This window comes from Phyllostomus discolor, chromosome 5 (assembly GCF_004126475.2).
Source record: "Phyllostomus discolor isolate MPI-MPIP mPhyDis1 chromosome 5, mPhyDis1.pri.v3, whole genome shotgun sequence".
NCBI lineage: Eukaryota > Metazoa > Chordata > Mammalia > Chiroptera > Phyllostomidae > Phyllostomus > Phyllostomus discolor.
Genome location: NC_040907.2, coordinates 109656776 through 109728004, shown reverse-complemented (window position 1 = coordinate 109728004; position 71229 = coordinate 109656776). Strand labels below are relative to the sequence as shown.

Sequence of the window (71229 nt, the reverse complement as noted above, 5' to 3'; positions counted from 1 at the left end):
TTGAACATGTGTGTTTGAAGTTCCAAATGTTTATGTGATAAGGAACTGTACAAGTGAAAATTTCAGGATGCTTTTCTGGTTATATGCACACCCCTATTGGTCTCCCAGCTTCCTGTTGTTGATGGGATAGCAGATTCCTTGGTTTTGGATGCTGGGCAAGTGGGAAGGAATGAGGCTATCCACTAGCAACAAGGCTGGGAGGGCCATGGCTTTGTAAAGCACAGGGGTTAAAGCACAGAGGTTAAAGCACAGAGAAAGTCAGTAGACATTGACTTTCTCCTTTAGATAATGAGCATAATAGCACAAGTTTTGCAGGGATTAAAATCATATGTGCATCCCTAGTTGGTGTGGCTCAGTGGATTGAGCTCTGGCCTGTGAACCAAAGGGTCGCTGGTTCAATTCCCAGTCAGGGCACATGCCTGGGTTGCGGGCCAGGTCCTCAGTACAGGGCACGTGAGAGGCAACCAGACGTTGATGTTTCTCTCCCTCTCTTTATCTTTCCCTTACCCTCTCTTTAAAACAAAATACATAAAATCTTTAAGAAAAGAAAGAAAAAAAGAGAGAGCACAAGTTTTAAAAAAAAGATCATATGTGCAAAGTGCACGGCATAGGATAGAGACTTTATATTCCACTTACTGTTACTTTTACCTGACCCCAAGCTGTCTTTAATTCTCCAGAAAATTCTAGAATGAGAACAGGGAGGAAAAGACTTTTGCACCCACCTGCTAGCTGGGTGTGTGTCCAGAGCTCACTGACAGAGTCATTGGGCCGGCTGTAGATTTTGTCCAGCAGAATGGGAGGGCCTTTGTCAAAGAAATAAGAGCACAGGGCAGAGATGGAGGATGTGGGGCCGCCAATGTTGAACCTGAGGGAAGGAAATGGAGGCCCCTGAGAACAGAGCTCACACTGAGGCCCTTGGTGCCCTCTGGGAGATCTAGATCTTTGTCCTGTGGAATGTTCTAATTCCAGACAGCCTCAGTCTAGTGCCCTTTCCTTATACTACAGGATTCCTTGGATAGAGTTCCCCAGAGTACAATCTCTTGAAAGCAAGAAACTTTGTGGTCAAATTCATTTAGAATAGACTGCATACCATACCTACCTCTTCTGATCACATAGTAATACAATGTATGATACAAACTGTATACATTACATTAAAGGCTCTGGCAAGTCCTACAGTCAGGAACTTTTTGATAAATTTTCCTAACTTACTGACCATGGACTGCTCCCCTGTACCCATGCTTCCTGTGAATGGAAAACATCTTGGGAACACTGTCCTCCCAATTGCATTATCAATATTTTCACAAAACCTACTAGGTGTCTTAGATGAGGCGTCCTAATGAGGCAATTAATGTGGCTGAGTGCTCAGAGTTGTGAAACTGCATCAGAAGTGAGAAAGACTGCGCCAATCCTAGGCCGTTTAGATTTGCCCCATGTCATGATCTTCTTGGGCTCCTGTCTTTTCAATTGGGAAACAAAGAGTGCGGGGCTGGCAGTGTGTTAGGAGCCTCTTCTGGTTGATGGTCTGGAATGACTTGGTTGGGTTCAGGGCCCATGATCTCAGCATCTGAACCTCCAGACCTCAGATTGGAAGGGTTCTTAAACAAAGTACACCTATAGACTGGACCTCCTTTTATTTAAAAAAAATGTACATGGCACAATTAAGCAGATAGGGACTTAGCATGAAGTTTGTTCAGATGTTTAATAGAGCATTTGAAGAATAAAGAGATCAGAGATCATACAGGAGCCCCCAAGTTGAAGTTCTGAGCACATACACTGGAACCCTGGAAACAGTTTCTTCCCCAGGGAGGAGAGCCAGCTGCTGGGATCCAGATCTACCTAGCGATGACTAAGAACCCTGGGAATGTTGTGGCCAACCACCATAGCTGGACACTGCTTCTTAGCCAATCCCAGCAGTATCTGCCTGGTAGCCAGACCTTCCCCTTGCCATGGAGGGTGCCCAGGCAAGCCTGCTTGTGGACCTGGGAGGCATGGGAAGCATGATCCTGTTCTAGAAGGGAAACACACCTATCAGACACACCTTTACAGAAGCAGGAAGGAAGTGGCTGGCTGAAAGCATCCCTCCAAATATAATTTTGTGAGGCAAAGAATTCCTTTCACAACAGTAGAGGCTAATTTGTAAATTCTCTTTGGGACACTGGCTTTATGATTCTTATGATCAGGATGGTCATGGATTGATTTTGTATAGTGTGAGCTACAACCACAGGTGGAGACTTAACTGTCCCAAACATGACTGATCATCAGGAAGACCTGGATGATTCCTTTCAAATATATGGACAACTGGGCCTCACCCCTGGGCTTTTGTACTCAGTAGGGCTAGGGTGGGGCACTGGAATCAGTGTTCTTCATGTCTGCCTTCCCTCTCCCTCTCCAAGGAGTCCTAAAACCAGGCACATTTGAGGACCACTGAATTAGCTCAGTAATTCTCATCCTGGAATGCACATTGGGATCATTGGAGGAACTTTAAAAATCTATCAGTGCTGGTGTCTCACCCAGCCAATTAAACCAGAACCCCTGATAGCCAGATGACCTAGTCCTTTCAATTCCTATCCTGTGTTACAGGGTCCTTTTTCATCTCTACTAGGCCCATAATTTTGACTGTCTTCCAGCAGCTTCCCTGGTCAGGCCAAGAACCACTGATGGTTGGCCCACTGACCTCATGTCAATAATCATGGCATCTGTGTGCACAATCTTCTTCCACACATGTTCCACCAGCAGCTCTGACACCTGGGTGAGCAGTTCACAGTCTCCAAACATGTCAAACCTCAAGTAGCCAATGTTGTCCTCAAGCACGTTAGTGTGGAAGGAAAACTTGATCAGGTCTTCAAAGACTTCAGGGGAAGGGATCTGAAAGATTGAGAAGTCCAGTTCAGAGTCAGGAGAGGAGAAGAATTTAAAGCTTGGGAAAGTGGACACCAAAGATTTTCTTCATATGGAGAGAAATAATAAGGGTACACAAAGGGAATTCTGAGGGAGGTGGTAGGTACCAGAACCCTTTTTGATAGTCCCTCGCATGGTCAGCAGGCTTCTTACAAGAATGCTCATGTGTACCAACCCCGTGTCCTAGTGTACAGAGCTGAAAGGTCCAGGCATTGTTTCCACTCTGTCTCCCATGACCTCACCAGATACTTCTTGATGTCCCTGAGCCTCCACACCCCCTCACCTCAGGGCAGGGAGAAACAACATTAGCTATTGGGCCTGGCCCTGTGCTGGGCACTTTGCAGCACTTAACATCAACCTCATGGCAACCCTGTAGGTAGAGGAGTCAATTAATCCCCATATTTTTAATGAGGAACTGAAACGCACAGAAATTCAATAAATTTTCCCAAGGTCACACAGCCAAGTAAGTGGTAGGGACAGAATCTGAATCCACATGTGACACCAAAATGTGAACTCTGACTACACTGTGAAGGAGTTAGCCCCCAATTTGAATCTGAAGGCACTGTGAGCCTAGTGCAGTCCTGGCACTTACTCAGCTCCCCCAACATGCCTGGGTATCCTCCTTTCTCTTCAAAGTTGCTAGAAGGCTGCAGGCTCTGTGAGCTAGACTGAGGGCAAAGAGCCGTCAGGATACCACTGTTGCCTGGGACACACAGCCTCAGTAACAAGCTATTTGATCACAGACCACTGTTATCTGTACCTTTCCAGACCTCAATTTCTGTTTTTGTAAAATAGAAGAATGATTTTACAGTAGATGCTTTTGGTGCCCTCAGCTCTCCTCTGATTTCAGTGGCAACTGGACCCCAGCTGACAAGGCCCTGCCTCCAGCACACCCCTGTGTTTTTCTACTCCTCACTTCAGAACTTTCTCCAAGCTTTCTTAGAGTTTCAGAGCAATTATATACCCCAGGAGAACCCTCAGACAATGGAGGACAAGTGCTGCAGAGGGTGGGTCTGGGAGGCATTCCTCACAAGTGTCCAAGTCCTATGGAACAAATAATGTACCTGCTTGTCAGCTGTCCTCCTTTGCTCCCACTCCACCTGCTCCCTCACTCCTGCTACAGTGACTACCTCCCATGTAAATCGTCTATGCCCAAACCCTGGTCTTAGGCCCTGCTTTTAAGGGAACTCAAGAGAACAGCTTCCCTGACTACGCAGTGAAATCACAGATGATAGAATATGTGGGGAGATGTTGTACATGCTGCTTTGGATGGAGCTTTCACCTGATGGGACTGCTTGGTGAGTCTTAATGGCTTCCTTTGGCCTCTTGTCTGGAGAACTCGCCCTCATCCACCCAGCAGCAGCCACAAAACTCTTCAGCACTGATTCACCTTTTCAGTATTTCCCAAAACTTGAAATATTCTGACCACACAGCCTCACTCAGAATTTCGCACCCAGTTGGCCCTTGGATCTGGCCACATGCCCACTGTGTACAGCTCCTTCAGGGTGCAGTGCTTTGCATCATGGGAGGGGAGGAGTAGGCAGCTGGTACCTAACCAAGCAAATCTCATTGCTGTGGTTCTTTGGGCTGTGCCCTGCCACCCCTGATCATGCCAGGGTCTGTCCATGCTTTAATCCCAAAGCACTGTGAGGCCAGGGCCTCCCTTGCTTCCCTGTCTCCATCCCCTTGATTCATCCACACAAACTGCAGACCCCTGAGGCAAGCAGGTGGTATTAACAGAAAGGCCACAATTCCGAAAGTGGAAACAGAGATCTCATGTGACTTACTGACCTCTTTCTCCAGCACTGACAATGAGAAGCCCTGCAAATACCCTAATAAGAGTGTAGCTCCTTCTGTAACAGGGGTTTTCAAACTGAGGTCCTGTGGGACCCCATGAGCATGGGAGTGGATGGGATGGCAAAGTAAGAGAGAGAAAAAGATGTGACTGATAAAAACTTAAACGTGAAAATCCGGAAGCCTTTGTCTTGTACTACACACAGGACCCTGAATATACAGACAACTTGTCAACTCCCTCCTGGGACTGTGCTGGGCCAAGTCTCCCTTGTATCTCACCTGCATGGGCACAATCCCAGGAATGCGGTCCTTGGCATCCTCAGGGATATGGGCTACCTTCAAGTGTGGATCCCCAGAAAGCACCTGCAGGTCAGCCCCCAGCATCTCAGCCAAGGCCCCTTCAGAGGTCACCCTCGAGTAGCGGCTATGCAGAGGACTCAGTTTGGCAGCCATCCTGGCCCCTAGATCAGGGGAGGCATAGTTATCAGCAACCAGCTTCCCAGTTGTCTGTAGAACAGTGGGCAGCTTCGAACGCAAGGCCACTATGTCCTGGGCTGTGGAGAGGGCTTCGTTCATGGGCACTGTGATGTCAGGCTCTACCCCTGACAGTTCCCAGGCCTTGCCTGTGCTGGCACTCAGGGCTATCTGCGTGGGCATGGAGGCATATAATGGACTGCTGCCCACCTGGTAGATGCCCACAGAAAGTGCCCCTCCAGCAGTGGGCTCCCCAATGACTGTGGCCCGCTGCAGGTCCTGCATGGTGTGAGCAAAAGCCTCAGCTGCTGACCCACTGGTGTGGCTCATCAGGATGTAAAGGTCCTTGTGGGGGCTATAGCGTTGACCAGCCAACTGAGGCAGGGTCCATACCTCCGTGACCATCGAGGTGGCCCTATCAAAGACAGAGTAGAGGTGCTGGAGGGGCTCTGCCTCAAAAAAGTAGGAGCACAGCAGAGGCACAGCCGTGGAGTAGCTGCCAGGGTTATAGCGCAGATCGACAACCAGTGCAGCTGTGTCCACCAGCCTCTGCCACACCAGCTGTATCAGCTGTGGCCCAATGGCTTTTACTGTCTCCAGCTCAGCCATGGCATCAAAACGCAAGTAGCCCAGCAGGCCAGGCAGCACTTCTGTCTTGAACAGGGCCTCAATGAGATAGGAGAGCTCCTCTGGAGAGAAAATGGCAGGGGGTGGCAGGGGCACATCATCTGCTGTCAGCTCACCTGGGCTGTGGAACACCAACAGACGGTGATCCCCAGACATCTCCTGCAGGTCAGCCGTGAGCTGGGAGGCCAGTGACTCCAGGTCCACGGCTGTGCGGTATGCCCCCTGGGCCAGCTTGGCTCGTAGCAGGTCTCCTATCCTCCCAACAACCTCTGGCCGTGCATAGTGGGCCTCCAACAGGTGTCCTGTGCCCTTTACCAAGGCTCCCAGGCTGCGGTGGAACTCCAGGACCTCCAGTGCTTTGTCCAGGGCCTCCTCAGCCAGTACAATGGCATCAGGCACCACACCGCCTCCAAGCCAGCACTCACCGTGATTGTCGATGAAGGTGAGCACAGGCACTATGAGTGCCAGGCCACCCTCTGAGGTCTCCAGCAGGGGCACTGTGTGGGTGTGAAGCAGGCTGCCGGCAGTGATCTCACCCACCAGCGTGGCCCAGCCCAGTGACTGCATGAGGAAGGCCAGTTCCTCGGCAGCTGTGGCAGTGCGGTGGCTGGTGAGCAGGTATACCCCGCGATGGGAACCATAGCGCTGGCCCAGCAGCTCTGTGCAGCTGAAGTGCTCCTGGGTGACATTGGTGCGGCGATCATAGGTGGTGAAGAGGTGTACAGGGCTGGCCTCAGGGCCCTGGAAGTAGGACAGCAGCAGGGGCACAGCTGAGGATGGCCCCCCAATGTTCTGACGCAGGTCCAGGATAAGGTGTTCTGTGTTCTGCAGAGGGTCCCACACCTGGCGTAGGATGTATGGGCTTAGTGCTCCAAGCACAGAGGCATCAGCAAACCTGTCAAAGCGCAGGTAACCCACATTGCCCGGCAGCACTGACACCTGGAACACAGAGTCCACCAGGGTCTGCCTGGCAACCTCATCCTCTGGCATTACTGGGGCTACCTCTGGTAGGTCATCGGCTCCAGCATCAAGCCCAGAAGAGGTTTCTTTGGGCCTGATGGGCCGTACCAGGAGCCTAGGGTCCTCAGACACAGCCTGCAAATCAGCGTTGAGCTTCGTGATCAGATCCTCCTCAGAGACCACCATGGTGAAGTCCATGCTGGCCAGGTGGTGCAGGAGGGCAGGCACGTGGTCCACCAGGGTGTAGTAGTCCTGCAGGGCCTCCTGCAGGTGCTGCATGACTTCTGGCAGGGCCCTGCGCAGTGTGAGAATGGCCAGGGCCTTCTCTAGGGCCTGCTCAGCTGGTATCCCCACAGAGGGAAGCACCCCACTGCCCTCCCACATCTGGCTGCCCCCACCAAGGGGCCCCAAGGACCTGGACACAGGTAGAGTGAGGAAAAAATCAGAGTGACCTATCCTCAGTTTCTGGAGGTCCAGGGCACCCCCCACGGTCCGCTCACCTACCACAGTGGCTCTGCGCATCTGTTTGAGGATGTAAGCAATGTCCTCAGCCACTCCTCTGGTGTGGCCACTGGTGAGGACCACAACATCCTTGTCAGCACTATACCTCTCTCCCAGGACCTGGGGAAGGGTCCAGATCTCAGTGGTCATATTGGAGGGGCGGTTATAGATAGTGTCCACATGCAGGACTGTGTTTCCTGGGTGCAAGTAGGAGATGACATAGGGGATGCCAGAAACATGGCCTCCAGTGCAGTGTCGGAGGTCTAGCACCAAGGCAGAGGTGCCCAGGAGTTTCCTCCAGATATTGGCCACCAGGAAGTCCCCAAGTTTGCTCAACACCTCCTGGCTCGGTATGTCATCCACCCGCAAGTAGCCCACATTGCTCTCCAGAACGTTGTGGTGGATGTCCTTTTGCAGCTGGGCAAGTAGTTCCTCTTGTGTGAGGTTGGTGAGTGCTGTGATTTTCTGAGGAGCTGTGAGGGCACTGGGCTCATAGGAGATGACCAGACGAGGGTCGTTCAAGGAGCTCTGCACCCCGACTGTCAGGACACGGGCCAGTGTCTGAGGATCTGAGATGCCCAGGATCTCACCACTTTTGATGGCCTGCTTGATGGCTTCCTCCATCCCCATCAGGTTCTCCGGGAAGCAGTAGTTATCTAAGAGGACTTCGGCCATATCCAGTACAAGGCTTGGCTGGAAGAGATGTGTGGGGCTAGCCAGGCCAAAGAGCAGCATGGACAAGAGCAGAGTCCATTCTCTCTTCATGGGAAACCAGGAAGGCTGGCTCCTGCACAAAGTTCCCTTGATTATGGGCAAGGCCACAGCACTGCCCTGTGTGGCTGCCTTCCTTCTCAGCTGGCAGTCAGAAGGTCTGAGGCTAAATGTGGGAGTTGAGGTGCAGCTTCCACCTCCAGTAAGCCTTTAATCCTGTCTAATTCAAGCTCATCAGCCTTGAGGGCTGGGAAGAAGGGGTGGTTTGACCCAGAAGCTATGTTGAATCTCATTGTGTCACCTCTGTGCATAATAATTTGAATAACTACCATTTATTTTGGGTTTCTGCCATAGGCAGGTACTGTGCTCCACACTTTATAGACTGACAGTATTCCTTGCAAAATGGAGTTATTAACTTGCAAGTAAATAGCATTTGCCCACTGCACTGGGTGATCCATGCCTCTGGAATTAAGTAGAATTTGTTGGAGGTCTGGTTCTGCCACTCTCTGCTCTGTGGACTTAGGAATCACTTATTATGCAATTAAGTGAGAAAACATGTGTAAAGTTCTTCATAATTATCAAGCAAGAAGGAAGCACTCAATTACTGATACATTCTCCCTAGTAGATATTAACTCTGTTTTATAGCTGAAGAAACAGTTCAGTAAGTGGGGGGATGTAGGGGTAGAGAGAAGAAGCCTGTAAGGTCATCTCAGATAGTGCAGAGGTTGAGTCCTAGGGCCCCGTCAACTTCAGGACTTGAAGTTTATTCCTATGTCCTGTTAATGCCTCCACAGAACAAAAGTGGTCCTCCTAACAGCTTCCAAATGATAGGAATGACATATCTGGACCTCAGTGGCGGGTTTGGTGAGTGAGGACATCATGGAGCCAGTGATTCAAGATCAAATGAAGTTAGTTTAGATCTGAGGAGCATCCATCCTCATATTGATTGAGAGCTTGGTCTATTGCCCACTGCTCACAGAGAGAGCTCAGTAGTAGTACTTGGGTCCCTGTTGGTCCCAGGCCTCACTGGTATCTAGATGACTCTCCCCACCTGCATGAAACACATGCATCAACTGCTGAATCAATGGTTGGACCCTCATGTTCCCAGTTCCTGCTCCTTCACATAGAAGTGATGTGGGTCGTGCTTACAGTTTAGAACCCTGTGTTTTCTCTGTATCCCTCCAGGGTTGGGCATTTCCCTTACTTAACAGATGAGACAACTATGGCTAGAGACAACTACTACTCAAATCACGATCACACATTTGGGAAAGCACCCTAGGACAGATTCAGGAAAGTGGCCTGGATCTGTTCCTCTCACTTCTCCCTGTCAACTCCAGCACACATTTCATATGGTGTGCAGACAGCAGGCAGGCAACATGTATGCCTCAGCAGGCAGCCAGAGGAGGTGGCCTAGGGGATGGAGGTGGGAGGCTTTCTCAGCATACTGGAGAGCCACAATCTGCTCTCTGGAAATCATTATCTGAGGATGTTTACCAAGTGGTTTATGAAGGCCAAAGAGGTCAATTAGCCAAAAGAAACATATTTTTAGCTCATTAGGATTTGTTTAATGCCCAAGTGACATATGGTCACATCACTCCATCTTTTGCAGCCAATGAAATGAGTCTGATTTAGAATAATAATAATAATAATAATAAGCCGCCTTAGTCCCCACTGCAAAAACTGGTCCTTCCGCTCCACTTCGTATGAGGAATCACAGCTCTGAGCATTCTGGTCTTCTGATGATTCTTCCCCATCATAGCTTGACCCCAGGCAGAGCCTGTGGATCAGGAAAGGTAGGTGTGAAGGTTAACTGGAACAAGTCTCTTTTGGGGGAAAGTGCTTCCACTGGACTCATTAAAATGCAGTCTCAGGATGAGATGCCTGGAACTGTTGCTGTGCCTTGATTGATGTGAATGGCCCAGAGCCTCATGGAGGAGACCCTGAACTGGAGTTTGTTATGAGTCACTAGGTTGCCTAAGTTAAATAGTGCCTGCAAGGAGAAGCAACTGGTCCTCCTTTGGTGTGCTCTGAGCTTAGTGGGAGAAAATTCTGTCCCTAGAGTGCTCTATACTTTCCAAGAGCCAAGGTGTCCTGGCTCCCAGGTGGCAGCAGCTGAGGAGAACATGTTCTGTGCAAGTCCCAGAGTGGGATCCAAGTGGCTCTGTCCATCTTCCCATTGGCCCTGTTGGCCATTGGCCCAGGGGCTACCAAGAGTTCCAGTATGATCTGTGAGGTTGAGTTGGGAGTTGGGATGGAGTCAGAAGCCCTACCTCCCCCTCACCTGTACAAACAGCCACATGGGTAGAAGTGTCAAGAGTGTGAGCTTAGGAGCACACCTGAAACTGAAACCCTACTGCTTTCTAGGGTAGAGACCCCAAATTAGGTGACATGACCACTCACTCTGTGCCTAGGCTTTCTTAAAAGGAGAAAACCCTCACAGTATTGTTATGACTGTAATAGTAGGTAATGAAAAATCTGAGAACTCTATAGGAATTAGTGGGTGGCAGCCTATGATCAGAATTCCTATGTGGATTGGGGAGAGATACCCCAAGAGGTAGGGGGGTTTCCCTTATGACCCTGGGATACCAGGTGCTTGTGAGGCCCCAAACTGTCCATAGATCTATGTATTGCCCAGACTTAGAATTCACTCTAGAGCACATCCTGCAGTGGCCCTGGCATAAGATTAAATGACTCAGAAGGTGTGCTGTTGGGATGATTAAAAAAAGCATGCCTGGAGCTTGGGCAATACAGGAAGAAGCAAGTCACCTGTCATATTATGAATTCACTTTGTGCTGTGGGCAGAGGCCTTGTCTGTCTGATTATTTATCCTCCCACCCACCCACTCATCCACATCTATCTATATCTATCATCTATATATCTCCCATCAACATCATCATCACCATCATCATCATCATTTCAAGTTAGTTTTTTTTTCTCAAAGGTTATTGAGTACATGTTCAAGTGGTACAGCAAATATTCGTGTACTATCTACCTCAATTATGCTTCTGACATTTCATTATCCTTTCTTTATTTTACTTCTGTCTCTTCGACACCTTCTATAACGCTCAAACCAACATATTTTTGGATGCATTTCAAAGCAGGTTGAATCTTTTCTTTATTTTATTTTAATTTTAATTTTTTACTTTTAAAGAATAAAAGTAAAACTTTTCCAAAAGTAAAACATACTTATTTTTACAAGTTAAATAATTCATAAATGGGTGAAAAATCTTTCTCCAAAGACTGTCTAGCCCAGCCAGTCATAAAAAATTTAATATGTTCATACATGGAAGCACATATGTAGAAAACCTACCTGTCCATCCATCTATGGATACCTATCCACCTGTCCATCTATTCCATTCCATCTCATAATAATATGAACAGTAATATATATGTTTTTTTACTTAAACATACAGCAGAAATATCCTTTCAAGTTGAAGCATATGCATAAAGTTTATTCTTTTTTTGCAGTTTTATTTAAAATTTTATTTTAATCATTGTTCAAGTACAGTTTCCTTCCATTTATTCCCATTCCAGCCCACCCAACCAACCCTCCCTACTTCCCTCCCATTACCCCCACTCCTAGTTTTTGTCCATGTGTCCTTTAAATTTGTTCCTGTAAACCCTACCCATTCCCCCCTGAAATTCCCTCTTCTCTCCCCTCTGGTCACTGTCAGTCTGTCCCCTATTTCAGTGTCTTTGGTTATATTTTGCTTGTTTCTTTGTTTTGTTGTTTAGGTTCCTGTTAAAGGTGATATCATGTGGTATTTGTCTTTCACTGCCTGGCTTGTTTCGCTTAGCATAATGCTTTCCAGCTCCATCCAAGCTGTTGCAAAGGGCAGGAGTTCCTTCTTTCTTTCTGCTGCATAGAATTCCATTGTGTAAATGCACCATAGCTTTTTGATCCATTCATTTACTGGTGGGCATCTAGGTTGCTTCCAGCACCTAGCTATTGTAAATTGTGCTGCTATGAACATCGGGGTGCAAAGGTTCTTTTGTATTGGTGTTTCAGTGTTCTTAGGATAGAGTCCCAGCAGTGGAATTGCAGGGTCAAAAGGAAGATCCATTTTTAGTTTTCTGAGGAAGTTCCATAGTGTTTTCCATAGTGGTTGTACCAGTCTGCAGTCCCACCAACAATGCACTAGGGTCCCCTTTTCTCCACAACCTCTCCAACACTTGTTAATTGTTGCTTTGTTTATGATGGCCATTCTGACTGGTGTGAAGTGGTATCTCACTGTGGATTTAATCTGCATCTCTCTGATGGCTAGCGATATTGAGCATCGTTTCATGTGTCTTTCTTTGGATTTTCTGTATGTCCTCCTTGGAGAAGGGTCTGTTCAAGTCCTTTGCCGATTTTTTAATTGGGTTATTTGTCTTCTTAGAGTGGAGTCGTGTAAGTTCTTTATATATTTTGGAGATTAAACCCTTGTCTGGGGTATCATTGGCAAATATGTTTTCCCATACAGTTGGTTCTCTTATTATTTTGTTACTGTTTTCTTTAGCTGTGCAAAAGCTTTTTATTTTGATGAGGTCCCATTTGTTTATTCTTTCCTTTATGTGCCTTGCTCTAGGAGACTTGTCAGTAAAAAAGTTTCTGCATGAAATATCTAAGATTTTCCTGCCTATGTTCTCTTCTAGGACTTTAATGGTGTCACGGTTTATATTTAAGTCTTTTATCCACCTTGAATTTATTTTTGAATAACGTGTAAGTTGGTGCTCGAGTTTCATTTTTTTGCACGTAGCTGTCCAGTTTCTCCAAACACCATTTGTTGAAGAGGCTATTTTTATTCCATTTTATGTTGCTGCTTCCTTTGTCAAATATTAATTGACCATAGAGATGTGGGTTTATTTCTGGGCTCTCTGTTCTGTTCCATTGGTCCATGTGCCTGTTTTTATGCCAGTACCAGGCTGTTTTGATTACAGTGGCCTTGTAGTATAGTTTAGTGTCAGGTATTGTGATCCCTCCTACTTTACTCTTCTTTCTCAAAATTGCAGCAGCTATTCGGGTCGTTTATGGTTCCATATAAATTTTTGAAGTGTTTGTTCTATGTCTGTGAAATATGCCATTGGTACTTTAATAGGTATTGCATTGAATGTGTAAATTGCTTTGGGTAGTATGGACGTTTTGATGATGTTAATTCTTCCAATCCATGAACACAGTATATGTTTCCATTTGTTTGTGTCTTCCTTGATTTCTCACCTCAGTGTTATGTAGTTTTCTGAATACAGGTCTTTTACCTCTTTGGTTAGGTTTATTCCTAGGTAGTTTATTTTCTTTTTGCTATTTCAAATGGGATTTTTCCCTTGATTTCTATTTCTGCTGTTTCATTGTTGTTGTACAGAAATGCCTTTGATTTCTGGATATTGACTTTGTATCCCGCTGTTTTGCCAAATTCATTTATTAGGTCAAGCAGTTGTTTGGTGGAGTCTATAGGATTTTCTATGTACACTATCATGTCATCTGCAAACAGTGACAGTTTTTGTTTCCTCCATTCTGATTTGGATGGCTTTTATTTCTTTTTCTTGTCTGATTGCTGTGGCTAAAACTGCCAATACTATATTGAATAGAAGTGGTGAAAGTGGACATCCTTGTCTTGTTCCTGATGTTAGTGGAAAAGATTTTAATTTTTGCCCATTAAGTATGATGTTGGCTGTAGGTTTCTCACATATGGCCTTTATTATGTTGAGAAGTGCTCCCTCTATTCCCACTTTGCTGAGTGTTTTTATCATGAATGGGTGTTGTACCTTATCAAATGCTTTTTCTGCATCTATTGATATGATCATGTGGTTTCTGTCTTTGCTTTTGTTTATGTGATGTATTACATTTACTGATTTGCGAGTATTGTACCATCCTTGCATACCTGGAATGAATCCCACTTGGTCATGATGTATGATCTTCTTAATGTACTGTTGGATGTGGTTTGCCAGTATCTTGTTGAGGATTCTAGTGTCAATGTTCATCAGCGATATTGGCCTGAAGTTTTCTTTCTTTGTTGTGTCTTTATCTGGTTTTAAGATGTCTTTTTCTGGAATTAGGATGATGCTGGCCTCATAAAAAGAGTTTGGGAGTCTTCCATCTTTTTGGATTTTTTGAAATAGTCTGTGAAGGATAGGTGTTAGTTCTTCCTTAAATGCTTTGTAGAATTCTCCTGTGAAACCATCTGGTCCAGGGCTTTTGTGTGTTGGGAGTTTTTGGATTACTGCTTCGATTTCTTTTGCTGTTATTGGTTTGTTGAGGCTTTCTGCTTCCATTTTATTGAGTTTTGGAAGGTTATATTTTTCTAGAAATTTGTCCATTTCATCTAGGTTTTCAAATTTCTTGGCATACAGCTCTTTGTAGTAATTTGTTACAATCCTTTGTATTTCTGTGGTATCTGTTGTAATCTCTCCTCTTTCATTTCTGATTGTGTTTATTTGGGTTTTCTCTCTTTTTTTCTTGATGAGTCTGCTTAAAGGCTTGTCGATTTTGTTTATCTTTTCAAAGAACCAACTCTTGGATTCATTGATCTTTAGAATTGTGCTTTTAGCCTCTATGTCATTTAATTCTGCTCTGATCTTGGTTATTTCCTTCCTTCTGCTTGCTCTGGGCTGTCTTTGTTGTTGTTCCTCGAGTTCTTGTAGACGTAGGGTTAGGTTGTTTGTTTGAAATGTTTCTAACTTTTTTAGGTGGGCCTGTATCGCTATGATCTTCCCTCTCAGGACTGCCTTGGCTGTGTCCCATAAGTTTTGGGTTGTTGTGAGTTCGTTTTCATTTGTTTCCAAAAACCGTTTGATTTCTTCCCTAATATCATTCTTGACCCATTCATTGTTTAATAGCATGCTGTTTAATCTCCACGAATTTGAGTGTTTTGGGTTTTTTTCCTTATGGTTGGTTTCTAGTTTCAGTCCCTTGTGATATGAGAAAATGCTTGGTATGATTTCAATTTTTTTGAAATTGTTGAGGCTTGTTTTGTGTCCTATCATGTGGTCAATCTTTGAAAATGTTCCATGTACACTTGAAAAAAACGTGTATTTAGCTTCTTTGGGATGGAGGGTTCTGTATATATCAATAAAGCCCATTTCGTCTAGGGTATTGTTCAATGCCACAATATCTTTGTTGATATTTTGTTTGGAAGATCTGTCCATTTTTTAAAGTGGGGTGTTAAAATCCCCCACAATAATTGTGTTGCTGTCCATATCTTTCTTGAAGTCCTCTAAGATTTTCTTTATGTATTTGGGTGCTCCTATGTTGGGTGCATATATATTTACAATATTTATGTCTTCTTGGTGGATTCTTCTCTTGAGTATTATGAAATGACCTTCTGGGTCTCTTTTTATGATCCTTTTTTGGAAGTCTATTTTGTCAGATATGAGTATTGCTACCCCGGCTTTTTTCTCCTGTCCATTTGCTTGGAAAATTTGTTTCCAGCCCTTCATTTTCAGCCTGTGCAGATCTTTTATCCTGAGGTGGGTCTCTTGTAGGCGGCATATGTGTGGGTCATGTTCTCTTATCCAATCAGCTATTCTGTGTCTTTTGATTGGAGCATTTAATCCATTTACATTTAGGGTTATTATTGATAGGTACTTATTCATTGCCTTTTATGTACCTGTGATCCTCTCTCACTCTCTCTTTTCCTTTCTTTCCTTAAAGCACTCCCTTTAGCATCTCTTGCAGAGCTGGTTTGGTGGAGGTGTATTCTTTTAGACTTCTTTTGTCTGAGAAGCTTCTTATTTGGCCTTCTATCTTGATTGAGAGCCTTGCTGGGTAAAGTAGTCATGGTTGCAGGCGTCTGGTTCTCATTACTTGGATTATTTCTTGCCATTCTCTTCTGGCTTGGAGTGTTTCCATTGAGAAGGCAGCTGTTAGCCTTATTGGGGCCCCCTTGTATGTTACTTTCTGTTTCTCCCTTGCTGCCTTTAAGATTCTCTCTTTGTCTTGAAATTTTGCCATTTTAATTATGATGTGTCTTGAGGTGGGTCTCTTTGGGTTCCTCTTGATTGGGACTCTCTGTGTTCCCTGGATTTGTGTGACTTTTTCTCTCATCAAATTAGGGAAGTCTTCCATCATTACTTTTTCAAGTAGGTTTTCTATCCCTTGTTCTTCTTCTCCTTCTGATATCCCTATTATATGGATATTATTACGTTTTATATTGTCTTGCATTTCTCTTAATCCCTCTTCATTCTTTCTGAGCCTCTTTTCCTTTTCTTGCTTTTTCTGGGTGTTTTCTTCTACTTTGTCCTCTAGCTCACTGATCCGATCTTCTGCTTCATGGATCCTGCTTTTCATTCCTTCTACTGTGTTCTTCAGTTCAGAAATTGTATTCTTCATTTCCTCTTGGCCCTTGTTGAGAGTTTCTGTTTCCTTTTTTATGCTGATGTAGTTTTGAGTGAGTTCATTGTAGCTTCCCTGTAGTTTCTCGTAGCTCATTGTGAGCTCATCGAGCTTCCTGACAATCATTGCTTTGAACTCAATATCAGATAGTTGAATTGCCTCTATTTCATTTAGCATTCTTTCTGAGGCTTCCTCCTTTCCTTTCATTTGGGGATTGTTTCTTTGCCTTCCTATTGTTTGTGAGACTCTTCTTGTTTGCCTCAGCTTCTTATATTGATCTGTTCTGGCTCCCTGGGTTTATGGTGTGAACTTCTTTAGTAGAATAGCAGTGAGTTTCAGTGGTGCTGTTTCCTTGATCTCCCAAGCTACTGGTGTTGGGCTGTCATTTAAGTTTGCTTCGTGTTTGCCTTTGGGTTTTGATTGTTGTTGAGTCCTTCTTTGGTGGTTCCTTCCCACCAGCTGGTTAAATGAGGGTCACTCTGTCTACCACCTCCTGTATTTTGTTGTGCTGGTGAGGGCAGGTTGTGTTGAAGCTGGTTCTTCTGTGTGTATAAGGTTTAAAGAAATCTTGTTCAGTTGTTTGTATTGGGTACTGTCTCTACTGTTTAGTTGCATTTCCAGATAGGTCCTGGATTGAGGTTTGTGTGGTTACTACTCCCTCCTTCACCTTCTTCTGTTGTTATCTGTTAGTGGTTCCTTTGTTGTTGGGTTTCCTCTTCCATTAGGTATCCTGGTGTTCGCCTCCTCCACCTATTCTTTTTTGTCTTGTTGCAGCACTCTTCTTAGGGTCCACTCTTTGGTCTTTCAGTTCTGCCACAATCATTGGTCCCCTATTTTCAAAAATGCTGAAGTATATTGGTTGCTTGCCTCTCTACTCCATAGATCGGTCAGGATTTTCTCCCCTGAGCAGAGGAAAGCCAAATCTGCTCCTTCCTACTCTGATGCCATCTTAGCCCTCCGAATAAAGTTTATTCTTTTAATGGCTGTGTAATAGTCCTCGATAGCTTACTGATCTTTTCCCCTAATGAGGAGTATTTTAAGTTGTTCCTGTTTTTGATTCTATAAACAACCTTGTGATAATTTTCCTCTAACTCAATGGTGCTTCTGTTTCTACGTAATAAAATTTCAAACCTGGAATCAAAGGGAACATGAATTTATTTGTTTGATTGCTTTCTATATTATATATTTCAGTGACTTTTAAGTTGTATAACAAATGTATGTAATTTTCTGGTTTTTTTACAACTTGATGTACAATAAGTTGTGCATATTTGAAGTGTAGAACATGGTAAGTTTTGACATAAGTATACACCTATGAAACTATTGCCACAATCAAGATAACATATGTTGTCTTCAACCCCAAATTTTCCTCATGCTCTTCATCTCCAAACGCTATAGATTAGTTTGTATTTTCTAGAATTTAATGTAAATGGAATTATACCATATGTATTATTTCTATCTGTCTTCTTTTACTCACTTATTTTATTTTAATGATTTTGAGATTCATCCATATTGTTGAGTGTACCATTAAGCCATTCATTTTATTGCTGAGTCATAGTCCATTCTATAGCTATATCACAATTTGTTATCCACTCACATTTTGATAGACTTTCAGGTTACTTCCAATGTATGACTTTTACAAATAAGCTGCTGTGAAAGTTTGACTATAAGTCTTTTTGTGGACATACGTTTTTATTTTTGGTAAAACAGGTATACATGTTTAATGTCTTAAGAGATTACCTAACTGTTTTCTAAAAATTTAAATTTCTACCAGCCATATGTGAGGCATTCAATTCTCTAACATGAATACCAACAATTGGTATAGTCATATTTTTTAAACTTTAGCCATTCAAATGGTCATATAGTAGCTTCTCTAGGTGATGTTGATTTGTATTTCCTTGACGACTTATATGTTGATCATCTTTTCATATGTTTATTAGCCATTTGTATATATCCTATGGTGAAAAGTTTAAATCTTTTACTTGTTTTTTAGGAGTGAGAGGAGAATGGAAGTTTCTGTTTTATTATTGACAAAGTAAGTTATTTTTGTATTCTGGATATGAGCCTTTTGTCTAATATATGTGTTGTATGCATATCAATTTGTGGCTTGCTTTTTCATGCTCTTAACAACAAATTTAATTGTTTTTAATTTTGATAAATTCCAATTTATCAATTTTCCTTTTATGATTTATTTTTGTGCCATATTTAAGAAATCTTTGTCTATCTCAAGGTCACAAAACTTGTCTTTAATATTTTCTTCTAGAAGTTCTATAGTTTTAGATTTCACATGTATAATCCATTTTCAGTTAATTGTTGTGTATAGTGTGAAGTAGGAGGTCAAGGTCCATTTTTTCCCATGTAAATATCCAGTTGATCTAGCACTAATTGTTGAAAAGATCTCCATTGAATTGCCTTGGCACTTGGCCAAAAAGTGATCAACCACATATGTGTGGGTCTATTTCTGTATTCTCTGTTCTGTTATAGTCATTTATTTGTCTGTCTCTTCATCAATGTGTCTTGGTTACTATAGTTATAATATTGGGTTGGCAGAAAAGTCCATTATGTTTTTTCTGTACAATGGCTCTAGTAGTACTTAGTTGTTTTTAACTTCTTTTGAAACAATTTCATTAGATTGCATTAGCTGTCATATCAGCATGCATTTTTAAAAAGCATCAAAATTGGTAAATTTGTGTGCATTTTAATATTGAAGATAGAAGAAAATATACAACATTCTTGGTGTATTTTGCTTCATTATTTCAAAGAAGAAAAAAATGCAACTGAAATACAAGGAAAGATTTGTGTCATGTCTGGAGAAGGTGCTGTGACTGACCGAATGTGTCAGAAGTGGTTTGTGAAGTTTCTTGGTACTATTGATTTTAGTCAAATAATTTGTTCTTGTGGGGCTGTCTTATGGATTGGAAGATGTTTAGCAACACTCCTGGTCTCTACTCACTAGAAGCCAATAGCAGGAGAGAGCTGACATATTCAAAATATTTAAATCAATAAAGTTATTGGTGAAAATGAAAAATGTGTCTTTTATTTTATTGCAAAAACATAATGGGTTTTTGGCCAACCCAGTACATCTTGAAATTATATAATGTGACTCTTCCGAATTTGTTATTACTCATCAAAATTATTTTGACTTTTATAGTTCTTTTGATTATCTATACACATTTTAGATTCAAATAATTGGTTTTAGAATCAAACAATTGATTGGGATTGAGTTGTATTTATAGATCAGTTTGGAGGAGAATTCATAAATTGTGTTCTAATTCATAAATATGATACATCTCTTGTCTTCTTTGATTTATTTTATCAACATTTCATGGTTTCAGTCTACAGATCATATAGATATTTTGTTAAATTTATACCTAAGTATTTTTGTTATTTTGGGTACTATTGTAAGTGATAGTTTTTCTTTAAGTTTTCACTTCCAGTAATTCATTTTGTATTAATCTTATAACTGCAACAGGATCAATTTTATTTATTCACCCTAGTATGTTGTTGGAGATTCCTTGAAATTTTCTAAGGGTGCATTAAGGTTGTATTTTTTTATTTCCCATCTACAGACTTCATTTCTTGTTCTTGCCTCATTGTACTCATAACAACCTCTGGTGCCTTGGTCCTGATTTTAGGGGAAGAACATTCAGTCATTCACCATTAAGTATGATGTTAGCTGTGGATTGTTTGTTTTTCATAGATGCTCTTTTTCAGTATAAGAAAATTATCATCTATTCCTAGCATATTGGGATTTTAATAAGAATCATGAATGCATATTGATTATTATCAAATGCATTTATTGACATGATCATATGTTTTCTCTTCTTTAGCTTGTTAATATGGTGGATCACACCAGTTTTCTAATTTTCAGCCAGCCTTGCATTTGTGGTATAAATTTCACTTGGTCATGATACAATATCTTTTTTATATGTTGTTGGATTCAGTTGACTAGTATTTAGCTAACTGCTCATGAGGGAGACCAACCTGCAGTTTCCTTCTATTTTGACTTTGGTATCAAGGCAAAGCTGAACTCATAAGATGAATTGGGAAATATTTTATCTTCTCCTTATTCTTTCCTTCATTTTTCTATTTTATGGAACAGTTTATGTAGAATTAATATTATTTCAATTATTTGAGGAGCTGAGAAGTACTGATCTAGGCAGGAAAGGAGGGCTGGTTCTGTTATTAAAGAAAGACAGTAACCGAAGCCCTAGAATATGGATTATCCTGCTGTTAATCATTTGTATTAGATAGTGTTCATAGCTCCTAAGATGACACATCATTTGCCTAGTATGAAGGGAGAAGGGAACTGGAGCAACTGCAGGAGCAGCTCCCTCCAGGGGCTGTTGTGTGTCAGGCAATGAGCCTGGCCCTGTCAGGTGCCCTGTAACTTGGATCAATTCTGAGGTGTGTTAGGAGCTCAGATTCAGAATTGTGGTCAAGGTACTATCATCCGTGGGAACATGGCCCACATACTTTCTCTGCAGGATGAAAACCTCTTTGAAGAACATGGTTGTCCTGCGCCTTCCCTTCCCTGCACCAAACAATTCATTTGTAGTGGGGCACAAATTCAAGTTTATAGACAATGAGATTAAATTGTGTCCAGAGACACCTTTGAGATAAAGCACAGGAATGCAGGTCCTGAGGAAGTTCTGGAACACATGATTTTCACAAATAAATAGAAAGACTTTTTGAATCTCGAGAAAATTCATGCCTAAGAAATCATTTTTAACAGGAAGGCAACATAGTAAGTATAGTAACCAAGCTCTAGTCATTTCCTGCTGCCCCAGACCCAAAGGACCTTGCACAATATTTGTTCTTGGGTGATGCCTTCAGTGATAGGCCTCATTCGCACTCCATCTAAGGTGATTTCTCCCAAGCTACTGTTCCCCCTGCTTTGTGGATAAGGAAGCTGACACTTAGGGGAGCTTACAGAACTTGCCCAAGATCACAGGGCTGAGGAGCAAGGGACCCACTGAAGGAAGGGAGGATATCATCACCAGCTAGGGATTCTGCACCTACCTATCTGATCTGTAGTTCCTATCTCTGTGTCATAAGTACAGGCATGAAATTGTAGTTGTGGAGGAGGCAGCATGAGTGAGGACTAGTAACCTCAGCAATGTCAGGTCTCTGATAACTCAGAATGATTTTGAGTCTGCTGGATGCTAGGGTGAAACCACTGTCCCCTGCCTTCTGAGAATCCAGGCCATAACATGGAATTATGTAGCCTGGGGGAGAGTGACTGAAAGTTGTGGGAATGGTTAGTTGATCACAGTCTTGGAAATCTAAGAGCAGGGACCACTTGGGAAGCCTGGGAGCAGGTGGTGGCAGACCCTGGGGGGGCTGGAGCCTAAGGATGCCTTAGATCCAGGAAGTGAGGCTAGGACTGCTCACCAGGATACGGCTCAATATGAAGACTGGCTCTGGGACAAGGAAAAGGGGTAAGGAGTAGAGGAGGGCAGGGACCAGGCCAAGAGGCAAGTTCTTCTATATCTCTTGTCCAAGTTGTGCAACTGATCCTGGGAGGTGGGAATGCTCACTCAAGAGCTAAGGATAGACTAAGACAAGCCGGTCTTGAATGAGCACTCCTGAGTGTTCTTTCTCCCATGTGTGCTCCTCCATCAAGCAGCCCCATGAGCTTCTGGTGGCTGAGTACAGATTCCTGTACTAGAGACACTTGGGTTGTGTGTTCTGAGCCAGGCTGCAGAGAGGGCTTGTTCTGCAGGGAATTTGGTCCCTGTTGGGGGAATCTGGGCCTGGCTCTAAGGGCAGCCTGGCTTGAGGTTCTGAGGGTAACCTAATCAGGAGGGGTGGAGGAAATACTTAGCATCCCAAGAAGAAAAAGGTGCAGGGGATAGAGGCAGATAACTTTTGAGGGAAGAATAAATTTGAAAAATAATCATTCACTTATACCATGTTATATCACTTTTATGAACATGGTCTTATTTAATCCTTATTTTAAAAACAGCTTTATTAAGATATAATTCACATGCATACAATTCACCCATTTAAGGTGCACAATTAAATGTTTTTAATATTCATCATATAAATGTACAACCATTATCACAATATTTTCATCACCTCAGAAAGAAACCCTTCACCCTTTAGCTGTTACCCCCTATCTGTCATCCCCCACCTCTTCCTCCTAGCCCTAAGAAGTCACTCTACTTTCTGTCACTATAGGTATCCCTGTTCTGTACTTTCATATGTGTGGAGTCATATAACATGTAGTCTTTGTGACTGGCTTCTTTCACTTAGCATAATGTTTTCAAGATTGATCCATGTTTTAGCATGTGCTAGTACTTCATTCTTTTTGATGTCTGAATAATATTACATTGTCTGTATATGACACATTTTGTTTAACCATTTATCTGTTGATGAGCATTTGAGTTGTTTCTATATCATTTGGCTATTACAAATTATGCTGCTATAAACATTGGTATACAGTTTTTCTGTGGACATACATTTTCATTTCTCTTGGGTATATGCCTAGCAGTGGAATTGTTACATCATATGGTAACCTGTGTTTAACTTTTTGAAGAACTGCCAAGCTGTTTTCCAAAGAAAATACACCATTTTACATTCTCACCATCAGTGTATGAGGGCCTCAATTTTTCTACATTCTTGCCAACACTAATTATCATTTCTCTGCTTGATTCTAGTCATTCTAGTGAGTATAAAATTGTTTTGATTTGCAGTTTCCTAATAACTAAACATATCAAGCATCTTTCATGTACTTATTAACCATTTATATATCTTCTCTGGACAAACATCTATTCAAATCTTTTACTCATTTTTAATTTGGGTCATTTTATTATTGAGCTGTAAAAGTTCTTTATATATTCTAGATGTAAGTCCCTTATCAGATATATGATTTGCAAATGTCACCCTCCCATTATGTGGGTTATCTTTTCACTTTCTTGATGGTGTTCTTTGAAACACAAGGTTAACTTAAACTAGTTTCTATTATGTTGGTCTTACTTTGATTTTATACCTAAGAACCCTTTGCCAAATCTAAGGTCATTAAGACTTACCCTGATGTCCCTTGAGCATCTGCTTCTCCCTCCTCTCCTTTCCTCTCCTCTCCTCTCCTCTCCCCTCTCCCCTCCCATCCCCTCCCCTCCCCTCCCCTCCCCTCCCCTCCCCTCCCCTCTCCTCTCTTCTCTCCTCTCCTCCCCTCCCCTCCCCCCACTCCACTAAGCAAAGATATTCTTTTCTAGTGCTCATCCCTCTTCTGCTATATCAGGAACTAGTGCCCCTTCTGCTGAAGCTCTACCAACTTCTCCTCTCATTTTCTTAATGGTTCTCTTTAGCTTGGTTTACTCATAGTCATCTTTTTCCCACACTGTCTTGTCTGGTGTGACCTCACCTTGTGTTGAGTCACCAACACCCTGCTGCTTAGAAGGGCCTACCAGATATCTTCTTTATAATAATTTCTCCCCAAGACTCCCCAAGACTCTATCTTCATTTATGATGATTTCTCCCTAAGACTTAGTCATTATTGCATTTTTCTTTCATTTCTCCCAGGTCCATCAAACATGTCTGTATATGTCTGAACCCAATAATTAACAGGTACAAGGATCTTCTCTGTGAGATATCTGGGCCCAGGCAAATCAGGTTAGTGGAGAGTGTCTCTGTGGGCCCCAAGAGTTTGGCCAAACTTCCAGTTTGGGTGCCAAACACACGGAGGACGACCTCTGGTGTACTCCTCATGGGGAGGGCACATGTTGGCAAGCCACATCCTTACTCCCACACCAGGTACAGGGGGGAAAAATGAAGAAGGGGAGGTAAAAAGGATAATGAGGATATAGAAATGAAGGCTTCAGAATAAAAGAGTGTAATAGAAGGCAGTAAAGTGGCTCTGACATTTTCCTAAGCACTGCTCAGAAAAAGTGAGGGCCCGAATGAACTTTTCCTAAGTAGTTGGAAAGTATTTGTGTGTCATTTTGGGGGTGATAAGCAGAGACATCAAGACTCAATGAGCCTGTTTCCTTGACAGGAACATGAACCAGGAACATGACCCCACACCCCATGCCCTTTCCACCAGCCTGCTGTTCCCAGCTGACCTCCACTATTTGCTCCTGAGATATCTCTGACACTAGACATGACATAACACGTTGTCCAAACAAGAGCCCTAATTTTAATTACACAGGAACACCAGGCATAAAGCAGGACCATCCCTAGAAAACCAAGATGATGGTCACTAAGTCAGAGGAAGAGGCTTGTTAAGCACTGCCCAGCAGAAACATTGTCTAGGAAAAAGAAGTATAGTTCAGGCACTAACATGGATGACCCCTGATGGCTCTGCAGGGTGGGGCCCAGTGTGGCTTCCACAATGTGACAGTGACACTGGGGTCGTGAGAAAGCAGAGGTCACACACTCATTGTCTAGATCCGAAGACCCAGGAATGCAATCCAGCTCCCACAGGGAGGTTGCACCTTGGATGTTGTCAGTGATACAAGCTATGTTTGCAGTTTCTTGCTTGTTAGAGGTGGGTCTCAACTTCTCTTTTGTGCTCACTGCTATGAGTCAAAGATGCAAAGTTCAATTTGGCCTGAGCAATGGTAGCCTTTGTTTTCCAAGTGCTGATGGCTCCAATTGTCCTAGGCACCAAGAAGAGTGGTCAGTGTGTGCAGGGGAGCTTAGACACCTAGAGACTGGAAGCTTAACCCAACTTTGAAATCTGTCTTCCCCACCTGTCTGGCTAGTTAGTCTCATAGTGTTGACAGGTGAGGAAGAGTCATGGGTAGGTACATGCACAATGTTGACAGGAAAAGGGCAGATGTAATGGACATTCATCTAGCTATATGCTGGTTTCCTCTGCCCCCCTGGGCTCAGTGCTGAGGACCCAGAGACAAATCAACCCCACAAGTAGGAGGACAAATATATCAAGAAATTATTGCAAGGATGATTATGGAGATACTGTCGAATGCTATGGAGATGCTGTGGAAGGCCCAATGGGCATTTTGTTCTAGTAGCAGGGAGGAGGAACAATGGTGGGATTGACAGAGCTGTGGACCTGAATGTGGGCCATAGATTATGTGTGTGCTGTTGCAACTTCTCTTGGATGAAGACCCTAGTGATCATGCCCATTTCCTTTCCCTTGGTTCCCTACTATCATAGAGGATGGGAAAGTGGACTTTTTCATTTGAAATTTCTGTTGCAGCTAGTGTTGGCCAGTAGATCCCAGTCTAGTCAATGAGATATAAGAAAAAGCCTGCTAGCAATGTCTGGATGAGTGTCTCTATGTGAGTTCCTTCCCCTTCTTTCTCTTGAGAATATAGATGTGATGTTTGGTGCTGAGGCAGCCATATTGTGGTCATGAAGAAAGAAATATGAGCTAAATTAAGGCCAGAGCACTGCCGAGATGCTGATTCTCACATCGTCTAGCTCTTGACTGATGCTAGGCAGTTGCCCACCTTAAGAACTATTTTGTGCGAGAAAAGAAAGTTTCCTAGCAACTGAGTAATGTTTTCTAAAGCCTCTGAAAGCATCCCTAACTGATATGTATATTAAGGAAATGAAGGTCTTTTTAAGGCCTAGTCTTCAGAACTTGAGCAATCCCATGTGGAATATTCACTGTGGGAAAGCTGAAGGTCCCAGAATCTAAAAACCTTAAACAGAGGAGAAATCAAGTTTCTGAAAGTCCAATAAACAGAACCACACCCAGCCATGCCCCAACTCATAAGCTGACAGTTGAGTACTCTGCCCATTCACAGGCTACAAGTCAAGACAGTTGTTTTTTTCTTGTTTTTAATTTGAAAATTACTAAAACTACTTTAAATCCCAAACAAAATATTCACCTATATTTTAAGCACCCCAAACCAGCTTTCTCAACACATTTATTTATTTCCATTATTTTTCTATGTATGTATTCTTTTTTAAAAAGTTATTGAAATAAGAAAAACAGAACTTTATAGATAAAACAAAATGACCTTTTTGACATTCTTCATCTTCTTGATATTTGCTGTGTGTCTTTCTAGTACTTTTATAAAATGCTTCCTTATATGTGAGCATATCCCTAGGATTCATATGGACTTTGTATTTTTTTAAAAGATTTTATTTCTTTATTTTTAGAGAGGGAAGGGGGGAGAGAGAGAGAGAGAGAGAGAGAGAGAGAGAGAGAGAGAGAGAGAGAGAGAGAGGCATCAATGTGCGGTTGCTGGGGGTTCTGGCCTGCAACTCAGGAATGTACCCTGGCTGGGAATCGAACCTGGGACACTTTGGTTCCCAGCCCATGCTCAATCCACTGAGCTATGCCAGCCAGGGTTGGACTTTGTATTTTTTTTATTTATGTAACTAACACTGTGCATTTTCTCTGCCACTTGCTTTTTCACTCAACATTATAGTTTTTATATTTAGATATACTGCTGCACATCAATCAGTAAGCTTTTTCTTTCCTCCACATTATTCTACTAAATGCATGTACTATACCCTTTCATCAGCTATTCACCCACTGATGGATATGTGGTGCATCACAGGTCCCAGGGGAACAGACTGAGCTGGGATTGGAAGCTCACAGCCAGTGCTCCAGAAACTGCTCTGACAGAGAGGTGGGGACAAATTGAACTGGACAGAGGGATAAGCTGAGTGTGATAGAGCAGTGACAAGGGCCTCAGACAATTCCAAGGGAGCTCTGGAGCAGGAAAGCCCTTGAGAATTACCCCAAATTGAAGCCAAGGATCAGGCCCTCATACCCCACGCAACCAGTCATTGAACAGAGGTTGTCCCTGGGGAGGTGGCATAACTTGAGCAACTTAATCCCTGTAGGCAGCTGGGATCAATTTTTAAGGAGAGGCAAGTCTGAGCTGTCAACAAACAGTCCTAAAGGGAGAACTAGGTGTGTGCTCCACACCCACTACAAGGCTATTGCCAGTTTTTCATAATTACAAGCAATGTTGCAATCTTATCTATGAGTGTGCCTCTCTGCTCATGTGGCCTTGCTAGAGTGGATATGAAGGAATGAAATTTCTGAATCTTTCAGCTCTAAGTGATGCTGCTGAGTTGGAACCCAGGGAGACCAAACCCTCTGGCAGTCCCTCCAGCCACCTATAACAGTGATCATTGTCCCCCTTGCCAGTACCCACTTGTTATGGTCGCACATGGTTTCATTTATGCATATCTAATGAAAATAGATAGGATGGAATTGCATTATCATTTCTATGATTATGAATAAGACTGAGCACCAAAAACAGTTGGTTGTATATCATTTATATCATACTTTGGTTCTGATTATAAACTGAGCTATCCTCACACCATCTTTACTCCCTTTCTGCCCCTCTCAGTTCATCTAAGAAGGGGTGCCTCTTCTAAACCATTTTGTAGTTTCAAAAGTTGCCAAATGCATCAGCAATTCATGGTGATTTTGCTTATTTTTGGATTAAAGGCACACATGCATGTGAGTGTGTGTGTGTGTGTGGATACGACTGTGATGTGCATATGGGTGTAGTATATTATATGTGAGCATGTATGTGTGGTGTGCACATGTACACATGTGCCCACATATCCATCCGTGGGCACTGGGTGGGTGTGGGTGAGGGGTATCACTCCTTGTCTGGCTCTGCTTGAATTCAAACCTATGTCATTTTAAGTTTAAACAAAGTCTGGCTTCCTGGGGGTGACCTGAAACTAAACACTCTGCCATATTTTTCTTTCAGAGCTCAGCAGACAGGCAGTTGTCTTCCTATTGCTTCTCAGCTGTTGCTCCAGCAACTTATGGAGAAAAATCTGATGCTGTCTATTCTAACCATGAATCAGGCCCAGGAGAGAGAGAGAAAAAAGAAGTAATTATAGTTCATTAAGTTAGTTTCCTGTTTTTCACTATGCAAAGCAATGTTCAAAGATTACTCCGTACTTAATAGATTTAAAGATGGAAACTCATATTTTGGATACCAACCCCTTGTTGGGTATATCATTTGCAAATGCATTCTCTTATTCAATAGGTTGACTTTTGTTTGATTCATGGTTTCATTAGCTGGGCTGAAGTTTTTGAGTTTGATGTAGTCCCATTTGTTTATTTTTCTTTTGTTTTTGTTGCTGAAGGGGATGTGTCCAAAAAGATATTAGTCACACTGATGTCAAATGGTTTACTTCTTATGTTTTCTTCTACAAGTCTTATGGTTTAGTGTCTTTCATTTAAGTCTCTAACTCATTTTTAGTTTATTTTTGTATATGGTACAAGAGAGCGGTTTCGTTTCTTTTTCTTTTCTTTCTTTTTTCTTTTTCTTTTCTTTCTTCTTCTTCTTTTTTTTTTTTTTTTGCATGTGTCTGTTCAGGTTTCCTAACACCACTTACTGAAAAGATTATCATTACTTCAGTGTATATGTTTACCTCCTTTGTCATAGATTACTTGACCACACAAGTGAGGGTTTATTTCTAAGCTCTCTATTCTGTTTAATTGATGTATGTGTCTGTTTTTGTGCCAGTACTAAACTGTTTTGATTATTATAGCTTTGTATCACAGTTTGCTATCAGATAGCATAATACCTCCAACTTTGTTCTTCTTTTTCAAGATTGCTTTGGCTATTCAGGGTCTTTTGTGATTCCATATAAATTTTAGGAATATTTGTTCTAGTTCTGAGAATGACATTGGTAATATTAATCCTTACTAACCATGAGCACAGTACAGCTTTCCATTTGTTTGTGTCCTCTTCAATTTCTTTTTTTTAATGTTTTATAGTTTTCAGGGTAGAAGTCTTTCACCTACTTGGTTAAGTTTATTCTGAAGTATTTTATTCTTTTTGATGCAATAGTGAATGGGATTATTTTCAAGAAACTCATACAACTCAATATCAAAAACAAAACATAATTGAAAAATGAGCAAAGAACATGAAAAGACATTTCTCCAAAGAGGACATACAAATGGCCAATAGACATGAAAAGATGCTCAACATCACTAATCATCAGGGAAATGAAAATCAAAACAACAATGAGATAGCACTTCATACCAGTTAGAATGGCTAACTGATTGACAAATAAAATATGTTGGCAAGAATGTGGAGAAAAGGGAACACTTGTGTACTGTTGGTGTGACTGCAAACTGGTACAGCCACTATGGAAACTGTATGTACATTCCACACACAAAAAATAAAAATAGCATGGCTACTGGGTCAATAGCATTGACCCAGCAATTCTACTTCTGAGTATTTACTTGAAGCAAATGAGAAGGCTAATTTAAAAAGATATATGCACCCGTATGTTCATTGCAGCATTATTTACAATAGCCAAGATATAGAAGCAACCTAAGTATCCATCAATAGAAGAAGGTACAAAGAAGATATGCTATAACCCTGGCTGGTGTGGGTTGGACATTGTCCCACAAACCTAAAGGTCACCAGTTCAATTACCAGTCAGGGCACATGCCTGGGTTGTAGGCCAGGTCTCAGGTTGGGGGTGTGCAAGAGGCAACTGGTAGATGTTTCTCTCATGCATCAATGTTTCTCTCCCCCTTTTTCTCCTTCCATTCCTCTCTCTAAAAATAAAAAAACTACATTTTTTAAAAAAGAAGATATGATATACATATACAAAATGAAATACATCACAGCAATAAAAAGAATGAAATCTTTCCATTTGAGACAATATGGGTAGATCTAGAGGGTATTATGGTAAGTGAAAAGAGTCAAGCAGAGAAAGACAAATAATGTATTATTTCACTTATATGTAAAATCTAATAACAAAAAAAACAAACAAAAACAAATAAAGCAAAAATAAATTCATAGAAATAAACCAAAGGAATGGCTACCAGAAGGCAGGGGGTAGGAGGATGGATAAAAAGGTGAAGGGGAATAGAATCAATAATATTGTGATAAGTTTACATGATGACAGATGATTATTGGAATTAGTGGGATGATCACATTGTAAGGTATAAAAATGTCAATCAGACTTCTGGGTGGAGGCATAGGTAGATACACTTTGCCTCCTTACACAACCAAAGGAAACAACACATTAAAACAACAACAACAACAAAAACCAGAACTGCCAGAAAATTGAACTGTATGGAAGTCCAACAACCAAGGAGTTAAAGAAGAAAAATTCATCCAGACTGGTAGGAGGGGCAGAAAAGGGCAGCTGGGGCAGATAGGACTCATGGCAAGGCAGTCTCTGGAGGACTGGCTGGTTCCACATTTGCATGCAGATAAACTGGGAGAAACAACTGGGAAGTGAGACAGACTGTGCACCCCAGGGTTCCCGTGTGGGGAAATAAAGCCTCAAAACCTATGACTGAAAAAATCTGTGGGGGTTGAGTTGGCAGGAGAAACTCCCAGCCTCACAGGAGAGTTCACTGAGAGACTCACAGGGTCCTAGAATGTACATGAACCCACCCACCCAGGAATCAGCACCACAAGGTCCCAATTTGCTTGTGGGTAGTGGAGGAAGTGACTGGAAGCCAGTGGAGAGATGAACAAGCAACATTGTTCCCTCTTGGACCCTTCCCCCATATACAGCGTCACGATGCATCCACGTGGGTTGCTCCACCCTGGTGAATATCTAAGTCTCCACCCCTTACTACATAATAGGTTTGCTGAGATAAAAAAATATGACCCAAAATGAAAGAACAGATCAAAGCTCCAGAAAAAATACACTAAGCAGAGAAGAGATAGCCAACCTATCAGATTCAGAGTTCAAAACACTGGCAATCAGGATGCTCACAGAAAGCTTGAGTATGGTTACAAATAGTGGAAAAAGTGAAAGCTATGAAAATTGAAATAAAGGTTAATGTACAGGGGGCCAACAGTGACAGGAAGGAAACCAGGACTCAAATCAATGATTTGGACCAGAGGGAAGAAATAAACATTCAACCAGAACAAAATGAAGAAAAAAGAATTTAAAAAAATGAGGAGAGGCTTAGAAACCTCTGGGACAACTTTAAATGTTCCAATATCCAAATCATAGGGTTGCCAGGAGGAGAAGAGGAAGAGCAAGAAATTGAAAACTTATTTGAAAACATAATGAAGGAGAACTTCCCCAATCTGGCAAAGAAAATAGACTTCCAGGAAGTCCAGGAAGTTCAGAGAGTCCCAAACAAGTTGGACCCAAGGAAGTACACACCAAGGCACATCATAATTACGTTAACCAAGATTAAAGAGTAAGGAGAGAATCTTAAAAGGACACAGTTACCTACAAAGGAATTCCCATTAGACTATCAGCTGATTCCTCAAAAGAAACCTTACAGACAAGAAGGGGCTGGAAAGAAGTATTCCAAGTCAAGAAAGGCAAGGACCCATATCCAAAATTACTCTATCTAGCAAAGCTATCATTTGGAACAGAAGGACAGATAAAGTGTTTCCTAGATAAGGTCAAGTTAAAGAAATTCATAATCACCAAGCCATTAGTATATGAAATGTTAAAGGAACTTAACTAAGAAAAAGAAGATAAAGAACTATGAATAGTAAAATGACAACAAACTCACAACTATCAACAACCAAACCTAAAACAAAAACAAAAACAAGAATGAACTAAGCAAACAACTAGAACAGGAATGGATTCACAGAAATAGAGATCACATAGAGGGTTATCAGTGGGGATGGGGGTGATTGGGGGAAAAGATGCAGGGAATAAAAGGCATAAATGTTAGGTACAAAATAGATAGGGGGAGGTTAAAAATAGTATGGGAAATGGAGAAGCCAAAGAACTTATATGTATAGCCCATGGACAGAAACTAAGGCAGGGAAATGATGGTGAGAGTGGGGTACAGGGTGGAGGGGAATAAAGGCAGGGAATGGGACAACTGTAATAGCATAATCAATAAAATATACTTTATGCTAATAAATATATTATGCTAATAAAATATAATTAATAAAATATATTATTTTAAAAAATAATATAGGAAATGGAGAAGGCAAAGAACCAAATGCATGACCATGGACATGAACTAAGGGGGAGATTGCTGGATAGAAGGGGGGTATTGGGTGGAGAGGGGCAAAGGGGAAAAATTGGGACAACTATAATAGCATAATCAATAAAATATATTTAAAAATTGTAAAATCACTATATTGCACACCCGAAACTCATGTAAATTATATTGTAAACTCAATATAAGACTGCATATCAACTACTTAAATAAAAAAATAAATTAAAAGAAAACAATATGATGACTCAAAGTCACGATTCCTATATCAAAGAGTATGAGCATTATGAGCCTCTGTTATAGAAACTTTCACTTCTTTTTTTTTTAAAGATTTTATTTATTTATTTTTAGAGAGGGAAAGGAGGGAGATAGAGTGAGAGAGAGAAACATTAATGTGCAGTTGCTGGGGGTTATGGCCTGCAAACCAGGCATGTATCCTGGCTGGGAATTGAACCTGCGACACTTTGGTTCGCAGCCCGCGCTTAATCCACTGAGCTACGTCAGCCAGGGCGAAACTTTCACTTCTTACCTGCATTCCTTTGTTTAATGTTACTAATAGCCCCATTCACTGAGGCCTTACACAGTACCTGAATCCTGAGCTTCAGAGACCCCAGATTGGGGGTCCAGGAACCATTTCCCAAACCCCTTCTGGTGGTGACACTTGAGTGTTTCTGGGCTTACATTTCTGCCCTGTTGAGCTTGTGTTCCTGTCATTATGGAGCCTGGCCCTGCCTGCTGCATTTGGCTGATTTTCTTGGAGTTTTGGACATAGGCCCTGTTTGTTTCTCTCCCAGGCAGGGAGTCACGTAGACAGGTGGAGGGCTGGTATCAGTCCCATGGGCTGGGTAGGAGGCAGGGCAAGCCTGGCCATGTAAGGACACATAGGATATGTCCCAAACCATATTTGAGAGTGAGGGCCACAGTCGAAGTCAGAAGAATGAGCAAGTAGGCATCATATGTGTGTCTACGGTGGGCAGGTGCTGGGAGCAGAAGTACAAAGGCAAGGGTTCTCACAGCATGGAAGAAGAAGGCCAGGAGAGAGCACAGTGGAAATCTGGCTGGCCCCTGGAGACCAGGGCTGCAGCTTGGCCCAGAGGTTGACAAGTTCTGGGTAGAGGTTGAGCTGGATCCTTTCACAGATATGTTGGCATTGAAAGGCACACCTGGCTGTAGGGCTTCCAGGTATATGCATGGGAACCAAACCTAGGAGGATCCAGGGATATGGGATTTCATAATCGATCAAAAATCATTCTGAAAATCAATTCAGAGTTGTCAGTATTTTATTTTTCCAAAGGTAAACATTATTTTTATAGACCTGTTACCTATGCTCCTTATCCTTTCTTTAGAAAGGGGGAAATATTTGAAAACCCCACAAATTGCATTTGGCTTTTGCGAAATATTTTGTTGGCCTAATTTTGTTCACATGGATCTAGACTGAAGAAGGCCCCCAAACCTCCATAGACCCATGCTGGCCATTTCTGCCTCAGCAGAGGCCCTGCAGCCCTCTGTGGAAACAGCTCGTATATCAGGGAAGGGAACAATCAGTCAGAAGAAACCTCACAGGAGGGAGATACAGAGAAGCAGACTTTGGCCCCAACTCAGAGACATCTTCCCTATCAGCAGACTCATCCACTAATAAAATAGCCTTCCTCTGTGAAGAGCATTCGCCTGTGTGAGAAGGGTTCAGGGAAACTGAAGACAACAGTGTGAGAGTTCTGCTTGGGGAAGATGCTTTGATTCGAACAGGGAAGAAGTTCCAAAAAATTTCTTCAACCTAATTAACTGTGAGAACCCCTGTGTGTAATACTCCCTGCCTGTCTATAGTCCCCAGGCTCCTTATTGAGGTGAATCTGGGAAGCAAGACCCCCTCACATCAGACTGCTCCTGGAATTTCCCAGGAACCTGGTTTCCCCTGCCCCTAAGAAGTTGCCATGTGAATGGAACAGGTCGGCCTTTGAGGGCTGAATGGGGTTGCTACCTTTGGTTATAAATCAGAGAAGCCTCTGGGCTTCCATAACATGCACAGGGGAGTGGCATGGTGGTCCTCTTGCTCAAACACTGGGGCTCCCTGTCTCATCAGGATCAAGTCAATGTGGAGGTTGGAAGTGGCCTCCAGACTGTCCCTGGGACTTGGAAAACCAAGATGCTGACCACTCACATGCATTCAAGATCAGTTACATCATTTCTGGGAGCAAGTACAGAATAAAAATGCAGGATCCTTGTTCAAAACTGTTGTAAGTTTTAGGATGGCAGTAGTAGAACCAAGTAGTCCTGAGCAGTTGTCCAGGTCACATACCTATAGCTGTGAGCATTGCAGAGCCCTCAGAGCACATAAGAGGCTAGCCAGCCCTGCTGGCTCTCCTCGTGTTACTTAGTGCCATCAAAGCCAAAGGCCTGGGTCTGCTTCAGGAGCTATCCAGACAGAGGGAGTCCCCACAGATGTGGGCTTGCCCTGGATCCCCCAGTACATGCCTTGTGCCAGCATGTCTAACACACTGGGCCTCTGCTTCCTCCTCCTCCTGCTGTACGGACCACCTGAGGTGATGGTAGAGGAGCTTTCTAGAGCCTCTGAGATGAGCCCAAATGTAGAGGCCCCACTGTCAGGTGTAGCAGAATTCTAAGGGACATTCTGGAAAGAAACTGCTATTTAGGACAGAGGGAGCTGGTCAGATGAGCTGGTCCTGGAACAAAACACTAGTATATGGGGGAAAAAGGGTTTCAGAGGGATGTGACCTCCCACTGTCACCTTATAAGCCCAGCTCATATGGCTACTGCTAGGTTGGGCTTAGCGACCTGAAGTCTACAGCAAGAATTGACTCAGGAATTTCTTTTTCTCAATTTTGGCAGAATTCTGGAAGAGGTGCCAGCCACAATACTTAGTGACTGTGTTTGTTAACTGAAGGTGAGAGGGAGTGTTCTTCTCCTCCTCCAGTGAACAGTGCCATATGTGTGTCTGGCTGAGCTGAGGACCCCATACAAATAGGACAGGAGAGACAGAGACCAAGGGACACAGCACCTTCCAGGAGGGCATAAGCTCTGTCTGGTTCATCTAATTCACGCTGTAGCTCTGATTCATCCTGCAATTGTGGCTGTGGCTTTGACCTTGAAGAAGTTTTCAGGACAGAAGCTAGTGTAGCAGAGAGAATGTGGGGTTGTTGTCACAACTGGGCTCCAGCAGACCCTGGCTAGTGGCTCTAAGCAAAATGTGAGGCATCCATCTCCTCCTCATTTGTGAAAGTTGGGATATAAATGTCTATTACCATGTGGTTGCTGTTTGAGCCACTCACTTGATAAGTTCCAGACCCAGCCTCATGCTCAGGGTGCCCTCAGCCTTCCTCTGTTCGTGCAGTCTCTCCACTCCACTCCCATCTCATTGTCTTTCTGTGTCTGCCTGTTGCTTCTGCTCTCCATCCCTGAGCCTCTCTCTCCCCTTGCTTCTGACTCAAAGAGTAGGTCGAGTAGGTCACATGAGAGGCATAGGACAGCCATAAATCTTGTCAACTAGTCGCTTTGCTGCACTTCAGCTTTACACATGTGATAGTGATAGATAGTGATAATATTACTGCCCCAATATGACAAAAATGAACACGCTTTAGGAAAAATTACAAATGCAGCAGTGAAAATGGGGTCATTAGGCAGAGGGTCAATTGGCTGCATAACAGTGTCCAGAGAGTGGCACTGTTGCTTCTGATATCTCATTAGGGTGAACCAGTGTGGAGGAAGTGGGTGGAAGAATAGGGCAGTGAATTGAGAGCCAGAGCACACTGTTGAGACACTCTTAGCATGTTCCTTCCAAGCACATTTGTCCACATCAGTTTGTTCTGAGCCACAGGCTGTTTGAGCCCTCCCAGAGTAGCAGAGACCAGAGGCTCTCTGGTCTTGTGCCCAGGGGACTTACTGCCACAAGAGACTCAAGACAAGAGGCTATCAGGTCCCTGTCACAGGTCAGTGACAACTGTGAGAGACAGGCACTGTAGTGTTCCCAGGAGCAGGAAAGATCGGAACTAGGGTATCAGGAAAGGAACAGAGAGGTTGACACTACAGCTGGGTCCCAGAAAGTAGACTTGGGCTGTGAAGCTAGGAGTGGGGTAGCTCAGGTAGTCACTTGAAGGTTGAGAGCAGGGAATAATATCCTTGAGGGAATTTAGATGGAGCTGGGCAGCTGAGCAGGGGCATAGCAAGGACAGATGCTAGAATTGTGTGGGCCCCAGGATAGGACCTGGTATGTCTTTCACCAAGAGCTAGGGTCTCTCCCCTTACATGTGGGGAGGCCAGGGATGGCACAGTGACTAACTCTCCATGTTCACTTGTAAATATCTACATTAACATTTATACCCGCACCTGCAAACTCACACCCATGGCCTTATACAGACATGTTCACTCACTCCCATCATGTCGGCTGCCCTGTGGAAGCTCATCTCCATTCCCTCCCCCTCACCCACCCATGGAAAGAAAGGCCTATAGGGAGGGGTGGGCAGGGCATGGGGCTTGAACCATCAGGCCCAAGTCTCACATGCACAAAAGGCCACAGATTAGACATTTGATTTTATTTCCAAGTAAAATTTTGATGCAGCCATAGAAATACACCATCAGAACTTAAAAGATATCCATCACCCATCTTTATGATTGAGCAACTTTGTCCACCAGGAATTAGTATTTTCTATAACTCCAGTAATTAAACTGTTTTATGTCATTTTTATGTTAAAGGTGTCCATTGTGTCTATGTAAACATTTAACACAAATCCTTTTTTTTTAAATTGAATATACTGGGAACTTCCACCAGTGGGAATAGGCCTTCTATAGGCTCTGCTCTGGCCTGTGGTCAGAAGGGCCATGGAGTGGAATCCTCACCACCTCAAGACTCTTCCTCATTCCATCCCATTCCATGTGTGCCTCAAGAGTCAGAGGGAAGGATGAAATTCAGAGGAAACAGAAATTTTGTCCTCTCTTGGGTTCAGTGAGGGCTGACCAGGACCCAAGCCCAGGACAGGGCCTAGATGAACACTACTCAAGAAAGCCAGAGGTGCAGGCAGAGCTGGCGATGGCCAATAAGGACCTGAGTGCTGCTCAGACCCCTGTCTCCTGAGGAGTCCCTATGTATGAAAACCCATAGTGTGTTATTCTGGTAAGCTGGTTATGCTGAGTAAATAACTGCAGAGATGCAGGTCATAGGCCACCCCAGCCCTCAGAATAAGCTGTGTCTGCCCCTCCCAAACCATCACATAGTTTGAGTCCACAGGCAGCCAGTGGCTCTGTCTGGACTGTTGCCCATATTAGCACTGTGCCAGAGGGTCAAAGTAGCTCCAGCATAGTGCATGCCAGACTGTGGTCCTGCAATCTCTCCATCCTGCAGTTGGTTTGGGGGGTAGTTTTCCAGTGACTCTAGGGTGATCGTAGAAAGAATTTGGCCAAGGAATTAGCACAGTCACTGAGCAGTTGGAATATGCCCTGGTTGTAACAGGCAGCCCAGTCATATTGGTAAGTACTGGCCGGTCTCATTCCAGTGCCCTACACTCCCAACCTCCCAACATCTAATTGATCTTTAGCTACAAGGTGACCCGCTAAACTGCAATGAGGCACTTGGAAAGGTCTTGGGCTATGGAGACAGACAGACCTATGGAAACCTATGAGATGGAATTAGGTGATTGACTGGTGCTACTTGACCTGAGTTTTGGGTTCTGCATATATAAGTTAGGGGTCTTAATGGCCATCTCACTGGGTTGCAGGAATATGTCAAATGATTGGTGTGGAGCACATAGACCATTTCTTTTCTCCACACTTCCCGAGCTTATTGGAATAAGCCCCATCCCCTTCAATTCCTTTAATTTCTATAAATGTCTACACATGACCTGTCTATACTCCTCTGGCTCACCTCTGATCAGTGTTCTGCTGATTCTGGATTATCTTTTCTCTTGTCCCACTTTCATCATCTCCCTTTCCACTCCAATAACCCTTTCAGGTTTCCCTCCTCTCCAGATCCTTACCTCCCCTTGCCACCATCTCCCCCTGCTGTTAAGCCCAGAAATGTGCTTGGGGTGGGCCATGAAAGGGAAAGCAGGCATTTACCTTGAAGATGTGACAGCTTTTTTTTCATCTCCAGGTTGGCATACAGATGGATTTAGTCCCTGTCATGCCCAGGGGTATGCAGGACATCTCAATATGACTTCCCCAATCTGGCCACCCCTCCACACACAGGTGGCACTACCTGCACCCACACTCTGCCACGCTCATCCCTTCATAGTGGTACTTGAGGGTGGGGACCCCCATGTCATCCTTATAGAGGATGGAGATAGGGCTGAGTTTGGTGGGCACACAGCAGGCCTTGCCCACCTTCATGGGGAACTTGAGATGCACCAGTGTCTGTACAATGGCATGTTTTGTCGGGGTCACATCATCAGCCAGGGGGAAGAAGCAGCCACCTTTGCACTCATAGGCATCATACTCCTTGGGTGCAATGATCCAGGTGTCCCAGCCAATGTCCTCGAAGTTCACCCGCAGGGATGTTTTCTGACAATGGTTGTTGGTCCCAGCACTCCTCTTCTGTCTGGCTAAAGATGACCCCATGGTCATGTGGCTTTCCATATCCTCCTCGTCATCCTTGTTCTTACCTGCCTCTGCTGGGCCATTGTTGGACAATTTCTTCAGCATGCTCTCCTGCTCATGGCTGATCATCTCCTTGAGCTCCAGCCTGGTCTCTCTGGTCCCATTGCTGCGGTCATTGGAGAAGACAACAAAGAAAGGAAGGTTTTTGGAGCCTGGGAGAACACTGATGTCCAGCTTGTCACAGCCTTTTCTGTGACTCACCACAGTCACTTCCAGTTTATTTTTGCTCTTGGTGGAATCTGCCCTGACCCACCGCTTTACAGCACTGGAGACCTCAAACTTCTCCCAGCCTTCATCCCAAATGTCCTGGGACACTAGGAAGGTCTTAGTTCCTACAGAAGCATCCCATGTGTCTGCTTCATCCAGAACATCATAAATGACCATGTTTCCTTTCAGCTCATGAGAAGAGTCCTTGTGACTTTGGCAGGAGATGTAGAGTCGGAGCTCTGCCCTGGTAATTTGCTCATGTCTGGGAATGGAGATGTTGAAAAGCAAGATGTGTTTCTGGAAGGGGAATTCTTCTGTGGCAGACATAGAGACAGCATCTGAAATGCAAATACACAGGGATGGGCATCTGCTGGGAAGGTCTGGTTTCATGATAACAAAGCTGAAACTCATGGCTTGGATGAGAGGGTATCTGGGATGACATTGTTAGATCTCTATTTGGTTTCGCTTAAGCCCTTAATGTAGAAGTTTTTTGAAAGGTATGTTTAAGATATTCCAAAGAAAAACAGATGCAGGAGATGCCTTGCACTGGAGTGAACAGGTCCAGGTATTTATTGAGCACTTACCTCATGCCCAGCATTGCACTATGGACTTTGCATTCTATATTTCACTTGACTCTTCACACTGACCCTGGGAGGATCTAGTTATAATTTCATTTTTACAGATGTAAAGAATGGGCTTAGGGTACTTAACTTCCAAAGTACAGCCCTGACTGGTATGGCTCAGTGGTTTGGGAGTTGTCCTGCAAACCAAAAGGTCACTGGTTCAATCCCAGTCTGAGCACATGCCTAGTCCCTGGTTGGGAGCATGTGAGAGGCAATTGATTGACACTTCTCTTGCACATTGATGCTTCTCTCCCTCTTCCTAAAAATAAATAAATAAATAATTTTAAAAAAACCTTCCAGAATAAAAATAGTCTGTGAATTTGCTCACTTAAAAAAAATAAAACTGTCCTCTTCTGAGTGCTGATCTTGAGTGTGATTTTAAAGGAGAGATCCTGGGAGGGAAGGTGAAATTCTAACATTAAGACAATATAAAAAATATCAGCATCTAAATGGTGTGAAAATCATTTGTAATTGTAACTTCAGAGCAAAGTGAAAGTGAATGATTTTTTAAATGCTTAAGGAAAAAATATTAGCCTCAACTATTTTATCATGTCAGGCAAAAATGGGACATGTATTTTAGCTACTCGTTGTCTCAGCTTCCCACTTCTCTTGCCTGACACATGACCATTAGCATGTCTATACGAGGGGAGACCTAAACACCTGGAATTTATTCATAGGAAAATGTGTATTCTTACATGTTCAAACTTGAGTCACCTTCAAAGTACTCTCCATTTGATGTAGTACATCTATCAAGACTTTTTTCCATTGCTCAAAACAGTGTTTGAACTCATCCATTTTGATGTCTTTCAGCGCTTCTGCTGTTTTTTGTTTCACCTCTTCCACACTGGCAAAACATTTCCTTTTAAGGACTTTTTTTATCCAGGGGGAAAAAAAGTCGCTTGGGGTCAGATCGGGTGAACAGGGAGGATGTGGAATGGGGGTCATGCTGTTTTGGTCAAAAACTGCTGAACACTCAGCACAGTATAGGCCGGTGTGCTCATAAATCACCCATCATGAAATAGGCAAACTCATTGAAACAGACTTTAAAACAATTCACTGAAACTGAACATAGCCTCTCACAACAATGCCAAATGGTACACTGATATAGATAGGTTCCTAGAACATCCATTTAGCGGGGGAAGCCCACCTTCCAGAAGATAATTCCAGGTTTTTCTGGGTCTCCCCTCATATTATACCATGGCTCAGTCACAAAGAGAGAAGAAAAATTGCATTTTGTGAGCACTTACTTTGTGAGCACTTATTATGTACCAGCTGAAGAGAATCTGTGTGCTGTCATGAAAACCAGCAGGATTTGGTGTCTGACAGACCAAAGTGCCAATCCTGACTATGCCCCTTCCTAGGCTTAAGGCTTTGGAGAAGTCCTAAGTCTCTCTGTGCCTTAGTTTCCTCATCTATAGAATGAGATTCATTTTTCTTGCCTTTCGGGATTGGTATGAGACTTAACAAGATGGTGCATATAACTTACACAACATTGTTGCTGGTTCATACTAGATGCTTAATCAATATTTCTGTGTCCTCTCCAGACCCTCCTCCCGACCAGTGCATGCCCTGCCCCCAAAGCCTTTCACACAGTTTTCTGTGGTCCTCTCACAGCTATTCTGGTGCCTGCTGAAGGTGCTAAGATGCCCTGGCATATCTAAGTAATGAGAGGTCTATTTTGCATTAATCACCTATTGTGCTCTTATCATGGCATGCCTTGATAATGGCTATGGGACTGCAGTCAGACATCTTGAAAGCACACACCCTTCCTCCTGGAACTACATTCAAACTGTCTGTGAAGTCTGTGAAGGGAAGCATCCCTGGCCTAGCCATATGCAGAGCTGGGATCTAGGCCATGGACAATGTTGAAGCATGGGGGAAGAAGTGTCATTGAGATCACTTTAAACGCTGGACTCCCAGACTGTGGGGTTTGATAATGAAGTCCATCCAAAGAAGCCCTAAAGCAGAGATTACAGACATGCCCCATGGGCCTGGTGAGATGCTGACAGATTGTATTTTAAGAAAATAATAAAGCCAGTGTTTTAAAAATCAGGCAAGTTCACATAAAATCTAGACTTGTTCTTCTTTTGAGGAGCCAGAAAATCTGACACCACTGGACATGCACTGCACCCATGGCGCCCATTACAGAGGGCCTACACTCTGTGGGTCTGGTCCCCTATGGCACTGAGCAAGGCCTCTTAGGAGTTCAGGGGCTCCATCTCTGTGCCACTCACTGACTATGTGGAGGGAGGCTGCAGCAGCAGGAAATGCCTGAGCTATGCAGATAGCCACTGGGCCCAGGGCAGAATCTAGAAGCTTAACTAATTAATTACTAGGTACCTGGGAACATTCTCTCAGCATCTGCGAGCAGTGTTTCCCTGCTTATTTAATCATTTTACTTACACTGTGTGAACTAGTGAACATAATAAGCCCTAAATCAGCGTTTGCAATTTTCTAATCCTCCTAAATCAGGGAAATTATCTTGTATTTAGAAAATAATTAAGTATTCCTCCAACGTTTATTTCTCAGAGTAATTTATCTGAATTTTTGACACCTTTTCATGAGAGAAACATTCTCTCAAAGTTTAAAAATATACCAGTGGTTAGAGGCTAAATCAGCTGGCTATCTTGAAGTAGGAAGGAGACAGTAAGGAAAGAGGGAGAAAGGGGAGAGATGGAGTAGAGGGAGCTGGCATTTCCACAGCTCCCACTGAAGTAAATGTGGCACTGGGCCTGGGGAAGGAGAGTCTTCTGGAACATAGCTGTCCAACAGAACCCTCTGAAATGATGGAAATGCTCTATTATCTGGTTATAGAGTAGCCATTAGCCACACATTACTGTCAGGCAAATTGAAGTTAGTGAAACTAAAGAACTAATTACTAATTATATTTCATTGTAAGTAATTTAAATTGAAAATTGAAGAGCCTCATGTGGCCGGTGGCTACCATAGTGGGCAGTGCAGCTCTGGACCATGGAGTCCCACACTCCCCACCCCCAACCTCCCAACCCTCAGGCACCCTGGTGGAGCTGACTCTACCTTCCACGCTGAAGCTGCGCACGATGTTCGATGCAGGGATGGATGACTTGTCAGTAGTGTATCTGTTGTACAGGTCGATCATGTACTGCGGCAACTCTGCTTGGGTTTTGTCCTGGGAAGGGACCCCACTCAAGTTGAGGCTGCGCAGGAAATCCACTTTCATGTTCTCCAGAAACATCCTCAGGTCGAAGGTGCCTCCCACCTGCTCACCTCCAAAACCCCTTAGCAGTCGGTGAGCATCCGCCCTGGTCAATGTCGGGACCCGGCTCTCCAGAGGCTTCCCCTGCCCAGAGCAGACCAGCAGGGACAGCACAGGCAGGGCCACCAACAGGGCCCCATGGCACATCTTGGGACAGCACGGACCCCCTGCACAGGAGACTGCCAGCGGCCACCTTGTGTTAGCGGGTATGGGGAAGATCCCAGGAGGAGCAGGCCTGCATTGTACTGCTGACCACTCTTCATCAAGCACCCTGGCCAGTTCCCAGGCTCCAACCCATCGTCACAGAGTGTCCTCCACTTGTTCTTATCTGGCCCTCAATGCTGTGCTCCAACTTCTTATCTAAGGGAACTCTCCATTAATGAAGATTCTATAAACATCTGACAAACACACAGGGCTTATGGAAAGAGCACGGCCTGCTGCAAAGAACCCAAATTTCTCTGTGGGGTTATCACCCCTTAATTAGTATCTTTTCTCATTTCCTTCCTAGCTCTGTTCAAAAGAATCTCAAGACAGAGTGACATATACTCCATCTTCAGGCCACAGAAACAAAGAATCCAGGAAACAAACAAGACCAAAAAGTCTTCCAAATATAGAAGCAACACAGAACTCCCAAAAGTCCCTGCTGATTTCAGGCTGGAGTGGGTGGTGGTGTGCAGACTGTACCAGGAGTCCTGTGGACTCAGAATCTTCATGTGTGGCTCAAGCACTCCATGCCTGGGCTTCTCATCTGTCAAGCCAGTTCCTGAACACTAGAGATCACACATGAATGGGGCACACATAATTCAGTGATGTGATGAAGACTTTGGAGTCAGATGAGATGAGGGTTCAAATCCCAGTTCCCTCATTTATTCCTCACAGGTGGGACATGGAGCAAGCGACTTCACAGTTTTTAGCTTCCAGTTCAGAAGAGAGTTGTAAGGATTTAGATGAGTGAGTGCTAAATGTTATGACAGTCACTGTGCTGAGTGTCAAGCAAGTCACTGCAAACCCTGGTCAGTGGTGTGGCTGCTTTCTGCTAGTCACTTCTTCGTCCCACATCTGACTACAGTGGGATTTGAGGAGGAAACCCTGTGCTTCCCAGCCTGCTCTTTAGGGACACCACATATGCACTGAGCTTGCCACCAGGGACCCAAGAAGAGCTCCGTCACTGGTCTTATAGGGGGTCTTTGCTCCTGTTGGAGGGGTGGCTGCCTGGACCACATTCCTCAGTCAGGAGAACCACTCTGGGGAGACAAGAGAAAACAAGTGGAAGAGGTCCACTCAGAGTGGATCTCTGAGTTTGTGCCCCTGGCCTGAGAAAGCTAACAAGCCACAGCTCAACAGCTTTGGTGAGACGCCAGGGTGTCTGTTATTTTTAAAGCCTCATGCCCACACTTAAGCTCTGTCCATTTTATCATGCGTGGGTTTAAACAAGGCAAAGAATGAGCATAGTTAAAATACTCTGGGGTTCTACTCTGAGGAAGATTTGAAAGTGAAATTTTTCACCCTGGCTGGCGTAGCTCAGTGAATTGAGCGCGGGCTGCGAACCAAAGTATTGCAGGTTTGATTCCCAGTCAGGGTACATGCCTGGGTTGCAGCCCATGACCCCCAGCAACTGCACATTGATGTTTCTCTCTCTCTCTCCAAAAATAAAGAAAATCTTAAAAAAAAAGAAAGTGAAGTTTTTCCAAGCTGGTGTGCTCCTGGGGAGAATGGCAGTGTGCTGAGCAGGTCCTGGGAGATGTAGCAGTGGCCATGATAGCCTAGGGTCAGAGAACCCAGGGCACACGAAGCTTTTCTCCCATCCCTCATGGGGGCAGGGGAAACCAGGAGCCCCTGAGTGGCCAGGCCTGAAAAGAATTTACTATCCCTATCCTTTGTGGACACTGCCAGGGGATTATGGATGGAAAGGATATAGCTTCAGACGTACAGGTTAGAAAAGGGGTAAGAAGCATCCTGGGCATTGAGTCAGCTCAAGGCACAACTTGTCCACTGATGGAGGAGTGCAAAGCCAGGGAAGTGAAGTGGGCTGGGAGAAGCTGGAGGCAGGACCCTGCTGCCAAGCCCCAGGCCCTGGTGGCAGCTCAGAAATCTGTTACATTGGAGGAGGAGCCAAGGGATACGTGCGGTGCCCCGAATGTGCTCAGGGAAGCTCAAGGGGCTACTGCCTGATGTTTTCTTTAGAACATGACAGATTTTCTCTTTTGATTATAACAGTAGTATATAGTGCAATAACTGGAAAAATGCTAAACATTTTAAAGAAGGGAATAAAAATAAACTACAATCCCGTCTAGTGATGCCCACAGTTAACGTTTTGAGATACATACAGCTCCATGGTCTCCTATTTAAAACCCTTGTGGCCAAGAGTGTTTTCTGATTCAGAAAACTTAAGATCTGAGGAATTTGGTATGGCATATATACTGTAATAGCTCCAATGGCATTGGGGATAGTGCCCTATAATCAAACACATTAATATTTCTGCAGTGAAACAAATAAATCACATATCCATTCAAGTCAAGTTTGGACATGAAAAGAATTAAAAGTTTAGGTTTTCTGGTAGTTCAGGTTTGAGGATCTTAGATAAGGGATGGTGGATTTGTTTACATGTAGAGTCACCACATACAGCTGCAGAGGCTACACATCAATAAAGCTCAGAGTCACCAGTCACAGAGACTGTGATGTGGATGGTGCCCCCAGCACTGTGCAATGCAACAGGATTGTGAATTCCTAGAATTATCTGCCCCACAAACTCAGAGTATCAGTATGTCTATATCTCATGTTGTTTTAAATAATTGTGTGAGGCTTTCTGATCCTTATTATGGGAAAGTCAAGTTTTTCGCCTTTAAGGGTGTCTGTTTTCTGAATTGTCCAAGTGCACTATAGGTTTATTTAGTCCAAAGGAGATAGAGGTGAGATGATACCAGTCCAGCTTCTTAATGCTGGAAGAGGGGAGCAGGTCCTACCTGCTATTGCTTCCCCATGACCCTTGGCTTTGCTATTGGGCATGGGCTGAACACATCTCACAGCTGTTTGTGCACAGCTGTGTGGAGAGAAGGACCAATAAAATGGCACTGGGCTGGTCAAGATAGCATAAAGTGTATAAAACAGAATGGAGTCACTTGTGTCAACCAAGATGGCTGGACTGAGGACTTCATCTGCCCACTGCCTACCTGGATCCAGACATCATTCTTTGCAAGATACTGACAACTCCCTTGCCCACCATGCTATCTCCCAAACCTGCAGACTGAGGCTCGGGGATTCAAGTTCATTATCTCACATTGATTGTTCTCTCTCTGTGTGTGTGTATGTGTGTGTTATATTTCTCGTAGATTATTAGGAGTGTGAATAGGATATTAATGTATGTTGATGTTCTACTTTGAGTGAACCTGCACTCAATAAAAACTGAGTGAATAGCATAGTTACTGTGTGTGACTATTATCTATTCTTTGGTGCCAGGCTGCTCAAGAGGCAGCTAGCCGTGCAGTCACCTGACTGACTTATAAGAAAGACTACATCATGAACAAATGCTCATGACAAGCTACTGGGATGACCTGGCCAGTCCAGCCTTCTTCCCAGGACTCTGTGAGTATCCTACTTTGTGCACCAAGGTAACAACTTTCTTACCATTCTCCAGAAGGCACGTCCTTATAGCAGGTGGCTGGGTGGAGAGAAGAGTCCAGCTGTGGTCACACCCTGATCCCATTCTACCTTCTCATCATAAAACTCTAGGTTCATATGGGGAACTTGGGTTACCAGTTCACTTTTCTCAAGGTAGTGTGATTTCAGAGACCTTGATACCTTTCTGTATAGATGTGCATTGGTTCATCCGGACAGATCCCCTTAACTCTGGCTTTTAAGGAACAAGGTTTGGTACTTGTTCTGTGTTTCCCAGAAAAAGTGGGGGTCCTTATACAAAGGGCCAATCCCTCTTCTGCCAGCAGCCTTCTATTGCTGGGGCCTCATGGAGGAGCTGCCTTATTTGAGCCATAAAATATCATTCATCTCCCTTCTCTTTCCCCAAACTGTGTATTATATGACTGAGTAATTCCATTTCTCTGTACATCCCCAAAATAATAGAAAGCAGGATTTTGAAGAAGTATTTGCATACCCACATTCATAGCAGCACTATTTACAATAGCCAAAAGGGTAGAAACAACCTTAGTGTCCACTGATCAATGAATGGATAAGAAAATTGAATAGAAGCACACAATGGAATATAATTCAGCATTTTAAAAAAGGAATTCTGACATGTTCCACAACATAGATCAACCTTGAAAACATGCAAAATGAAATAAGCCAGTCACAAAAGGACAAATATTGTATGATTCCACTTATATGAGGTAACTTGAATAGTCAAAATCACACAATAGTGGTTGAGAGGGGCTTATGGGAAGGAGGAATGGGGAGTTATTGATTAATAGGCACAGATTGATTAATCTGGTTTTGCAAGGTGAAAAAAGAGTTTTGGAAATAGATGATGGTGATGATTGCACAGCAATCTGAATCTTAAGTGTAAAGAACTGTACACTTAAAAATGGTGAATTTTATGTTATGTATATTTTGCCATAGTTAAAAACTATTAAAGTGTGCCATATAGAACCCTTTTTGTTGCAGGTTGCAAAGAAGAATCCTAACAGGCTTAAGAAAAATGGATTATGTATGGCTAACAAATGAAAGCTGAAAAGTTCAGCAAAGGTTTGGCTTTAGCACAGCCTGGTCCAGAGTACCAGCAAAGTTGTAGTGATATTTTCTCCACTCTCAGAACTTCCTTCTATTGTGTGGTTTTCATGCTCCGTCTATGTCTTGGAAAGAAGGCTGCAGCAGGTCATAAACCAGTGGGGGAGCCTCTTTTCCAGGAAGTCTGAGTTATTCTCATGGTGGCTCCTCTTCCTCATTGGGTCGTCTGCTCACACCCCAGCCAATCACTGGTATCAGGGAAATGCAATGCCTTGGTTGGCATAGGTGGGGTTGACATCACTGGCAGCAAGGAATGAGTCTCATTGGGATGAGTCCTCAGAGGGGTCTAGATCTGGTGGCCAGGAGGAGATACCACTGAAAGGCTATATAAGTATGTTCCCATGCCATGAAAAAATTTTCATATACTTCATTTTTAATGGCTTAACAGTACCCAACCATGTGGATATATCCTAATGTATTCAACACTCTCCAACTACAAGGAGATTGGATTATCTATTAAGATAATGTTTCAAGGCATGTTATTATAGTCTATACTTTATATTATTTTTTGAAAGATTTTGTTTATTTATTTTAGGCAGAGGGGAAGGAAAGGAGAGAAAGGGAAACATCAATGTGTGGTTGCTTCTCACATCCCTGCTGCTGGAGACCTGACCTGGCCTGCAACCTAGGCATGTGCACTGACTGGGAATCGAACTGGTGATTCTTTGGTTCTCAGGCTGGCACTCAATCCACTGAGCCACATCAGCCAGGGCTTATATTATTTTCTTAAGACAGTCCATCCTAAGTGTAATATCTACAGCAAAGTATATGTAAATGTTCTCAAACCTCTTGGTAAACATTGCGAAGTTGCTTTCCAGAACCACTGTTTTAATAATCACTCCCATTAGCGGAGCCTGAGAGCACCTGTCTACCACCCCCCACCAGAAGTGCTCTAGTGTTTAGTCATTTGATACACACAAATATGCTTATTTGCATGGCTAGCTGAGCAGGACTAATTTTTCCCCACATTTTGATGAGCCACACCAATATCTGGACTTCAGCCTTCTAGAAGGTATAGCAGTAGCACCTCTCACCCTGTCTGGCTAGGACAATGCTCAGGTATTTTATTTGGTGGCACACTGTGTCCAGGGAGGGCACCAGAGAGGTCCACAGATGGCTGGTGTTTTTCTGGAAGCACTCTTTATTGCTCTAGTCAATGTGAAATAGGATCTTTTGGTTACTTTTCTGTCACCCCTGCGACAGCTCTGTCTTTCCTTCTGCCCTCAGTTATGGATGGCTCATGCTCCCCTCCTCTCTGTTGTCAGCTAGGCTAATCCTGCCTGCCCCTCAGTTTCTGCTCAGTACCCCCTTCCACCATGCAGCCTGTGTGTTTTGAGTAATGAAATTTGTTAGATTTGTCTGGCAACCACTATAAAGGACCCTAGGACTGCTGTCTGCTGTTGGCTTCAGTTAGCACATCCTTCTTGCAATTTGGTGTGCCCATTGAGACAGCCCTGCATTCACAGAAAAGCTGAGGCTCCTTCTGGGAAGGCCTCCATGCTCATTTTTGTATGTATCCTTGAACACATCAGAGTGTTCCACAGGGTGTGTTGGTCAGTTGACTCGTGATTGCCAACTCAGCCTTGTTCCTGTCTATATGTGATGCCCAGTTAGGCATTACTGTGTTGTTATAATTTTTAACTAAAACTTCTGTCATCATGTGCAATTGTTATAGGAGAAGTATAATTTAATGATTAAGAAAGGCAGATTGACCACATCCATTTATTTCAAGGATTGCTGAAGCTCTTTCCTCCAGCAGACATTGACATCAACCTTCATTTATGGAGATGGGACATAATCTGCCTGACTTTCTGTGATACAGCTACCTCTAGCGGGTTAGGAACTCCTTCTGTCCTAGGAGGCCTGATTACATAGGAAAACACACCAGTCCCTCTGTGAGCTTCTCAAGTTCCACACTCATTGACACATCTCTCAGAGGAATAAAAACTGGCACCACCTAGAGGTTGTAAGGAGAATGCCTGAGCCAGGGAGAGCAGGGGGGTGGTCACTTCCCAGGCTCAAGCCTAGCCTCACTGAGATCCTCTTTCCATTTGGCACAGGGTAAGTTCTCAGCCAAGATAAACTCCCTGTCTCAGGACTGTTCCCAGGTGGCTAGCACATTTATTAGCACAGTGGGTCTTAAGGTGTGGTCCCTGGACCACCACCAGCAGAGCAGCATGTGAGAACTGGTTAAAAATGAAAATCCTGTCCTGAGTCAGAAACTCTAGGGACAAAGCCCAGTAACCTGGTGATTCTGACATACAGTGGTTTTGATAAAACAGGAAATTTGTATGAGCCTGCCAAGAAATAAAGTAGTAGATATTACCTAGTATGGTATTTGGCACTTAGTTGGTGCTAAAGAAGTGAATAAATAAATAAGCCCATTCCTCTTCTCACCCATCCCCTACTCATACAACCAGGACTGCTGGGAGAGATTGGAAGAATTTGGGATTGAATTAGACCTGAGTAAGAAGGAAAAGTGGACCAAAGCTTAAACAAGCATTATTATCTCAGGGAGAAGAGAAAAGGGGAACAGAAATCTCAGGAGTATCAGTTTACCAGGGAAAGATTTTATGTTTCTAGCTTTAGTGAAAGGAAATAGCCTTGAACTGTAACTTCAATGTTTTGGTGCACAATTTACACTCAGAGATGGTTCTGCCCTTCTGGTTTTCCTACCAATACCCCTGCCCCAGGCCTCCTTGGCATAGGTGTTATCAAATGCATTTTACACAAATGATACCTGCAATGTCTTTATGCCATCAGACAAGTCCAGCACTTCCATCCTGGCAGAGCCATCTCCATTCCCTGGAGTCCCCTCCTCATGTCTTCCCACCCTACCCCAGACTGCTGTAGACTCCTCCAGCATGACCTTGACTCTACTCAGGCCAGAGAAGAAGCATTAGTGATATGCTATGGATATGATGACATTTTATGAATGAATTAGACATAGAGAAGCACCCACTAGGACAACTCAGGCAAAGTACCTGGTAGTGTCTCGGCTCATTTTTCCCACTTGTTCAATAAAATGGTTGTATCAGTTTTCCTATGTTTTCTCCCCACCTTAAATTTTCTGGCTGTCAGTTGTACTGTTTATACTTGTCACATAGACTAATCTAATAAGGCCTTACCCTTTCAGAGGATGCATCACTTCAGGAATAGGGCCCACTGGCAGGCCACCACAGTGTTCTTTACAGACTAACACAGACCCAGTTGAGCGACCTCAGGGGCACATGCATACCTGGGCTGTGTGCTGGAACCCCTTGCTCTTGTGACAATGTGATACTGATATTTTGATTTTAAGGGAAAAAAACTATTTCATACATAGATTTCTTTCTAAACCTTGCTTTACTGTGAGGTCATTCAGTGCCATCGGGACAACCCTAATAGGCTGGTAGTGAGGTCACCGGCCAGGAGGCTTGAAGGCAGCATCAGAATCAGGGGACCTTGGGTGTCTAAGTTAGCATTGCTCTTGGTCTTGGTAAGACATGGGTGGCCATATTACCCATGCTGAGCCTGTTTTTCTGAGACACCATTTGGGTAGTGAGTTGCAAGGTTATTGTGAAGCTGAACGAGATACTACATATAAACTACATGGTGCTTTATGACTATAAGGGGTCACTGAGGACACTAGCTCCTTCCACCAAACTGCAAAGCCATCACCCCTGAATACCATCCATCACCCTGCCCATGGATGGACCCTGGGGTGACCCTCCCAGCCTGTTCCCTCACCCTCATAATCCAGAAATAAAACAGGAGTTCTAGGCTTTTAGGGTGACTCAGAAGATATCCCAGAAATGGCAAATGTCAGAAAGAATAAGATAGGGCTATTATAGGACACCCCATTTTCACCAAGTAATGGAAAGGGAGTTCAATGAGAGAAAATTGAAGGGAAAAAGAAAAAATAAGGAATCTGATATTGAGGTATTAAGGTATTTGGAGCTTTATCAAGCTCCAGTATCTTGTACTTATTTTTCTACTAACTTATATCCTGTCATCTTCCAAAAAGGATTAGACATGACAAACCATGCCCTAAGTTAGCAGGCCCATATGAAACATCCCAGCAATTCATAGCTACTTGAAATGAATGATTAATCCCAGTGCAATTCCTGCAAGAATAAGAATCACTCCCCTCATTTCACCCGATCTCTACCAAGAGGCAGGGCCATGTGCCCAGCTGTTCACACACATGTTCCAGGACCATTTGGAGTACCCCAGAACCCCCTGCTTATCTGTTCTGGGTACTCTCTTGTCAGTCGCTTTGCATCCAGTAGCTGCCACTGCAGCTTTCTTCAAAGGCTGCCTGGGCTTCTAGAGCTACCTTGGCTGCCTGTGCAGAGGGTCAGAGACCTGGGAGTTTCTGTTCCTCTCTGCCCTGGTTCCTCTGTGGCAGCCTGAGACCCTGGGGAGGGTTTGAACATCTAGCTCCCTTGTCAAGGCCATATTAACCCCAAATTGTAATTAAGTTCCAGAGCTCCCCAGAGGATCTAGATGAGGCTGGGATGCTTGGCTTCTTGCTCTTCAGTCCTGCTGTACCTATTCCATACCTGTTTCTCCTGGGAGAACTTTCTCAGATATCCCTGTGTAGGAACTCTGATCTCAGAAGCCCAACCTATGACAGGCACCTTGGGCTTCTTTTCTTTTTTTAAGTCCTTTCCAGGAGCTCCCAGCTTCTCAATATCCTCCAAGTAAGACTGGGAGCCTTGTCATCCTTTCAGGTCCCAGCCAAACCACTTCTACACACCCAGATTCTCTTCCCAAAATGCCTGTCAGTCAACTTCAGGCACTACAGCTATAAGCCAATAGAAACTTAGAGACAAGGGAGACTTTGGGGGAGGCTACTTTGGGTTGGGTTGATGATGAGTAAACAAGGTAGCCTTTCTACAAACATGCACACAGAAGAGCATACATTCCAGTCCCTAGGGAGCTTTTCTTGCATGCAGGAAAAACTGGGACCATTTATGCTGAATCTCCTGTTTGAAATACCCCAAGTAAAAAGTGTGTGTCCAGGCAACCAGAACTGTTCCCTTTAATAGCTCAGACCCCTTCCAATCATTCACTGGCCCCTCTGAGGCTAATGTGAGGAAGCTCTGTGAGGCGACTGTTCCACCTGGATGAGAGAGGGTAGGCAGGACTCTGAATGGCAACATATCGGCTGGTTTCTGGAGTTTGGAGCAGAGATAAGGATGTAGAGATGGCCTAGAAGGGCCTCAGTTGATCCTAAAGGAGGCTGTGTACCCAGAAGCTACCCAGATGGTATGCTTATAGATAGGATCCATCAGTATTTTGGAATGGGTGACATTCAGTTTTCAAGATACCATTGTACCTTTAATTTATTAGCTTTCCATAAAAACACATAACATACACAAGCTACAGTATAGAAAGTATAATTTATTAAAATATAAATAATCTTGATTATTTTTTAGTATTGCAAGATATTACTGCACATGTTATTTCAATAAGCATGTTTAAACAATGCACACTTAACTAGCAAGATTAATTCTGTGGAGAATGATTACAACCCCCATTTTTGTTTTAAAATAAAATATATATTAAGAAAAAGAAGCCAAAATTGGTTATAGGTTCATATTGTATGTCTAAAAGCTTTGCAGTGAAGTTTGAAAAAAATCATTTTTATCATTATTTAGGCCCTTACTGCCAGTACCAATATGTGGCTCAAAGTGTCTTAAATGTTTAAATAAAAGGAGCAAGTGTCATCAGGTGTGCAGTCTTCTTTGAAGGTCATCAGATGATGATCACAAAAGCCAACAGTGTAGACACATTTGGTTTGCAGGCCTACAGGGCAGATGGGATGGACAGCCTTCATGCCAGGGCTAATTTTCAGATTCCTTCAGGAGGTTCAAGCTGGAATTTTAAGGGCTCAGTCACCAGCAATAAAAACCCCAGAATGATGGCCTGGAGGACAGATCCTCCTGGGATGCAGCAAGGTTGTCTGTGAGTTCTGTCCTGCCTTTGCAGCTGTACCCCTTAGTGAAGCTCTCACTCCAGGGCTCCAGGGATGTTACCCCACAGACCATGGGGTGAAGATTTCCTTCCACTCTGGAGCAGTGGTCTTACCGGCAGGCACAGGTCTCCACAGACATGTTGGGGTACACCTTCAAAACCACATTATGGTTCTCATCCAGAAAGAGGACCCCAAGGGAGTTCATCTTGTCAGGAACGCAGCAGGGCTCTGGGATGCCTGGGACGATGCCCACAGCCCTGACAATGCTCTGGATGGTGGCGTGATTGGATGGGCGCACGATCTGCAAGGTGGGAAAGGAGCAAGATTACCTCTGCGTTCTGCCCCACCCACCCACTGTGCCATCTGCATGTTCTCTGCTCATCCCTTGGAAAAGACATGGACCAAGAAGAAAAGGGGAGATTTCAGGGCTGCTGCCCCTTTCCTCTGAAGTCAGCCACAGACTGGGTCCCTGGGAGGTTTGCAAGAGCCTGGGGCCTTCTTGCCCCTCCAGCCTCTGTGAGGGAAGTGGCTTTGCCTACAAGGCACTGGCCACTTATGGGCACCTGCTCATCACACATCCCAGAGAAGCACCTGGAACAGAGCAGAAGTGGTTAGAGGGAAGGCCTAAGGAGATGCCTAGCCAGTTTGGCCTGGGGCCTCAGCTGCCCAGGTTTCTCAGTCTGAGGTGTGCAGACATGCTTCATGTGACTGTGTTCTTAGCATAAAGGGGAAGGCCTGCACATGTGTGCACCAGTGTGATGGGACTGGAAAATGACATTTCCTGGGTAGGTCTAACTGCAGTGTTAGGTGCTGCTTCACCTATGTCATCCCATTTTGTCATCACATTAGTCTCATGGGGTGGGCATTACCTAAATTTTACTAGTGAAGAAACTGAGGCTTAAAATAGCTAAGAAACTTGACCAAGACCCCTAAGATACCATAGCCAGACTTGGACACCATGCTTGACAGGGCCACACTGGCTCTCCTCCCCTCCTCAGGCAGCCTCTCCCATCCAGAAAGTTCTAGGTCATGGCAGCAGAGAATGCTCTTCCTTAATCACCTTTGACAAGATGAGCAGGACCAAGCCACATGTGCTTCAGCTCACTGCTGACCAAAGAGTTTTATATATCATGTGTTGAAGAGAAAGGCCTCCTATGTGGGAAGCAGGAGAGCGAGCCAGGGACATCTCATCTGTGGGATTCAGGCTGGTGTCAGAGAAGGTGGTGAGGCAGCCAGCCGGGCTGACAAGATAGGTGCCAGGTCAGCCAGCTGGAGCCTGCTGAGTGCTCCTCCTGAATCTGTGAGACCCCACCAGCAGATGCCTGTCTACAGGCTACCTCCCTCTCTCTCTTGCACATGCACAGCTTTGAGAAGAAGCCCCTTAATTCCCAAACAGGGTAATGCTACCCTACTTCTGGGTCTAGGATTTCCCAGATAGCTGATTTAGTTTTGAACTGAATTTATGTACTGACTTCCTTTCTTGGAAAGGAGGGCATGACATGGAACTCAGCAAAGGAGCTAAGCTGGAGGAAGTGTACACTGAGATGAATCAACATCAGCTGGCTACTGGCTCACCACAGCTCCAGCAGTGAGAAATAGAGAAACAGAACCATGACCAGCTTGGAGGGAAGGCGAGAACCTGAAAACATTTCTAGCACAATGGTAAATAGTGCCCTGCTCTGTGTTCTGGTATTGGGTTGCACAGTGGGGATTAGTTGTCCTGTGGTCGCTGCTCTGAGTGGGAGGAAGGGAGAAGGGAGCCCTCACTGAGATGCCATGTGACCAGCTCTGTGCTGGTCACAGACACCTATGATCTGAGGTCCAGTCCAGGAACAAAAACAAGAGCCTTGATGAGGAGGGTGCTTTGCAGACCTGTCCTGTCTATAGGGGACAGCATCTACTCAGCCTCTGTAGATTGTTGTTTTGTGGGAACACACACAAGGAGATGCATTCTCCCCTTTCCAAAAGCAGAAATGTTCCAATTTATAATTTATATTCAACCAAGTCATCATTTTCAAAGGCACAGCCCAACCATATCCATCTGTGGGTTGAAACCACCAAATAGGCTACCATATTGGGACCTCTGTCTACCTACCTATTTCAGGTCTCCAAGGCCTCCAATAGATGGGAGGGGTTATTATCCCTATTTTATAGACAGGAAACAGAGGTCACAAGGCAGAGGGACTTGGTAGTATGAAAGTCACAATTAGATAATGGGTGCAACAGAGCACACCCTACCTTGGGCATGGGGAACTCGCACACTCCTGCACAGTAGTAAGCATCGAAGGATTTGGGTGAGATGATCCACTCATTCCACCCAATGTCTGCAAAGTCCACCTTTAGGTACCTCCGGGAACAGACCCTTGGTTCATCCCACTGCTTCCTCCGGGCTTTCTGCATTGTCTTTTCATCGAAGTGCAGCACCTGGGATGAAGCCACGAACACATCCTGGCCCTTTTTCCTGCGGTCCTTGCGCCCTGGCTGGAGCTTCAGTGTCCGAAAGGGGCTGGGCCACAGTGCATGCTTGTGGTAGTGTTGGGCACGAGGAATTTGTGCTGGCATCTCGTCCAGCCCTGGCAGTTCATTGTCCTGGAAAGGCCCAGTTGCCTGTGTGGCCCGTCGGACACGGGGATCTGTGGAGCTGTTGGGGGCTGCACCAGGTTCCCAGTCTCCAGCCTGGAAGGGGTCATATCTCTGCAGTGTCACTGCCACACTGTTGGGCTCTGAGATGGCCAGGTCATTGGCATAGATGAGAATATAAGGTTCATAGGGGCTGGGCCTGGGCACCCCAGGGTCCTTCTCCCCAGAATCTAGCTGGGCAGAGAGAAGCAATTCACCATCCTGACGGGCCGCCTTGACTATGGGGGAGATGTCCTTGGTCTGCCACAGGGCCCGTGGTGGAGGCGCTAGGGCCATGGCCGCCCGGAACAGCCCCTGTGTGGCTGTGTTCTGTGAGAGGCTATGGAAGAGCAGGTTCTGGCGTGCGGGCAGACCTAGGGGCAGCAGGCGGCAGGATGCATTCTTGGCCCGCTGCTTGCATGGTACCTTATGACCCTGGGGCCACCAGGGCTCAGAGTAGAAGTGGAATGTGGCTGTGAGGATCATTTCCGAATCCTGCATGGAAGTCAGGTTGAAGAAATACCGGGCCTTCTGGTTGACCACTTCTGCGAGGGAAGGACAGACCACAGCCTGTTAGGTTCTCTCCTTTTTAGGCCCCCATGTGCCATAGGGTCTTCTAGATGATGCTAGGGCAGGGATGGAAGAGGAGCACCCATTTAGGGAACACTTCCAGGCCAGCCCAGCTGTCCTTACTTCATGTAATTCTCAAATTAATCTGAGAGGGTGCCTGTGCTATCCTCAATGAATGGATGAAAAATTAAGGTCAGAGGTAGGGGATTGCCAATATCCCATTGCAAAAAAGGAAATGCAGTAGCAGACAAGGTAGGTGCTCAGACCTGCTGGACCCTAAAACTCCTGTCAGATCTCCCCCACTCCAAAACATACACTCCAATACTTCTCAATGAACAAATGAACACCTTCATGAATGAGATAAGGGGATCAGGGGATCAGGTGATCAAGTGTTCGGGATGGTGCAGGTCAGGTCCAAGCACTGCTGACAGGAGCCCCTCCTGTATTTTCACAGTCCTCTACTTTATAGATACTAAATGCAGCCTTTCTTCCAAATGAGGTGAAATAAGTAGATAGCCTTATACTTTCCCTGCATTCTGAGTGACTTCTGAAGGAAATGACTGAAAAGCACAGTCATTTGGGTGTCTACTATTTGTTCAGCCCAAGGTTTTTAAAGTTTTTTACAAAAAAACAATTTTACAAAGAAAGAAATCAAGGTTGCACAGGCTCACTCAACAATATTTCCAACATCCAGGTTGCTCCAGAGGCCCAAACCATAAGGACTGGGATCCTGCAAATGGCACATCTGAAGCTGGAGAACACTCTGGCCCCTGCATCCTGGGCTGTCAGTCACCACTCTTCCCTGGTCTCCTGGTCCTACCAAGTGTACCCCTACAGTCCCAGGGCCAAGACCACTGGTCTGCAGCCCCAGGAAGCTATCTGGCCTGGCAGCATGAGTTCTCCAGATGGCCAAGTGCTCTCCAGAATTCAAATGGAAGGCAGGAGTTGTTCCGGAGCCTCCACAAGATGCTGCAGACTAGCAGGAGACCAGAGTGGCCAGACAGGCTGCCTCCCTCCTTCTGCCAGTCTGCTGGGCAGAGCTGAGTTCCACAGCATAAAATGTGAGCATGTGCAGGGGTGCTGGGCTCTACAATGGGTGTGTGCTGGGGCCACAGATTCTCTGGCATTGGCACCCACAGGATCAGTTGGGATTTTTTTTTTAACTAAAATCTTCAGATTAAGGTTACTTTGTTTATATTGGAAAGGAGACATAATTCAATTGAGGATTTTTTAGTGTTCTTAAGGGACTATGAGAGGGAGAAAGGAAGGAAAAAATTACATCTACGGAGATCCTAAGCAGGTCAAGGCTTAGGTGACAATCTAAAGACCCTACCTTATGTAATGGTCAGAGCAAACTCAGAGTTGAGGCAGTCCCCATACCCCCAGCAAGGGGTGGCCTGAGCCACAGATAAGGAGCAGTGCACTTCAGTCTTAATGCACATTTAAACTTGGCTTCCCCGAACACTGCAGCCTTGAGTCCTGTGGTATGGAGTCCTGCATTTCCCAAATTTCCTTGATCACTGCCTTTCCTCTCCTGGACATGATTCAGAAAGTCTGGAATAATAGGGCCCAGGAATTTGTATTTTAACCAGCATCCCAGGGGATTTTAACCATCAGAAAAGTTTGGGAAGCTGTGGTGGGTGGTGGTTGTGTATCTGCCTCATCTGGATTGACCTGTGGGTGAGGTGAAAGTTCACCAACAATACAGCTCTTTCCATCCAAAGTGAGGCATCTCCACGGTACCCCGCTTCATTTGTCTTCATGTCGCTTCCCAATATCCTGACACATATTTCTTTGTTAGCGTTTCTCTTTCCCTCAGAACACAAACCCCAAGAGAGTAGGGGCTTTTCCAGCTTTGCTCCCTGCTGTATCCCTAGATAACAACACAAGTCCCAAGGGACAGTCAGCGCTCAGAAACATACAATGAATGATGGGGGAAGAGTAAGATCTTTGCTAGCTCTGTCTATGTCAGTTAGCAAAAGGCTCTACACTATAGAAACAGAACCAAAGCCACCTGGAGATTTGTTCTGTCATCCATTGCCTCTCAAACAGCCATCAGGATGGCCAGAGTGAGAACCCTTGCTGAAGACACAAGCACCAACATTAGCTGGAGGAAGAAAGCAGTGGGTTTGTCAGGGCTGCTGCAAAGAAGGGCCAAGAATATGAACTGAGGGTCTTTTTTTCAGGCAGGCCCCAGAGTCAGGTTTTAAATCCTGCTTTCATAACTTACTAGCTCTGGGCCTCAAGCAAGTCATGGAATATCTCTGTGCCTTAGTTTATTCACCTGTAAATCAGGTAGAATGATTGTATGAACTGCCTAAAGTTGTGAGATCATCTCTGGAGCTTGAAGCAGGGTGCCTAGCACCTAGCACATGCTCAGAACATACTGGCCACATGGCATCATGAGCTACTGCTGCACTCAGAGTACTGTGTCCTTGTTCCCTGCCTTATGCCCAATGAAAGGCATTGCTACTCATCCCCTCCCTGTACATCAGCAGCCTGAGGATTTGTAGGGTCTCTTCTCCTTCCTGCATCTAAACATGTCCAGTTCGTCTTAGCTTGGCACCCTGTTTGTCCACAACCATCCTGAACTCTGCATCCCTTTACCACTGCTTCATCCAGGACATGGCCTCGACTGACACTGTGACCCTGGAGTACCATCAGCCCTCAGATTACACTCATGTTTCACAAGGAAATCATCCATTATAGGTGAAATGTTAATGTCCTTAGTACATAAAGAACCTCTATAAATCAGTAAGAAAAAGACAAGAATCCCAATAACAAGAAGCAATTTCCACACCAAAAAAATGCAAATAGCATAAAGTCCAGGGTGACTGGTAATGGAAAAAAGAGGTAATTTCAAATACAGATATAATAAATTTTACCTGTATGTTGAAAACATAATTCTGAAGACAATATTACTTATATACATTTATATTTGTATTAATATTATATGTACACTTTATACATATAATTTTATATATAATATATATATAATTATATGTATAAAATGTATATAGTTTTATATATATAAAAATAACTCTGTTACATCTGAGTGTGTGATTAGGGATGACTTCTTTACTATGATTTTCTATGATTTCTAGATTTTCTCAAGTAAGACCTCTTTTATAACCTTTCTTTTCTTTCTTTCCTGTCTCTGCCCCTTAAGTCTCTCCTTCCTTTCTCATTCCCCTCCCCACTTTCTCCTCTCTCCTTTCTTCCTCCCTCTCACACTATATATACACTGTATACCCCCCCAGTGCCCATAGGAAACTCAAGATTTTGATGACCTGATTTGGTCCACCAGTCCACTTCCATCCCCTGCCTCTCTCCTCACCTTATTTCCTCATTGAAACCAGAATCCTCACAGTTCCAAACACACAGTGGACTGCTTCACTTCTGTAACTGCCTAAACACCACCTTCCCTTTCAGAATATGTCTAAGATCTCATCTGCTCTGTGAAGGCTTCAGTGGCCCCTATCCAGGGCCTCTTTCCTGCTGTCCCTTAGGGCCCCCAAAGAATACCCCCAGCCCTTTGTCACTCCATCAAACCACCTATCCTGCAGCCCATAGTCTTCTGCTCACTCCTACCTTCTGCATCAGCTCCTGAGCTTTCTGGGCAGGGCCAATAGTCTATGCATTTTTGTGTCATCTGAGCTTACAGGACCTGCTACCTACTGAGGTGTTTAGGAAAGACTCGGGGAAATGAAATGAATGTGACTTTTGGCATTGTTGACAGATAAGTATGTATTATTACACTCCTTTTAGAAATGAAGGAATCAAGCTGTGAGAGCTTAAGTAACTTGCCCAGTATTACACAGTATTGCCTAGGTATTTCTACCTAGGAGGAAAGCTGAAATTTAAATATAGCTCATTTGGAGGGGGGTTGTCTAATCTTAACCTTTAGGATCAGGTTCAGAGGCTCTCTGCACTGATGAAGAATTAATAGGGAACAAAACATACTTCAGAGAGCAATGGAAGTGAGGGAGGAGTGGTTGAAGTAATAATAATGAGATACTATATTATTGACACTTAGATGTGTCAGGCATTGTTTTAAACATATGACATATTTCAGGTCATTTTTAAAAACCTTATAGGAAAGGGAGAATTATTAGACCAATTTTAGAAGTGAAAAAAGCTTAGTTATGGGGAAGTTCAGTTCCTTGTCCAGATCAGACTGAAGATTTAGATCCTGCCAGGCAGCTCACAGCCTTTGCTGGGAACCTGAGTTCTGCTGCCTGGTAGCAGGCAAGAAACACAGTTCTACTGCAACAAGAGCTGCAGGGACTGATGCATCTGTTGTTAGGAGGAGGTGCCACCCCACTGAGGCAGCAGAGGCCATCATCACGGATCAGACTTGTTCCAGTTCCAGAGCTGAAACCCCCCACTGTTTTGCCTCATCCATAAGATGAGAGATACCTGCCCAAGCTCACACTTCCTCACAGTCAGGAAGCAGGCACCTCTGAGGGCTGGCAAGGGGCTGGATAAGAAACAATTTAAGTGAATCAAGGGAGGAGATGAGAAACTAAGTTGTTGGGACCTGCTCTATGTCAGGCACAAACCCCACCTTATCCTACTTAATTTTCACACCTCACTGTACACACAAGAAATAATGCTCAGAGGGATAGAGTGATGTGTACCACAGCACACAGCCAGTAGCTGGCTGTCCACTGGTTCCAAACAAGAATGTTAGGTTGGTCAGACAGTCCCAGACTGGTTCAGAATAATCTCCCAGATTGTCTGTTCCACCCTCAGTCTTCCAAACCCTGGTAGTTCTGATGGAACTGGGGGAGAGAGATAACAATTAAAAGAGCATTGGCCTAGCAGATGGAAGGTGCCAAATATTGTCACCGTGAACAGCCCTATCCCCTGCTTCAGTTTCCTTCTTTGTAAAATAGAAGAGCTAAATCTGAAGGAATATCTCAAGGTCTTTCTCAAGGCTAACAATCCTCTGCTTCACTACTACTTGTACTACCCCCCCATTCTGTGAAAACAGAGATAAACCATGCATCTCTATGCCTGGGCTACAGCAAGTGGATGAGTTCCCTGGGGTACTCACCTTGGTTGTAGTAATGATTTTGCCAGCCTTGCTTTCCTCAAGTGCAAGGTTTGAGGACTGACTTAATGGGTGCAAGGTCAAACCTACACATTTATGAACACAAATGCTTTTTACTCCCAGGGAAACAACAGGCACCACCTCCTAATCTGGCTGGGGCTGAGCTTGGGCTAATATATATTACCTCATTTCATCTTCCCTGCAACCCCCACAGGGAAGATACTGGCATGAACTTCCCAATTCATAAATGAGGACATTCAAGTCTACAGAGCTTTAATGATTTGCCCAAGGTCACATCCATGCTAGATGATTTCTGAGTGGCGTAATTTAATAACCATTTTTCAGAAATGGACCACAGTGGTCACTAAAAGGTACCAAGGGCTGAAATTAGAGCTGGTTGACTGTAGCCCATATAAGTCTGGTCAGGACAGGATGGGGGAACAGGGCCTCTCTGTGGCAGGTGCTCCCAGTACATGATTATGTGAGACCAAGCTTCCCATACCTGGCTCTGAGGCCACAGATGTTACCTTGAGTCACACAGTCAATGATAATCATTTCTGGCTCCAATGTTGAACTTATTCCTGATGGTCTTTCTCCTAATGAATTGCCTTCTCCCCCATGAATGCTGCAGAGGACCCCTACCCACATTTTCTAGAATGGCATTCTGTGACCATGAGTGGTCACCATGACAACCAGGGTCTTCCCACCACTCCTTCCACAGTGCTGAACCATGGGGACTACAGAGGCAGCCCAGCCCATGAGGACAGACAGCAAGTGGTGCTGAGCAGGACAAGGAGAGCTGAGCAAGTGGTCTGTGTTCAGATCCAGTCAAGGGGTAGGGACAGGGGAAAGGATCTGCCCAGGTGGGTGGGGTGTCCCCACCCAAACTTCTGACCCTTCCTCAAACTACCATAGTCTGAACACTTCGTGCCAGTGCCCAGCAGGTCTCAATCCTGTGCACCCAAAGCTAAGCACCAAACGGCCTTCTCAGTCCACTCTGCTTTCACAGCCACCAGATCCACTAACTGCCCCCAGCTAGAGGGTCACACACTCTGAGGCCAGTGCCTGAAACTTCTATCACAGATGGCTTATGCCCACCTGAAATGCCCTCTGAAGTGTCCTCCTCACCTGTCAAAAGCCAATACAACTGATCCCTATGGTATGGTTCCACCCACCCATGAGCTTCTCCACCCCATTCTCATGTCCATCTTGTGCTTAAAGCCTTGTGTATGGGGTGGTCTGTGTCCAGCAAGTGTGACACCCTTTCAGATTTGGCAGCACCCTAGGGACAGGAACTTTGCATGACTTTGTGCTACTTCAGTGTCCCCACTGGAGGCTCAGGGAGGGGCATAAAGCATTTGGTGAATAGTTAATGAAAGAATGAATGAATGAGACGATGAATAGTAGGAAGAGAAAAAGCAGAGATGCAGGGGTAGAAGGATGAACAAGTGAGGAAAGGTGAGAAAGAAAAGAAGAGGCCTGGGGATGCCCTTTACTTACCCAGCCGGGGCCTAAAGCTGCGGACCGTGTTGCCCCCTCCAGGACGCGCTCCCCTTCGGCTGTATTTCTCATAAAGCCGAAGCATGTGGACAGTGACCACGTCCTGGGCGCCAGGACCCAGAGCGGCAGCCTTGTCCCCCAGGAACCTCTGAGGGTCCTTGCCCCCGGCCAGGCCATCGGTGGCAATGGGCCATGTGGACCGGGAGGGGGCTGTGTGACTGCCGCCCGCGTTCCTGAGCAGCACCAGAAGCAATGGCAGCAGTGGCAGCAGTTGGGACCTCGGTCCTGCACTGGTCTGAACTGGGCCACAGGCCATGGTGAGTGGCGTCAGGGAAGGTCCGGACCGGGCAAGGAGGGAGAGCAGGGGCTCACCGGAGGCTGAGGACCGACCCTGTGGATGGAGGGCACACGGGCAGCCGGGGCAGCCAGGGGACGGGGGATTCAGGGCAGAGCGGGCGGCCAACCTAGTGCTTGATCTGTCTTCACCGCCAGAGCTCCAGGCCAGCGGTCAAGGCCGTCCGGAAAGGCGTGGAGTGGAGTCGAGCCTGATCCGGTGCGCTGCCTTCACGAACTCGGCCGGTGGAACTTGCAGCACAGGGAGTGGCGGGCTCGCAGGGTTCGGAGGTCGGGCAGGGCGGGGCGGCCAGCAGAGCCTTCGAGGGAAACTCGTACGTGCGTCGGGGACCCCTGGGATAGAAGTGGAGAAGGCACTGCTTGCCCGCTGCGGGTGCGTGCGCCAGCGTGTGGCGGCGCGCGCGCCCGCAGAGGTATGGGCTTGAGTGTGGGGCTCCAATGTAGAGGGCGTGAGCGTGAGCGTGAGCGTGAGCAAGCGCGCTCCCCGCGCCTCTGCTTGGAACCGGAGGAGGGCGACCCCGCCGGCTCTGGTGCGTCGGCGCCGCAGTTTGGCAGGGGCTACGCGGGGCTCGGGACAGGCGGCGGCGGGGGGAGAAGCATTGGAGAGGGACCCGCCCGTTGGGTTGTCCTTGCAATGGTTTGCGATGACTATGTGGTTGCAAGATGACAGCTCCCCCGTGAGGACCGGCGAGGGCATGTGTGTGTGAGCCTCTGAGCCAGTGTGTGTCCAAAACGCAACAGGGGTGCGGGGGAACGGGGACTAGACTCTGCCTGGGCAGCTTTTGAAAAGAAAAGAAAACAAAAACAAACAAATAAAAAAAACCCCTACTTCCAAAGCTCAACCAACCAGGGCAAATGGAAGAAGATCCCGATTAAAGTTCAGAATTAGTCGGTTAACTGACCCTGGATTTGGAGACAATAATTCTAGTCCTTGAAGGAGCACATCAAAGGGCCTTGCTAATCTTTGGACTTGTAGTCATAGGGTTGTCCTGTAAAAGGACATGGTTTCAGATGGCTTTAGAAAAAGTTTCCAAGGCCTCTGATTAGGAGACAGACAAGAAAGCAGTGGCTTTCTGTAGAAGGCTTGGGGATGAAGTGAGGGTGTCATGATTCCCTGGGCCCACTGCCCCTCAGCTCAGTCCTGGGCAGAAGGTCCTGAACTTCATTTTACCTTTAGCAGGGTTTCTTGTCTACAGATAGAATTTCAGGGGGTCTGGGAATTCAGTTGTAAAAAAAATTACATCTTCATTTTCACTAACCTGTAATTGAAACAGCATTTCCTTAAAAAGAGGAAGCAGCCAACCACAGTGATATTAACCATACTTGTGACTTTGCCCTAATAGCTACCACTCACAGGTATTTTCATATTACACGAGAGTTGTTTCACATTTCTCAAAATATCTTTTTGGTTTGTCCCTTTTCTTTCTTAAAATTAAGTGACAATAAAGTTAAGCCCTCTGATAGTTATTAAATGAATTATTTTTTAAAAGGTTTTATTTATTTATTTATTTTTAGAGAGAGGAAGGGAAGGAGAAAGAGAGGGAGAGAAACATCAGTGTGTGGTTGACTTTCACATGGCCCCCACTGGTGACCTGACCCACAACAAGGCATGTGCCCTGACTGGGAATTGAACTGGTGACCCTTTGGTTTGCAGCCCACTGGATCCACTGAGCTACACCAGCCAGGGGCTAATGAATTATTTTAAAAATTACATATATTACTATGTTGCAGAGTTGATTTTAAAAACCTAGCATAGTAAAAATATTTTTAGGAAGTCTCCACATTTTTCTCAAACTGAAAAAAAAGTCCAAGGTCCACAAAAAACAGTTTATGAATTCTTCTGAGAGAAGGAAAGGACTTCTTTAAAGCCATGTTCTTTCTTGTAGATCCAGGATGCTGCCCATGCTAAATTTCAGAGGACTATTTGCAAACTTGTGAACATGCTGTTCCCTTTACTTGGTACTTTGGGCTTCCTGAGCCAAAATAGTTACTTTTCTTGGAGGGCTCACAATGCAATGATTGAAAATTTGCTGGAGAAACCTTCTGTTGGTATGTAAAACACAGCCCGTTTGTCGTTTTTAAAAACCTTGCAGTGTTAAATTAGAGGTCATCCTATTAAGAGCCTCTGAACCCAAAGCCTATAGATTTGGGGAAGCTATAGAGAAGCATTTTATTTATTTTGATGATTAGCACACATCACATTCAACTTCTCATTCCTATAGCTCCTATTTGTTCTGTGAAACAGTTTTCAAAAAAAGTTTGTTGGAGGTGAGATCATCAAATCCCAGTCTTAGACTTGATGAATCTCGCCTTATAAGTGATCCACACCATCTTTTACTGCTCCCTTTCCTACCCCCAACCAAATTTTCCTCCTTCTCCATGTGCCCCTCACTTCCCTGCTGCCCCCCACCCCCGCTTTTCTCCCCCAGAATGCCTCTGACCTGTACCAGCTGGGGGTAACCTCTGCTCATGGGTAGTTTTGTCTCTGCTGAGGCCATACACAATCGAGGCCTGTGAAAAGGAGAGTGAGTCTGCAGGAGGCCAGGACAAAGCTGGGCTATTTTTGATCTGTGTCCATTAAAAACCTTCTTGCTCTCTTTAACTCATTCCCACTCCATTCAAACCAGCCAGAGACAGGGTCAGGCTTTAGCCGGCACTAAAACCTGTAGGGTACAGATTCTCTGACATTGTTGGGAAAGAATTAAGGCATCAGCCAGGGACAGCTAATATTTCTTGCCTTGTTTTATTGCTGAACAGCGGGACTGTAAAGTCTTGAACACTTGGAGTACTATGCCCCCTTTTCATGTAGCTGAGATGATGGGATAAAAATGTGTTTGGCGAAGCAATTCAGATTACCACTGGGTCATATTCTTGCTGGCTCCCAGCACAGCCTGCAAACAGCATTGCTAAGACAGAGATAATCACTGTGCAATTTCAGCTCATGCAGAACAGCTTGTGGAAATGAGGCTAATTGTGGAGTTTGCCAATAAGAATGTTTTGTTTTTAATAGCTCAGGCTGCAGCTCTAAATAAAAATCAAGATGTGGATTCAAGTCCTGAGGGCTATGATTTCTGACAGCTTCCTACTAAAATTAACTTAGTCCTGAGAGTATCAGACACTAGTCTTACCAGGGATCTTGAGGTCTTGAACTTGCCAATTGTGGTAGAGAATGCTCTCTCTAAGAAGGTGAGAAGTGTTGGGGGGCCTTGGCTCTCCAGGCTTCTCTGCTGCACACTCTGGGATAGCAGGGGTTCCTTAACCTCACAAAAACCCTGAAGAAGGAGTGCAGAGACCCTATAGTTATGAAGCTCTCACTTGGGTAAAGGAGAACGCAAACTCTGGACAGTTCTGAGAACTCTCGTTTGGTTTCATCTGGAACCTCTCCCCAGGTAACACCACATGAAATGTTCCTGAACAATAGTTTTATGCTACTGTCCAGCTAATTTGTCAGACAGTCAGTTTGTGGCTCTCATTAGTCCTGCCACCCTGGATCAGCCCCATTGCCTCTTTGGAGACCCAGCAGCCTCCTGTTTAAATGAAAAGGCTGCTTCCCAAACTCTGTTTCAGCTCCCACACTTTATACCTGAGCCTGTGGCCTCATGTCAACCCATTCTTAAAGAGAGAATGTCTACATGATTCTTTGGAGTCAACTGATACTAGGTCTGTGTCCCTCTTTTCACCCACATATCTAGCTGTGTGGCCTCAAGCAAGTTACTTGACTTCTCTGGACCTCAGTTTCTTCAACTCTAAAATGAGTACATGAGCATTATATTATGAGGATCATTGATAAGGTTTAACATGAGATGGTACTAAATAGCACTGATCCTTGCTCCTGCTCTTTTTTATTTCCCTTATGTTTAAAAGAGGTTTTAGTTTATTTAAAGTGAACCCAAATTCTAGGAGATTCTTAAAAGATTTTATTTATTTATTTTTAGAGAGAGAGGAATAGAGGGAGAAAGAGAGGGAGACAAACATCAATGTGTGGTTGCCTCTCATAGGCCCCCAACTGGGGACCTGGCCCACAACCCAGACATAACTCTGACCGGGAATCAAACCAGTGACCCTTTGGTTCATAGGCTGGCACTCAATCTACCAGCCAGGGCCAAATTCTAGGAGATTTGGTGAGAGGATCAGCCTGGCCATTCCTTGCTCTGCAGATGGATGCATTTCTTAACACACAGTGCCAAAAGCTGGAAACAAAACAAAACAAAACAAAACAAAACAGAAGGAGAGAACTTTTCCTCAATTAGGGAGTCATAGACTTCTACCAATGAGCCATTATTATTGGTATTTGTGGGTCCCTGTCAATTATAAGGATGACTATATAGTTCTTAGTCTAGTTTTCTTAAAATTCATGGCCCTAAGGACAAAAGAAATGCCAGTGAGTCCCTGTTCCCATTTGGGGCATGAGTTGTGAAAGAGTAGCTGGGGGATTTGCTGGAGGGAGAGAGACAAGAATCCCAGGGCCTGCCCAGGCCTCTGGGCCGAAGTGTAATAAATCTGTGAAATAACAAGTACAAAAGACTTCATAATCAATGACAGATTTTATTTTCGCTCTGGCAATATCCATCTGTGCAGTTTCCATTTTATAGGGAAGTAACTACCCACTCTGTGACTCCTCCTCAGCCCATATTCTCTTTCTTAAACTTGGGAAAAACTTTGAAAATCAAAGTCAGCTCCTTGGAGAACTGTAGCAAGAGAAAGCATGACTTCCCCTGGGTGAGAACCCAACTTTCCCGTTATTTCCTAGGGTGGCTCAGGCCATTCATTTCTGTTTTGCTAAAATACCCGTGACATGTGAATAAACCAGGATTACAGAACATTGTCTCAGGCAGTAATCTGAGCTGGCATGGGCTCTGGTTGATGAAATATGGTGCTCTCTGAGCAAACATGGGAATTGGTATTACTTCTCGTTAAAGCTGAACAGTGGAACTATTTAGAATTGAGGCATGAATGCTGCACTGTGGGGAGTGACAATCTGAAGAGAGCCGACTTGGGGGAGGGGGACAGTGGTGTGAGTTGGCCAGAGAAAGCCAGTTAGGTGACATCTGCAGGGGAAGCAGCCAAAGGAACACTAGGAATTAGGAACCCTTATTAGGGACTGCTCAGTCTCCTTACAACCCCAAAATAATCTTCCTCAAAACTTTTTGAGGAAGGAAAGCAGGAGGGAAAAAGCCTTACATCTTTGTCCTGGCATTCAAGACTTTGTCATTGGGTCTGTGTATCTCAATCTCTCTGTCCCTGGAGAGCCTCTCTTCAGTCTCTTCCTGCCAGTCTTCTCATTCCCCAGAATTCAGAAGAGCCCACATTCTCTCAGTACACATCCCAGCCTCCTCCTGCCATGATTTCCTATAGACATTCTGGGGTGTACCACACAGTACTCCTTCTGGGATCCAGGCCCTCATTCTCCAGCTGCCAGGACAGTTGTCTGTGAATGGCTCACAGCTTCATCCCTCCCCAAGAATTGCCTCAAAGAGGGACCAAAGCTGTCCCCTTTCCTGGGATAGCCCAAATGCAGTGATTAGGCCCTGAAGGGTGTAAAGGCCTGGCCCCTTTGCCCCAAGGCAGGACAGCTCTGCAGGGCTATCCAGCCCCAAGACTCCCCATCGGCTCTACTGAGACCTTTGTTGCAGCTGCTTCATATTCACCTTCTCCCTATGACAAATCCAGTCCACACAAGCACTCTCTCAGAATCCCTGCACACATATTTTTTATGTTTCCCAGTATATGTTTCTCAGGACACCTGATCTAAGACATCAGAAGTGAAATGAAAAAGTAGGTGCTAATATGGGACCTGGGAGCTGACATATCTACTGCCCAATGGCAAAGAGAACTCTATTATTGGTGTAGCTGGAGCCTATGCAGTGGTGAAGTGGAGAATTTAATATCTCATATTTTAAATGTTGAAGGGAAGTGATTATTAGAAAGACAATGGAATTGGTTGGCTCTTGCAGAGTGAGATGGATTCATGGAAAATCGCTAATGTAAGGTTAAGGGTGATTAATTACTAATTTTAAAGCAAAGTGTGCAAACCAGATAGCTTTCTTGGCAGCATATAAACAAACCCTTATCTCTTACAGCAGGTGCAGTTGGGCCTAGGACTTAGATATGAAGGCAGCAGGGCTCCGACAATGGTTGAATTTCTCAATCCCAGAAATTCTGCTATGCAAAAGTCAGGGCCCTGGTTGGGCAGGAGTATGACCCTAAGACCTGGGATGGGAGCATCTTGGATGATATACTTGAGACCTTAAAACTTGACACCTGCTTACATGCTCTAGGCCTGAGGAAGTGGTCCATGCCACCGTTTCCCACCTTACTTGAGGATGAAGCAAGTACTTTGGAGACCTGGGTAAGACACATGTGCTCCAGAAGGTGGGAAACAAGGCCCATGAACTTTTAGCAATCTGCTATATTAATGAGACTGTTAGGGGACTAGTGGTTTGAGAACATTGGGACACCCCCTTCAAAGCAGACAAGACACTATTGTGTCTTGCATATTCTATCTCTGGAAAGGAAATGCAACTCCCAATAGACCTTTTGGGTTTTGGAGACTATAAATTCCACTGTTGGGAATACTACTAATTCAAAGGTACACAGAAAGTTGCCATCCTTGAATGAGGCCCAGAGCAGGAAATGCAGCCCTGCTGCTTGCACTAGATGACCTGTCAGACCCTGTGGCACTGGAGGTATCTGAGAAGGAAAGATTTCATGTGGAATTTATGTCAAGGCCAATAGGAGCAAGATTTTGGAGCAAGACCCTGCTATCTGCAGCAGAGAAAGATATGCCATTGGAAAAGCAGCTCCTGAATTGCTGCTGGGTAATGATAAAGCTGCGAAGCCTAACATGGGATGTCAGGTGATCATACAACCAGAATTACCCATTGTGAGCTGTGGTCTCTTAAATCCACCAAGTTATGAGTTTGGTCAGATGCAGCAGCAATTTTTCAAAGATGGAAGTGGTCCTTCTGAGATTGGGCCTGAATAGTGCTGGGATCCAATGAAGCTGCATGAGCAGGAGGCTCAGGCATCCATGCTATCCATCACTATTGTACCTGTGCCTGTCTTACAGTTTACACCTATGGTCACATGCAGAGGGGGTCCCTTATGATTAACTGATAGAGAAGGGAAATGTATGAGCTTGTTTTGTGGATGGATAGGTTCAGTATGTGGGTACAAAGTGAAAATGAACTTCTGCTGCATTGCACCCTCACTGAGGAGTGGCCCTGAGAGGGAATCCTACTATAGGCAGAATTTTGGGGGACACACGTGGTCATCCACTCTGTGAGGAAAGGAAAGAGATCTGAGGTAAGAATATAGGTAGACATACGGGCAGTGGCAAGTAGCTGTGTTGGTCAGCTGGGGACCTAAAGAAAAAAGATGGAAATATCAAGGATAAAGAAGTCTGAGGACAAGGCAGATGCTTGGATGTATAGGAGTGGGCAGGGAGGGAGAAAAATCTCTTATTGCAATCAGTGTCCACCAGAGAGCACTTGCTGTGGAAGAGTATCGCGGATGCTGGCCAGCAGTATCCATCTCTGCTGCCGATGCTCGTCAAAACACAAGAAAAACATACACAGAGATAACCAGGTCCTGTGAGGAAATAGGGACAGAATGGCCACTCTTTCTAGTGGAGAGCACCCCGTATC

The 71229-nt window shown here is 44.5% G+C and overlaps 3 protein-coding genes across 3 annotated transcripts in view; all 3 read right to left on the bottom strand.

Moving 5' to 3' along the window:
• RBP3 (retinol binding protein 3) overlaps positions 1–8133 on the bottom strand; it is a 10085-nt gene extending 1952 nt beyond the window's left edge. Inside the window, exons 1-3 of the mRNA XM_028512741.2 lie at positions 4972–8133; positions 2675–2865; positions 723–865 (exon numbers count right to left, since the gene is read on the bottom strand). Coding sequence (XP_028368542.1) covers positions 723–865; positions 2675–2865; positions 4972–8019 — 3382 coding nt within the window. The 5' untranslated portion in view covers positions 8020–8133. The remainder of the gene's footprint in view (positions 1–722; positions 866–2674; positions 2866–4971) is intronic.
• A 28744-nt stretch (positions 8134–36877) lies between these two features.
• On the bottom strand, positions 36878–44276 carry GDF2 (growth differentiation factor 2). Its single transcript, XM_028513757.2, has 2 exons — positions 42587–44276; positions 36878–39265 (listed from the first exon to the last, which is right to left on the bottom strand). The coding sequence occupies exons 1-2, from the start codon at positions 42930–42932 to the stop codon at positions 38319–38321; spliced, it is 1293 nt and encodes a 430-aa protein (XP_028369558.1). The 5' UTR covers positions 42933–44276; the 3' UTR covers positions 36878–38318.
• A 3998-nt stretch (positions 44277–48274) lies between these two features.
• Positions 48275–64077, bottom strand: GDF10 (growth differentiation factor 10). The gene is made up of 3 exons (XM_028513011.2): positions 63230–64077; positions 55723–56648; positions 48275–53785 (listed from the first exon to the last, which is right to left on the bottom strand). Exons 1-3 carry the CDS (start codon positions 63543–63545, stop codon positions 53594–53596), a joined length of 1434 nt encoding a protein of 477 aa, XP_028368812.1. The 5' UTR covers positions 63546–64077; the 3' UTR covers positions 48275–53593.
• Positions 64078–71229: the final 7152 nt, after the last annotated feature.

What these genes read in the sequence shown, in the direction of transcription:
- GDF10 (XM_028513011.2), bottom strand. Translation starts at nt 63,545, where the DNA reads ATGGCCTGTGGCCCAGTTCAGACCAGTGCAGGACCGAGGTCCCAACTG. An exon ending in CAGCTTTAGGCCCCGGCTGG is followed by an intron (nt 56,649 to 63,229) that starts GTAAGTAAAGGG and finishes CTTCCCTCGCAG; the next exon opens with AAGTGGTCAACCAGAAGGCC. An exon ending in GCGAGTTCCCCATGCCCAAG is followed by an intron (nt 53,786 to 55,722) that starts GTAGGGTGTGCT and finishes CCCACCTTGCAG; the next exon opens with ATCGTGCGCCCATCCAATCA.
- GDF2 (XM_028513757.2), bottom strand. Translation starts at nt 42,932, where the DNA reads ATGTGCCATGGGGCCCTGTTGGTGGCCCTGCCTGTGCTGTCCCTGCTG. An exon ending in GCGCAGCTTCAGCGTGGAAG is followed by an intron (nt 39,266 to 42,586) that starts GTAGAGTCAGCT and finishes TTTGCATTTCAG; the next exon opens with ATGCTGTCTCTATGTCTGCC.